We start from the raw sequence: 72,089 nt of genomic DNA, 5'->3' as shown, positions 1-72,089 counted from the left end.
GTGGTCTTCTTATCTTAACACCGACATCTACACTGGTGCAATTTTTATCTACTGGCTCTAATAGGACTCCAGGCCTTGATCTGCCTTCCTCAGGCTCTCAGTGGATAAAATAATATACAAACAAGAATATCTGTTCTCCCTTAGTGGGGAGGGTGGGTATTTATTTTGAGAATGTAAATTAGCCTGTATGAGATATTACAATCTGACACAACCCAAAACCAATAGTATAAACAGGCTGAAAGGCAAGAAAGCAAGTTCTCTTCCAAGTATTTTTCTTGTTTACTCTCAGGTTGTTGATATATTTTGTAAACTGTAGAGATTAAAAAGATCTCTGGGGCTCCCAAGTGTGAAAGATCAGCACTACTGAAAGTAGCTGAGGGAGGGAATGTTCACAAAATACATCCTGTCATCATTAAATCATTTTGCTGAATACATAAAATTGCTAAACATAAATATTTTCATATAAATCAATGCGCGTATATATTCATGTTTCTACACAAATACATAGAACATATGCAGCAATTAAATTGATCCCTTTCAAGCTTCCCCCCAAAAATAATCAAAATGGAAAGTAATGATGAGAAAAAGCTAGCTAATAAACTGCATTACCTAGGATGTCACTGAGCAGTCACATCAGCTGCTTGGGTTTGTAAACAAGTGAATCCAACAGTTCAGAGCAGCATGAATCATCTCTTTTCATCTTAGTGGGGCATTAGCTTCGTTGCCAGTAATGAGCCTCTAATGCATTAACACTGAATTATTTCACTACTGATGAAAGTGTGTAAAAGGTGGGGGAAAAAAAAAAGAAACATTCATTATGTACTTGGAGCAATGCCTTGTTTTAGCACCACAGTGACTGAGGAATGACAGGGAAGATCCTGGCTCACGAGCTCCAGAAGAGAGGAGCTTTACTGATGCCAGCAATTTTGACTGATGCTGGTAGACCTGGTGGTGTTTTGGCTGCTCTTCCTAGGAGCATGGATTTTTGTTTCCTAAAATAAAAGTGGGGTTATAGGATTAGGCCTTCAGCATGGCAGGATAAAGCTTCCATCTATTAAAATTAAAGTATGATATTAATATATCCCCTTACAGGGCCCAAGACGAACAGGGAACAGTGCAGAGTATCCACAGATTTTCTTGCAGAATCCATTATATCCCCTCTCACAAAACCTACATAATGAAAATGGATTAAACTCCAAATATACCATAGAGCTTTTAGGCAATTATTGATTTTGCTATTCAAGTAGAAAGAGTAGTTCCCATGGCAACGAGCCCATCACTCTCTACCTATAGCATCGCTTGCTCTCATAACACAAGCTCGTTATTTAAAGAAATACATATATGTTCACACGGCTGCCCCTCAGAGACCAATTTCCTTTCATCTCACCCTGACATAAGTGAAAGACAAACAAAGTGCCTTGTGTCTGACTGCTTAAAAATACACCCAAAGGCTTTCCCCACCTCTCACGATGTCCACAGGAAAAGCAATGGTTGCATTGCAGAGGATGCCCACCTGCCTGCCCCAAGGTGGTGGCCACCACCATTGTGCTGGGGCTCATGCTGCCCTGAAGGACTTCCAGATGAATCATGCAAGGGAGCACCCCATTGTGCTGCTGGCTGGATCCCCAGTGAAACTCCATTCCTTTTGCATCAACATCAAGCAAGGGTGGACTGGCCTTCCAACTTTTCTTAATTGTACTGCACTAAACTTGGCATTGGTGGGAAGCAAATTCACCTTCAGCACTCACAGTATTTCTTCCTTAATGTTTAACACAAATTATGGAAAATAAACCTCTAACATAATAAGATGGATGGATGGATAGATGGATAATTAGATAGATAGATAGATAGATAGATAGATAGATAGATAGATAGATAGATAGGGATAGCACATCACTACAGAAGATCATGGCAATTCTAAGAAGGTAAAGTCAACTACTTTTAGCATTTTCAGTCCTTAAATAACACACTAGTAGGACAGGCTGGCTCCTTAGGAGGTGTAAATCAGCATGGCTTCCCATCAGTCAAGTTGCATGGACTGATCAGCAGGCTGTGTGTCTCAGAAGAGAACACTACTCAGAAAAAGAAGAAACAGCGGCTTGAATTGGGGCACACCACACCCCCTGTTGCAGGCTAGCCCCTGCCTCATGACAGGTCTTTATCTCCATGGAGGAGCCCTCCCCACACTGGGAGGGGAGGAAGGGAGTGCAACACACTCTGGTGAGCAGCATTGCTGGGCTGCAGCTCCATGCAGCCGCTGGAGAAAGCGTTTGGGCTCGGGCAAGAAATGTGAGAGGTGGCATGGGTGCTGGTTCTGCTCAGAAGTTAAAAGCAAAATCTAGCCCAAATGGAAGACTGTCCTTCTAGAAATTGTCCGCTGACAGGAAGAAACTGGGTCAGTGTGGCAGGACTGAGAACAGGTGTGACTGGGCTGCTAAGGCAGCATGCTCTGCTTCTGGCTACATCCAGTAGAAAAATGCATGTACAGACATAGAAACACAAGCTTGCAAGCAGGATCGTTCAGCTGAATTTGGGTCTCCTAGTAAAACTTCATGAGGCATAAACTACTCCCAAGCCCTTTACTCCTGTGGCTCCAGGTTCCCTAACTTCAGCCCGGTGCAGCCTAGCCAGGGCTGCCGGTGCCTGTGTGAGCTGGATGCAGGATCAATCATATTTCCAGGATGAAGTAGCCAAGGGATTTGCAAGCCAGATGCCTTGGTGACTTTGGAGGCTGGAGAGTGGTACACACAAGCCCAACCATCCATCTGTGCTATGGGCAGAGGGGAGGCAATGCAGGGGATGCCAGGACCCTGGGTGGAGGGACTTAGAACCAGGCATGGAGAAGGGAGGTGAAGATACATTTTGGCTTGGAAGAGGTAAAGGTGTAAAAGCTGGAAAAAAAACAGTGGCTAGGCTGCTGAAAAGAATAAATATTAAAAACAACAGCAGGAGGAAACAAATCAGTTGGAATATCTGGAAATGAAAAGGCATGAGGACATCAGACATTACAGCATGGAGCCTGGGGAGATGCAACAAAGACTGAGGAGACTTTAATGGATTTTAAAAAATAAAAAAAATAAAAAAAAAATAGAAGTCTCTGAGAGATGCTGGAGATGAGAAAGGGAGATGTGAAGAGCCTAATCCGGTTATGGGAGGCACCAGGAGGACAGCCGGACACGGAACTGCAGGGAAAGGAGATACGAGGCAAAGCTTGCAGGCAGGCAGAGGGAGGGAGCTATGTCAGGAGCCGACCACTTTGCTGGGTCCAAAGGGGTGTTTGGCCCAGAGTGGTGTAGCTTTAGAGAATGCAGCAGCCTGGAGCAAACCCAATCCAAGAGCTTGTCCAGAGGTTATTCTTCAGGTTAGAATCAGTTATTATTATTGTGGAAATGTGTTTTGTTCAGGAGATGTGCGGATGGCAAGCCTGTTTGGAGGTACAGAGAGATGAGGCAGAAAACAACATATACAGAAAAATGGGAAGAGAAACAAACAAAATCCTCACCCTACTTGCTTGACACGTGTATGCCAAGACATGACAGATCAGTTAAAAGCTGAAGGGTCAAGTTTTTAACAATTATCCTGTTTTCTGAGTACATCCAAAATGAAGCTAGATGGCCTCAATTAAGATTTTTCTTCAGCTCATGTATTGCTGCTCATTCTTGGCTTTCAGGCTGGAAAACCAATATTTTAGTATATCTTTCTACCTCTAAAATTTGCTTGGGTGCATCTGGTTTCTGAAAAATCAGCTTATTTTTGTTCTTGTATGGGGTTGTTCTTTACTGCTTTTAAAAAACAAGAAAAAATAAAATAAAATAAAATAAAATAAAATAAAATAAAATAAAATAAAATAAAATAAAATAAAATAAAATAAACCAAACCCTTGGCCTGCAAAAAAACTCTTTAGCTACAGGAGTTTTCCAACCTTTTTTCGTTCCTGGTAGTGCCCAGATCTGTAAGTTCCCACCCAATACAAGGCAACACCTATTTCACAGAGACAATTGGTACAAGAGCATTAGCAAGTATGAAGCAAACCAGAGGGTGACAGAGGGTAAGACTTGTATCACTCAGCCCACAAATTCACCAAACAAAGACAAAACTGTTTTGCCACTGTTAAATTGCATTTCAGCCATTTCATGTAACTGAACACATAGTCCTTCTAGGACATGCTAGAATCATTAAAAATAAGACAGGAAAGAAAGTCACTGATATCTTATATCACGCACTGTTTATCTAATATCGATGATTACTAGCAAAACTGTTTATTTGCCCCCAAGGCATAGAAACTTCTGATTCTTGCTATTTTGCTTCCTCTCCTCTTTCCAATTTTCCATTTATTTTCATGGTATTGAAGACTCTCTATCACATCTAAGGATCAGAATATGACAATAAACAGACATTAAAGAAGGAAGAGGAAATTATTTTCTAGCTCTTTCTTATAGCAAGGTGCTTTGATTGGAATAATCAATTTTTTTCAGTGTTCGTTTCTGGGTCTACATGGAACAGCTAATAATTAGGAATCTGAAAGAAATTCTCTGGGAATAGCTGTGAGCATCAAGATGCTCCACACGGAAAGTCTACCTCATTATCCCCATCACAGCACAGTTGTCTGTTGGCTACTGTCATGGAAACACAGCTGTGCAAGATAGATATCCATTTACGAGAGTGTTGTCATCAATTTGATGCAGCCAATATACGAATAACAGAAGCCTTCTCCCTGCAAATATGATTGCTGCACTGCTCATAGCAGAAAAACAGCTGTAGCATGAAGTTTTTTACTTCATTGCTGAGGAAGTCTGGGATGCAACACAAACTATGTCCTTGGCATCTCGTCTAGGGCCACGGTAAGCCTCTTCTTGATGTCCATTGCCTTATTCATGTCTTTATACTGCAGAAACAAGAAAGACTGGTTTATGTAAAAAATCCATGTTCGGTGATCACATCCATTAGCATAGAAAGGAGAGGGTTTGGGGAAGTAGATCTTCCTGCTATTTAATCTAAGGACAGAAGGTGGGAATGGATGGCTTTTTTCCTGTCCACATTTTATCATTCTATGATTTAGTCATGATGGTCCAATTATCTTTAAATATGTAAAGCACAGCCTTTTAAGCAGACTCATTTACAGGCTTGCTTCATGGCCCTCTGCATCAATTTACCACTTAGTCCTAGATTAAAGGACTGAGTTTGCATTGGTGAGGTGGCACTGAGGACATAACAGCACTGAGGTGTGAAAGCAGCATTTGTCTCTTTCCTCTAGCAAAAGCAGGGTGCTCCTTTCACATGTCACAGGGAAAGAAAATTTGACCACCTTTTCCATAATCTCAAAAAGAATACAATTATCTCCCATGTTAACCCAGAAATTAAGAAACGAGGGCAAGAGCGGATGTGAGGACAGCAGTGGGGTAAAATTATAAAGTTTTTATCTCTGCTAGAGCTGATCTGAGTTTAACCCACTTTTTAACAGCAGAATTTGGCCCAAAAAATAACTGTCCTATGGGGTCGTTTGGTCACTTAGCGGTACCCATATAAACCAAGTAATCATTAGCAAAACCAGGGAGATTATGTTAAAAAGCAAAGACAAGGTTACGTGCTCAGGGACTTGCAAGGATCGAGGAGCCACGCAGCCACACAGTATGCTTGTGCTGTACCTTGTCCAGGCTGTATCACTGCCTCAAAGGTACCCAGCTCAGGCTGCCAATGCCATGGTTAACCCTCCTGTTCCCCTGCACTGTGCTTTCTTTGGAGGAAAAAAGTCACACTCTTTTCCATCATGGAGCACCCACCTCAGAGGGCACAACAAAACTGCAAAGAAAGTGGGGAATAATGTGCTAATAAAGACAGCAAAGGCAGAAAATCTGACATATAGCTTTGAATGAGACAGTCCAATCTACATTGTGTATTCATATCTTTACCCAGACCTGATTAGGTAAGATCCTCTCTTAAAAAGAGAAACATCCATATGTCTACGAGTGAAACAAATCTATCATTTAAAGCTTTAATAGAAAATATGCAGTGACAACAAGATTAATGTAGCCAAATTCAGTCTAAAAGGAAGGATGACTTTTTTTTTTCAACCTTGATCATTGGAACAAGGTATCTCACAATGTATTGGATCTTAACTATGCAAAGTCCTTAGCTTTAGAGGAGAGAGATACTTGAGTTTAGTCAAAAAATTAAGCCATTAATTAGTAAGTAAAATGAAATTACATGACCTATGTAGCAGGGAAAATCAGATTCAAGGATCTTAATGAGTCAGTATCTAATGAATCCAGCATTTAACTGGACTGATCCCTGCCTCTCTGAGGTTCAGGATTAGGACCTCTGCCAGGAGATGTTCTTCAGGGGCAGGAGGTCCTCAGCCTCTGACTGCAGTGGGAAGCCCTCCGTGATGGGCTTCAATAGGATTTTTGCTCGTTCAGAACCTCTCTGATCATACATATTAATTTACAGCATCTCAACTGTGAAAACCTGTTGTCCCTTAATGATGTGGGAACTACATAGAATCAGGATTTCTGCCTTTCCCACAGAGGCTATTTCTAAAACATATCCTATACTACATTTATGCAGGCTTCTAAAACACAGCTTTTTTTCAGTGGTCCATAGATAAGTCTTCTTTCTGGAGTAACCAGACACCTGGGTATCAACTATTTAAAAGAGAAACAATGTGAAACTACAGCCAGGTGTCTGTACTTGGAAATGCCTCAAGAAATAAACTTCTAATGATTAATCAGAAAAAACCCACATCTTCTGATGCTTTATCTGAAAGCAGAAGTTAGATTACAAGAAGCAACACTCAAAATCCAAGACTGAATAGTTGTTTCTTATATGAACCACAAAAGGAAGAGGATGATGGGGATGGACATAACCCTCTGGGCTCCACAGTCCCTGCACTGTGTGCAGGAATATTTGAAATTGCATTTCATTCTTAAGAAAGAGATTGCCGTAAAGGTGCAACGATACAACCCAAGACAAATTAGCGGATGCTCCCTCTGCTTTTTACAAGTCTCCTGGGGCAGGCAACTTTGGATTTAACAGCTAAAAAAGCAGTTAAACTTAATCTGATGCCAGATGTTTAAGAATTGAGTGGAATTCTAAGGAAAGGGTTCACACGGAGGAGAATCAGCACACAGCTTCGGGGGTGATGTACCGGAGTCAGCAGGGTAACAGCCTCCTCCTAGGACACAGAAATTGAAAGCGGTGGGGCAGAAAGCTGGAGGCTTCTGCTAACTGCAGGCAAAAATGCTGACTTAAAAAAGGGAAAACCCACAAAAAACAATAGTCACAAAACACTACAGGTAAAAGCACTATTTCCTTCAGGATATAAAACACGGGGAGGCAGCACAGAGTGCTGGTAAGAGGGACAAAAACAATCCTGTGTAACTGGAAATTGGGAGACCAGCCAAAAATGTGGTTTGTGCTTGCCGAATTTGTTTAAATCCATGAGTCTTCTCATAATTTAAATCCACGGGGATTTTTCCTCCTCTGGAAGCTAATTAAACTACACAGCATGTTTTTTTAGCTAACAAGAAGCCTATATCCCTTATGGGCCTATGAAAAACCCCGTGACAGCTAGGCCATCACAAGCAAGCTCTGTATACACAATGCTGCTGTGGCCAGTACATACTGTGTGTAATATCAAACACACCAGTGCATCTCAGATGTGTTCCTAAGGCTTTCATAGCCTTTTTTTTTTTTTCAATTTTCAGTTTCCATCCATTCCCACGTGATGTGGACATTTATCTTCCACTCATTTATTTTCCTCCGATTGCAGGAACAGCTGACACACACGAACACTGCTGTTCTGTAGGTATTTATGCAATAATCAAAAGAAGAATTCTGGATCTCATTTTCTTGAATACAGGCACAGCTAGAGGAGGTGGGTCTGTAGCCACCTGAATTTGGGAGGAAAAGAAATGCAGAGAGAATGACTTTCACGCCACTCCCTTCCCTCTGGGAAGACCCCACAGTCCAGTGCTGGTAGTGTCACGAGCAGAACCCATTGAGGTGGGTGAGCTCCCCACACTCTTAGACATCAGGAGCTAATATTTAATTCACTCTATCATTTTCTTTGATGATTTTGTCCCCATGCACAATCAACACGTGTTTCAAAAACTGCACGGCTTGCTTTTGCTGTGCGTGACCTCAGACATTTAATCACAAGCAGTCCATAGCTTAGCCCTGAGCTCAGCATCGAGACAAAGGACAGGGTACAGATATCGCTCGTGGGAAATTCATGTATTGCAGAAGAGCAGCCTTCAATCTTCCCCTCATGCCCCTGCAGATACAAGGCAGATCCTGCCCTAGTGCAATTCAGTCTCAGTCACTGGTAGTGATGAGATATGCCTTTTTGTCCAGGCTTCACAGACCAGTTTAGGTCAGACTATACTGTCTGTACGGCTGGGATACGAAGGATGAGGTGAGATTTCAGAGATATCTATTCTTTCAAGATGTACTGATGGGCTGAGATGCACAGTACAGGAAAACAGCATGGTGGCTGAAAGAAGTCTTGGTTTGAGTGAGTTTTGTTTTTCAGGAAATCTAGCCTCTCATTTTGACCAGTTTCTCTAGCTTAGATTAGCAAGCCTGACCATTAACCACGATGCCAATTTTCATATGCTTGGCTACTGTGAGATTGCCACCTCCCCTGCAGGTCTCAAACCATCTCCTCTCCCTGTGCATCAAGTATAACAGCCCCATCCTGTCTTTTGTGTCAAAAAAGACTGCCCAGACTTACTCCATCCTCTGTCAGCAGCCCTCCCTAGTACAGTGGCAGCAGCTCCCAGGCAAAACCTGGAAAACCCTGAGTGGGTTTTTCAAGCAATCAAGACACACTAGAAGAAAACTTGACTGTCTTTGGGGCAGAGGCTTTTTTGGTCTGCTCTAGCACAGCACACTTCCAATCAGCTTAGTTTCTCAGTATTGTAACGATAGAAAAATGCTATTACAAAACGTAAAAAGTCTATGCACTAAGATCCATACCTCACCATGCCATTCTTGCCTTTCTTTTCTTTAAAGCACCATGTACAGACACGAGCATGGTTATAAATGTACAATATCATAGAATCACCAGGTTGGAAAAGACCTCTTATATCACCGAGTCCAACTATTCCTATCTGCCACTAAACTATGTCCCTGAGCACCTCGTGTACCCATCTTTTAAATACCTCCAGGGATGGGGACCCAACCACCTCCCTGGGCAGCCTCTGCAAGTGCCCCATGACTCTTTCTGTGAAAAATTTTTTCCTGATATCCTGTGTGAACCTCCCCTGGCTCAGCTTGAGGCCATTCCCTCTTGTCCTGCCCCCTGTCACTTGGGAGAAAAGGCCAGCACCCTCCTCTTGTGAAAAAAACACCAGATAGAGAATAATTTGGGCATCTTTTTACCAAATAAATTGTCTTCAAATGTTTGGGGGGGGGGAGAAAAAAAACAAACAGATTTTTATTTCCAATAATTCTCTTTTTCTTTCTCTCACCCTAAGTTCCACGTGGAAAGTTCTCCTGAGAAAGAGACAGAATCTAAAATCAGAGGTTCAGTTTTTCTCTACTGTGCATAAGGAAATGACTCCCAGGGCACACTAGACAGCATGTATTTTGTAATACAGTATACTGTAATTATTTCTATTCCATTTTAAGACTATAACATCAACAATCGAGCAGCAAATACTCCCTCCATGGTGAACTGTAGAAAGAGCCAGAAAGCTTGTTTAAAATTCAGCGTGTCAGCAGAAAAAAAATGCATCCAGAAAGAAAAGGCTGTGCATTTCTGCTAACCATCTCAAAGGACGACAGAAGGCAGACACAGACCACATCAGAGTTGACAGCAATGACCTGGAGCGAACCCTGCCCAGCCAGCTGGCAGAAACCCACGTTCTCACTGTCAGGGCCAAGACCCCACAATCAACAAGCCTGCATCTCACCCTGTACCCAAGCACTGTTAAGACAGCAAACTTGTCTTCAGCTTTTCTTCCTTCTGTGTAGTAAAGTGACTTCTCTAGTTTGTATGGTGCTGGGAAGTGAATTTTTTTTATATTTGTAGGTGTTCAAGTATTGCAGTGGTGTTACAGTGCCTAGAGAGAGGACTAATACCTTCAGCTTTCCAGATCTCGTATGAAACTGATTCTTTTTGTGATATCCCCATATTTAACTTCAGGTTGGAAAACTTGACCATAAATTTCCCTAATATTAATGAAAGGGCCTGGCTAGACCATGGACTCAAATATATTTGAGTGATTTATTAATGATACCTCTTGAAAACCCTGAAGTTACTCTGCACTCAAATTAGCATTAACTCCAACCCAGCTCTGGCCAGCATTTCTGAAGTACAGTTGTCAGGGGAAATAGGCAATTAGCAAAGTGAGGCAGCACAGGTATCTGTGGATACAGTTACAAGCATGTTTCTAATACTAAATATGAATGATAATTATCTTTTTCTGCTGTTCAGTCCAGCAAACTCACTTATACTCTTTGAACTCTGGGGTATCATTCAGGTCCTCAGACATGAAGCGCAACATTATTTTCCCATGCATGACATGTAGGTATACACACACACACATACATACATTCTTCAGTCTTACATACATTAAAACTTTGTCTTGTGTTAGTTGGCACAAATATAAATGCATGCCAGTTAATTTTTTATTAAATGTGATTGATTACACTTTTTGAAAGTCAGATGTCCAGTCTCCTCAAGGCAATCTCCTTATCATCCTACACTGTATCTTTCACAAAGTTGACATTTAGAAATTTATTCTTTTCAAAATATCCTTATACAGACCTTCCATGAGAGTTTTCTGATATTACACAGGATCTTATTCATCCTTTCGAGTTCTGCTGCTGGTTTTTACTCTTTCAGTTTCTGTTCATGAAATCGTTCTGCTAAATTCTGCTAAAGCCACACATGAACAAGAGTATCAAAAATAAGGATTTTTTTAACACTGTTTGAAAGAGATTGCTCGTGTTCCTCAAAACGGCAAGAAGTAGCAATAAAAATTGATCTAGCTGAGTCAGGCTAGTAAGAAACTCAAGGGAGTGAAGAAGCCTGAAATCCATCCCGGCAGCTGCTAGTGGTGATAAACCGAATGTTGAAGTCTGCTGTATAAAAAAGAGGGTGGACTTTACCTGTACGGACATGGGAGGTTCCCTCTCACAGGCAGAGAGAAAGGCTATTAAAAGCTGTCCAAGCAACTTTGGAGGGGCCTGAAGTTCTGAACATAAGCATTCTCCTTTTAGCTGGTAAGTATTACAGTTTATCTTCCATCTATCTTTACTGAAATCTTACTCTCTTGTTAATGATATCCTGATTTTCCTTTAAAAGTGTCTTGGCTGATTGATTTTTGTAGGTCACAAATCTACTTTTGTAGTCATTCTCTTTCCTCAGCATTTATAACCTTGCATCAATTAGCTCTGCATATACAGACATTCAAATAGGCACTTCAACATCTGCATTTCTTGACAAAGCAATCTAATTTTTATAATTTGTATATTTTTACAGTAATAACTTTTCATCCCCAGTAAATTACCAATTTGTTGTTATCAGTCAGTGCAGTAATACATCTCAACACGATTCACTGAGAAGCAACAAGAATCCTCCATTTATTTGACAATGTAATAAAACCCATTTGATGTCAAGAAGTCGTATAAAATTTCTTGAGACAGGTCTCATTTGCAGCAGCTACGAGAGGCAAAGGCAAAAGTGAAACCCCACGAGAAGGGTGCAATGCCATCGGTGTCAAATATTAAAGGCTTTGTGGTATCACCACCATACTTGTAGCTTCTCTAGCATATACAGGATGGAAAAAATGCCATCAACACCCTGGCTGACCAATCAGCATGAGCATGAGTGCTGTGTGAAAAGAGAGGAGCTGTATAGGAGTGCTGGATCTCAACAGCCCCTGAGTTGAGAGATGAGAGATATGCAGCTGCTTCCTAATCTCCTCTCTTTAGGACCTCGGCCACATTCCAGGAAAGGGGCAATGAGCAGCTGAGACCAGAGATCCCGCATTTTTAGAATTATGTAAGTTGTTTATTCAATGATATAAAAGCTGGATCCTTTTGCCAAGATCTTTGGAGACTCCACCTACAAGTGGATGCACTGCCTAGGACCCCGCAGGGACAGACTCTCCAAATCTTGGCTGCAAAAGGGCTCCTGCAGCAACTGCAGATCTGGATGATGATAATAGGACAATTGGTGATGTATCTTCCTTAATTACTTAATTACTATCCCCGTTCTCTTGTAGTAATCATTAGACATATTGCCTTTAAAGCCGTTATTGTTAACTTGTTTTTAATCACTACTAATAATTTGTTATCTTTCTTCTTGTAATAAGTTAAGTAAAACTTGATTTCACAGAGTATTCGAGAGTTTGGGCTTTTATGCTGATTGCACTTTGTGCTTAACACCTTGTTGTAAAACAGATGGGTGATGGGAATGTCACCTGTGATCTCCGTGGAGCACAGAGGAGTTCCAGAAGGAACTAGACATCTATGCACAGTCAGGAAGTTATGACATCATAGGAATAACTGAAATATTGTGGGATGGGAGGATCTCAAAGGATGGCTAAAGGCTGTCGTAAAGACAGGCAGAGAAAAATGCATTCTCTTTTCTGTTAAGGAGAATCTTGAGTGTAGAGAAGTATGGCAATTACGAAACCCCTGTTTAATGCCCCTGGATCAAAAACAGAGGGGGATCTTACAGTAGGCATCCGCTACCAAGGTGACAATGACAACAAAGCAATATTTAGGTCACCTAAGCAAGCTTCAAGTCAACAGAATCTGTTTCTTATGAGTGACTTCAACTACCCATACATTTGTTGGAAGAACAGTACAGCAGCTCACATGTCAACCATCAAGTCCTTGGAATGCGCAAAGAATTGTTTCCTCATACAAATATTAGATGTGCCAACCAGGGAAAAACCCTCTCCAAGGTTTTGGCTGCTGTCTGAGGCTGTAGGGTGTCCACTGAGGCTGTAGGGTGTCCACTGAGACTGTAGGGGAACAAGGGCTTGCAGAGTCCCTAGGAAGGCACCATGCCAGGTACATCTTCAGGGGTCTCCTTTCAGGAGTCAGTCTTAGTCAAGAAGACAGTAGTTTGCCCTCATAGATCACTGAGCTGCAGTGATCCTCAGATACCTCTGTGCTCAAAGACAACAAGGGATGCACCAGCTATTACTCATCTCCCCCTGCATTCTTTCCATCCAGGATACAGCCAAGAGCTACAATATATCGAGGCACTTGCATTTTTAGGTCTCCCTACCAAACTATCTACTTTTGTTCAGCACTGTTGGCACTGAAGATGCTGGCCCCAAACAGGCATTGAGAGCAGAATTAGGAACAGACAGTGCCAATCCTGGCATTGGCGGGAGATACTGCTTCCATTTACTTTTCCAGATCCTTCTCTGGTAATGGTCAGAAACTGCTAATATTGTTATTTCCAAAATAAGTTTTTTCTCTACCCACTTTTCTTTCTCATCCTGGACTATTCAGCAGTGAAATATCTTAGTAACAGAGTTACGAATTTCTGGATTAAAAGACTGCAATTTAATAAAAACAAGAATTTGGTCCTGCTTAGAAATCTCTAGCTGGAGGAACACATCCTCATCCAGTCCATGGCATCAGAAGGAATAAAAAATGTGACTGGTGAAATGCCATGTGAAGGCAATGTGTTGCTGATAGTCTTAAGCGTGAGTGCAAATATTTACGGAAAAACAGGCTCATGAAACCAAAAGTGGGAGGTAAAAACTGCAAAAAAACCCCAAAACATGAGTATAGCACAAATCTAGGAATGAGAAGACCAAAGTTGAAGGGCTCCATTGACCTTCTTGAGCTCATGTTTTAACACACCTCAGACTCCGTTTCCCTGCAGCAAAACAAGAACAAAGCTAGGTTTCTCCTGGGGCACACTTTGCTTATATTTCCATATAGAAATACTAAATAGGTGAGCTGCAGTATTCTGGTAGCTTAAAATACCACACACTGGAAACCATTTTAGCATAACTTAACAAGATAAAAGCTTGAGTCTTAGGCAAACCCCAGAGGGATACTGAGTTTGTCAGGTCAAAAAGAAGGCCTTTCAAATCCTTTTCATATGCATAAAGGCATGAGGTTCAGAGAAGGCTCTTTAAAATTCCATAAATTGAAAGAAAACAAACAGTCTGGTGCTTAGGGGAGAAAGGGCTAGGGTTCAAGCAGGGAACAGCAGGTGCAATCAACATTCTCTCTGACACATACAAATAAAACTAACATACTTTTTGCAAAGAAAAGGAGGAATTCAGAAGTCCAGCCCAAACTAGAGGCTAGGAACATACAGTCTAGATTAAACAAACAGCCCCTCCTTCATGCCCTACAGCACAGTTCCCACAATGGAGTGACGCTTTTCCGTAGTCGTAAGATTTTTGAGGTTGAAAGGACACTTCAGGTTGTCTCTAGTCCAACTCCCTGCTCAAAACAGGATCCAAGCTGAGTTCAGATGACGTTGCTTAGGACATTGTCCATTTGGTCTTAATAAATACAAACAGATTGCTCTTTATTTCTCTTCAATGGATAAAGCAAGTTAATATTGGTTTTGATGAGAGTCTTGCAGTCATAGCAAGCAACTACAAAGCAGAAGGCACGTTATTACGGCAAAACTATGACTGCACAGTGACACTATGAATGCACCCTTGCTAACAAATTGTCCCAGGAACAGCCTAATGCATTTAGAGGAAAAAGCAACAACAAAACCTAAAATCCATTCAGCACTCCACATAGAAGGATAATATTTTAATTAACAGTAATTTATCTTCCTTATCTTCTTTCTATTGTTTGTGTTTCGACCTGCATGGCAATATATTTGACCTGATCTTAAACTCACTGAACAGTGATTTAACAAATAAGGTTCCTGTAATAAAAGCCTCTAATCAAAGAAGCAGCCGAAGAACTTGGCCATGCCAAGCTTACTGAGGGAAGGGGGAACGCGTTCAGCAATAACACTGATATTAGTCTGCCCATGAACCTTGCAACGTTTCTTAGGTATTTTCCAGAAACAGAAGTTTTACCACCCTAACCCCAGCCTGCCTTGGCTGCTCGAAGATCATTATTTGTCCCAGATAGTAACGCAGCCTAAGATGATTGTAAAGGTTGCTTGGACACACCAGCATTCGCATGTTATTATAAAGTTTCACCAAATAAAATCTAGGATCATTGCAATACTGAAAACCTCATCCATACCAGCTCAATTTTATTTTTCACACTGGATTTACTCAACTCAAAAAGTGAATCCTCCAGAAGATGAAGTCAGCATAAATATTTGCAAGGATGAAAGAATATGAATGTGCTGCTGTCCTGGTCATATGGTAGAAGAGGCGTGCAAATATGTTTTACATTATACACTTAATACTGGACATAAAGTTTCAGAGCACCCAGCCCTACCAGAACTTACTGAATCTGCAATGCTCTGAGCAAAAGTAGATATGTATACATATGTGTATACATATATAGGTGTATATATGTACACACACAAATTAATAATACTAACAAATGACCCTCTTCTTTCATATCTGAACAAATGGAGCTTTCTCACGACTCATCTAAAGAGAATGAATGCACCAGATGATACTCAATGACTTTAAATAAAGCCCACATAAAAGCCATATTTTTTCATAAGTCAATCATATCTGCAACATCCTGGACTGGTAAAGGATAGGACTTTATCTATCATTACATTTTTCTCAGTATTTAATTATACACAGTCAGTTTTAATCATAAGCATGGAAATAACTGACACTTCAAAAGCATATTACTTGGTGGAGAATTTCTTCCTTTGATACTTATTAGGTTATTATTTTGTTCATCAGATAAAAAGGCAAAAGTTTCCACTGAACTTGGAGAAGGTTTTGTTATGAATGACAATCTAACAAGATTTTCTCAAGACATGCTGGCCTGTTTCCTTGATATTTGAAAATAAAGTGCATTGGTAGCACATTTAAGGAAAGAAACACCATGAAAACAAATTAAAGTAGTTTAGATACAGCTCAGAAGTTTTTCCTCAGACTAACAAGGACTCCAGATACCTCTAAAGCAGATCTTTCCAGCATTGGCAGAATTACACCAGAAATCAACAGGGTATCATTTTGTGCCTTGGGTGCCATAAAAGACCCAGACTGACCAAGTTGCTGGAATTGTGCCAAACACAAAGTGTTTACACGGCACGGTTGAAGTCAGAAGTGAGTTGAATTACTTAGCTCCTTGAAGATAACTTGCACAACTTTAGCTCCATATCTAAATACTTTTCTATTGTTATGTGGAATTATTGACCTCAGATTGCAGCCTCAGCTCTTCTGCACAGACTGCTTGACTTGCAGAGCTCAACTGCGATGAATGCTTCATCATTTCACCTTGTGGGGACACAATGAGTTTATTTCCTTCCAGCCCCTCTCCCAGTAGTTTGGGGTCTTTCCTAAAGATGTTCATGATAAGCGATTGTAAAATTCCTCAGGCTAAAACTCCTAAGAGATTTTTCCAATCTGTTTTTGTAACCAAGCAGGAATTCCAACCCCACCTTTATTCTGCTAAATACAGGGGACACTAATTAAAAAGAGAAAAAAGAAAGAAAACATACCCTTCGATAGCAAGATGTTTGGTAACAGTCCTTAAAAAAAAAGAGGCAGAATGTAGAAAGTCTTCTATTAAAGACTTTCACAACATGAAACTAATATTACAAAGGGCCAGGCATGCCAGTATGCACGTAATTTAGGAATCACAGAATCACTAGGTTGGAAAAGACCTTTGAGATCATCAAGTCCAACAGTACCTGTCCACTACTAAGTCACGTCCCCAAGCTCCTCATCTACCTGCCTTTTGAACACCTCCAGTGATGGTGATTCAACCATCTCCCTGGGCAGCCTCTGCCAGTGACTGAGAACCCTTTTGGTGAAGAAATTTTTCCTAATCTCCAATCTAAACTTCCTCTGATGCAGCTTGAGGCCATGAAGATGATGAATGCTTAAGCCCACAAAACCCTCTCTTCTTTCCTTCACTTTGATTCTGCTTTTTGAGGCTGTAGCTCCAAATCTACTTAAAAGAGCAGAAAATAAAGATTTCCGGTTTTAATACACACCATATTTTCTCTTGATTTAACACAACAGAAAGGGGGCGAGCCAGACTCCACTGTAGTCCCTCTGGGGCATGTCACCAGCTTGCTGGACCCTATCTGAAAGGGTGGAAAAGAAGAAATGGGAAAGAGAGCAGCAACCAGAGAGGAGAGAAAACAGGAAACAAAAGTTCCTTGTGGACTTACTTTGCTGTGCACCCTAAGAAAATTATCCTTGAGTACTGCACCCATTCCAGCACTGGTTATTTCTGCTGGTGCCAGCCCCAGAGGAGGCCTGATGAAGCTGAGGTGCTGGCTACAGCTGCAGCTGGCACGCTACCTCTGGTGGCCATTTAGATGAGGCTGAAGTGTGAAATCTTTTGGCTACTATTGATTAGCATGCTAAGAAATGTTTAGTATCCATCTCCCCTGGGCATCTATCTCCTATCCATCAATCAACATCTTATCCCCTCCATCCAAGAGGGGCAGAGGAGGGGAGTGCTGTGGAGCCAAGGAGCTTCACTGTGTCATTTTCTAGAGGCTGAAAACCTTATAGGTTTGAACCAGAGGTGATGACCGGAATCATAAATCTGCTCTGATTAGTCCTCTCCCATGACACTTTTAGAAAACTTTTCCATCACCAACCTCAACCAAAATTTTTCCCAAAAGCACTCCCATATCCTACAGAAAGTCACCCAGCTTGAAGAGAAGCTACTGACACAGGTGTCCCCACTGCAGAGTGCCGTGCCGCATCTGAGAAGTGAAGCCTTGAAAAGGTTCAAGCAACAGGCAAAAGCATACTTGGTTCTTGTAAAAGAAACTAGTGGCTGACCCAGGTTGCTAAGCAGAGGAGGTCATCAGCCAACGCAAGGGACATGCCCTCCCTTCATCTTCACTTCTGCTACTTTGGCCTTTTGCTTCCCAACAGGACATTATGTTAATTGAATGATATTTCATATAAGGAAAACAAAACAAAAGAAAACAGAAGAAAACAAAAGAAAACAAAACAGAACTTTGGTTTGGAGTTTTGATGTTCTGCGTGGGGTTTTTTAAATGTTTTAATAAGAAAATCCTGAGGGTTAAAATTCCTGTTACGTTTAACCTAAGTGTCCTTTTTCCATTGATTTTTTTCAGTTTGGCAGGAAATTTAAAGAGCCGGTTAACACTCAGCTCTGGTTATAGCATGGGTTCCACAAGAGCTGTGGGGCCCAGAAGTGAGCACAGTGAGCATATTCTCTTAACAATACGCATACGGCATCACTGGAGTTACTGGGGTGTGAAATGCAGTGGTTCTTTATAAACACAGAGACTGCTCTCTAGAAACACCCATAGGGGTTATGGCAAGCATAAAAAGGACTTGTTAAATGGAATATTTTAATTCAGTACTCTGTCTGGTCTGCCACACTGGATTTCTTTCTGAATCAGATGCTAATGAAACCTCTGCTGAGTTAATAATGAGAAAGAAAGAAGACACATTGTGATGAAAAAAAAAAAAATACCAGTTCGACTTAGTGCTTGTCTCCATTTTTCTATTGAGTGTGCAGTCTCTGCCAGATGAGATGGTAAATCTGCTGAAATGGAGCAATTTGCTGTGCAAAGTGGCTGCCACAAGAGGGAGGTCCCATTGCACCGCAGCTGGGGTCCCTCACCTCAGCTGCACTGAGCATCACAAACACTTTCCACACCCCTGCCATGAAAGCCTGGTAGCCATCAGCTTCTCTTCCCCTCCTGTCTTTCAAGCTTATCTTGGACATGAAGGATGCTACCCCGGTAAAGCTGTCTCCCTTCCCGTACCACCTCACCACATCTCTCCCCTGCCTGTGAAGGTGCCCCCAGCCAAGGACTAAAAGATATTCTGATTGTATGTCACTCCTGACCTGGGCCAGATCTCAGCTAGCAAGGCGTACACTAGGAGCACGTAACAGGCAAGCAATGCCACCTTCTTACGAGCAGAAAAGAGGTACAACTCTTGTCAGTAGTATCTCCTCATTACTCAGGGAGTAACTGCAACTGAAGCACAGGGGGAAGCAGGTTGCTGTGGCACAACTTATATTTGTTGAAGAATCCCCTAAGATGCCTAATCATTAAATTTCTCCTCCCAAGATAAATTGTCTCTGTTCTGTCTTAGCTCATTCTCATGCCATGTGAGTTTTGTGCACTAACATGATGCTGGTTTTATGCTGCATTTAATTCTTTTTAAAAGCTTACTTAGAAAGGCTAAGAAAAGAATGCAAAACATTTCATTAATATGGCTGTACATTTCTAGCAATGCAGAGGAGCATGTTTTGGGTTTTTTTTTCCAGTAGAAATCTACTGTGTAGGTCCTTAATATAATTTTAAACAGAGATCCTCGTTCTGACTTCCTGTCACCCTCTCACCTCTTGTCTTCTGACACAGTAAGGGATCTTCTGACACTTCAGGTGCCTTATAAAGAGGTTCCTCAAAGACCTGTGACCACTGAGCCTGTGATCTAGCAGAAGTTTTAGGGCTATCTGGCAACCCCCCACGGCTAGCATAACGTGTCAGAGCCTTGTGGAAGTCACTAAAGCTTTAGCAGCTTGCAGCAGTGGAGGGTCTTACTTCTACAGATGCATGCAGAATTCCTTTGGGAGCTTTGTGCATTTTAGGAAGAGGTTAAAAGCATGCAAGATTCCTGCCATGATTGGATTGTCAGGCATCTCTCCATTTGTATTTGAAAAATATCGTCTTTTTCAGGCAAAGAGATTCCAGACAAAAGTGAAAGAAATATTTCCTACAGAAATCCTCCCATCTCAAAAGAAGAGGAAATCCCATAGGAACATTCCCCCCTCTGGGTCAGGAGGGGCTGGACGTGAGAATGCAAAAAGGGTTCAACTGCAGTGAAGGGCTTTCTTCTCCTATTCGTCTTATACCGTGCCCTTCATTGCTGGCTTTTTGGGCACCTCCTACAAAGTAGAGGGGACTATGCTGAAATTTCTCCTCTAGACTAGGGACAAGAAGATGTGTAAGGTAGGAATGGAGCCCTCTGAAAATGTTCCTCCCCAAGAAAATGTTCTTCTACTCCAGAACTTGTGCAGAAAAGCTTCCCTCCTCTTAGGTTTCCATATACTTTCTCCCCTAGTTTCTCTTCTTGTCCTTGGAAGCCTCACAGCCATCTATTTTGAACTTCATTAATTCTTCAGACAGGGAGTGATGGTTCGAAACAAAATGCTGTGTAGTGCCTATTCCCCACAGTGTGGGAAATGAGAGGAGGTTTCTGTCTCTGGTTAGAAATCAGAAAGATCTCCCCGACACCATTTAGTTTTCACACAGTGTTAGGACCATAGAGCCATGGTGCCCAACACTTTTTGGATGAACAAGAGCCTCCTGCCCTCAAAATCTGTCAAGGCCAGGGATAATATAGGAGCAACATACACCACCTGAGCAGCACCACCACTAAACACCTATGTGCTGTGTTTGGAGACTACTGACAAGGCTCGTAAAGATCCAGAAGAGTTCTAAGCAGGAGCTAAGCCTGAGGTGCAGAGTCAGTGAAAATGGCAGTGACCTGGGAGACATGGGCATGTTTTGCCCTCGGCTGGGGTCTTAATAACAGCAGCATTTCCCATAAGGCTGCTGCTAAACGGACTCTCTATTCTGACATAGTTGGGCAATATAAGCAGCATAAACAATAGTAATTTATTACCATCTTCTACACGATAAGAAGTCATGGAAGGTTAACGGATTCTATCCTATGATCAATCTGACATTCACAGATACCTCTCCAAACTGGCATAGTTCCAGGACCTGCTAGTGCACATCCTCCCCCTGTTTTGGTGTAATTCTTCCTGACAGGCCACCTGAATTAGCAGCCCTCTGGCAGTAATTGTTCCTCAGTGAAAACACAGACTAACAGCCTGCGCTCCTTCCTGGGAAACTCCCAGCTGTGCCTTGAGGCATGAGGTGGGAGAAAGCCAAAAAGCGAACTCTAGGAAATAACAACAAGAAAGAAATGAAAAAATGTGATGGCTCTGCCTCAGTGGATCTTGTGCTCCCCACCTTGGGTTGGGACTTCTCAGATAAAGGCTTTTTCCATGGGTAAAGTACAAGCTGGCAAGGCACTGTGTTGAGCATCCCAAATACCATAAGATTACCGGAATTTCATTGTCCTTACAAGTAACTAACGCCCACACCGCATAAACAGCGTATAACATGTGTTTGGCACCTTCTTATTGCCTCCAGCCATAGTCCAGACACACCGTTCGCTGTAGAAGCCAGAGAATTATTTTTAGAGACTGCAAAAACCTGAGAAATTTCTTTGCCAGATTATGTTAAATTCATCAGACTGACTAACCACGTGTTTGCAGCGAACACTGCTGATGAGTTCTTACTTTCTGAGCATTTCCGTGCTACTCTGTCAGAGGTCACTCAGAAAAACTACAGAGAAAGACTGCAGCATCGCAAAGATAACATGAGTACAAGGATGACCTCTGCATACATATATGCTCAGATTGACATGTAGCTCATGCTGGATTTCAAATGGCTTAGTCGGAATTTCTTTTTCCAAAGTAAAGCTCAGATTTTGGTCAAGAGCCATGTTGGATCATAGCTGAACTGGATCCAGATTTATGAGGAATGCCTGAGAGACCCTGGAAAACACAATTATGTTTTACAAAAAAAAAATCAGTTTTTTTTAGCTGTCACTCCAACAGAACTGAGTCAGCACTGGGAAGTAACTTTTAAATGTCTGTCTTTGCAAAATCATTAGAGTTGGCTCGAGCAGTATGCGCTAAGTTTTAGGCTCTCATCAAAATATTCACACATAGGTCAGGTATTATTGTTATTACTGAAAAACCTTCTCAAGTAAAGATTACTTATAGATGAGATGAATATTGAATAAATGTAATCCATGGATTAATTAGCTAAAGCCCTATGTTAATCAGAAAGCAAGAAAGGGAGAAACACTAGCTCATTAAACATTTAGAAGCATGTTGTGTGTGCTTCCAGGATTCAGTTACCCTCTCTCCATAACACAACTGTTTTTTATTTAACACTTGGAGGTGTGTGAGAAGTCTAATGTCCTCCTCTGTTAAAACTCAAAATTGGCTGATTATATAGCATTAGTCACCAATGTGAGGAGAAACAAACTAAATGGTATAGGACAAAAAAAAGCGCTACAACTCCACCAATTGGTCCTGCTCTGCATACAAAGCCTGACATTTACATAAGTAATAGCTGGATTTGTGGTTGTGTATTGCTTATTCACCTTGTGTGGAATAACTTGAAGGTAAAAAGCTAATTCATTAATTCCCCCAATACATAATCCTAAGAAATCATAAACCTTGCAAGACACTTCATCCTCTTAAGAAAATCAGCCTCAAAATCTGAGGATGGCAGTATTTCCCAGTTGCATGGCTGTGCAAGCTCAGGTCAGCCCTACCCAGAGCTATTTAGGGATCTGTCATCTGTTTGATGCAGGCATAGGAAATCCTTGTGTGCACCCTTGCTCACAGCATACAGGATTGGAACGAGACGATCTTTAAGGTCCCTTCCAACCCTAAGTATTCTATGATTCTATGTCTTTTTGCTTTCCCTGGCCTGCCATCCTTGGAAGTTGTTGCAACATTTTTGTATATGTTTCGTTTCATGAAGTACCTTCTACCTTCAGAGAAAGATGACTATCAAAAGAATGCAAAATTAAGTACTTCCTTTTTCTTCAAATTCAGCATTGTAAAGGATATCCCACCTTAAGATTTTTCCCATTAATTATTCAACTTTTCACATAAACATATGCATACATACATATATATGGGGAAAATTACAAACCTCTATGCACTTAACCAAAACTTACACCAGGAAAGACAGCCTGGCAAGTCTGTGCTTTGACTTACGCATTTTACACTTTTTCTTGGTCTCGCCTTGCATGACACCACTTCCTTGCACTGAGACGCCCTCCCAGATGCTTGCCAGGCTCAGCTGCCCAGCCCATCTTCTGCATCACACCCTCTTGTCCTGCCTGGTCCACCTCAAAAGGACTGACAGTGGATCTGCCCCTCCCCCATCAAAGACACGTGCCATGAGGGACAAAGATCCCAAGGTTTCTCATTATCTTTGTGTGTCTGCACATCAACTGCAGGTGGACCCTTGAGGAAGACAACATCAGCTGTGGTGGGTTATTTTGTTTATAGTGATCTTAAGGAAAAGGGAGAAGCAGATCATACGCAAAGAGGTCTGTGGTACTATAAGCTCAGTCTCAAAGGTAGCACAGGGATTTCTCTTTAAGAGTAAGCACTTGAGCAACCATTTAAATAACCCTTTTCATGAGGAAACAATAGCTAGCCATTATGCATCTCCCTCCTCTGCCTCTGGCACCAAGTCCAAGGAAGCTGGAAGTATGAAAGGTAATGATCCCTACCTATGCAAGGGTAAAATACTGCCACCCAGCCTGTAAGAGGGCAGTTTTGTCTTACCACATTTGATAGTGTAAGATGCAGGGGCGAGGGAAACTACATTCATACAGAGCTTACCGCAAACACCTTCAGCCATCAAACAGGCGTACGGATCAGTTGCCTCACAAGCATTGTAGAGTACAGCTACCACTGAGCTCTCTCCCGCATGCTCGGACCTGTCAGCCAGCACCCCATCCTGTGATGCAGGGTGATCTCACACTCCAACCCAAGCAGCAAGGCATGCCATGTGGGAACCACAGATTTCCTCTACATTTGTTGTGCCCTGGTCCCTTGTGATTGCATGAACAACCTTGCCATCACCTCTGTGAATTGGAGTGCACATTATAAAATGAAAGAACAGGCATTTCGGCTCAGAGCAGGAAGCAGAGGTATTACCTGGCCACACATTTTTGGTGTGTTGGCACCTCATGAGCTGCCATTCTGGGAGACAAGAATACTTCTTAGGAAGGCAGTATGCAGGTTTTGAAGATGCAGCAAACTAGAGCAAAACGAATCTGCAGTCCCCACCACTTTCCAAAATCTTGTGCACAGTACCCACGGGTATGCCAAGTGGTACAAGCAGGTCTGGAGCCTACAGCTGTCACAGCTGCAGTGTAGATGGGGGTGAATTGCTGAGCATGTGGCCAGAGAGAAACAAAGATCCTCAATTCACTCCTTCCTAAAGTGTCTCTGGCAATGAGATGCTCACATGAGCATAACCCTGAGCATACAAACAGCTTCTGAGTAGATCTTGGTGGAGAAGAAGGGTGTCCTGAAGCATAAGTAGTGACAGCACCAAGCACAGCACTGCAGAGGTGTGATGGGCATCCACGTCCCTTTTACCACCCAATTCTTCAGAAACCTGGCTTTCATGTAACTAGGCAAATGAAGTCCCTAGATCATCTGTTTGGGAAAGAGATGCTTAGGGCTGAGGTTTGAGGCAACTAAAGTAGTCTGCAGAAAATCTGGTCCAGTAGCCTCAAGCAACTGTGAATTGCTCGGTTTTGCCCGGAGCACTGTTGAAGCAATAGCCTAGCAATCACATTCAAACCAACTTTTAAAGGTAACACATCAACATATAGGGCTATAGGTGAAACTTGTTTACTGGGAAGACCTTCAAAACTGCTATCGCTGTGTTCAGCCCTAGTCAGACCCACTGGTGTGGGGAAGACACAGTAGAAATGCCCTGTGTAATGAACTTGTAGGGTTAGAGCTGTTAATGATGTATGGGCTTATGCCATACATAATGTATTTAGCTGAGGGAAACTGAGCTAAAGTCAAAGGCAGATCAAACAATCCATGGGATTGGATTTAAAATACTTGAAAGGTGCCTTTGGACCAAAACTCAGTGAGCAAAAAGAACCAGAGAGCCTCCCGTCCAGGCTGGTGCCTCCTTGGGTGCTGCCCCCAGCCCAGAGCAGGAGTTATCTCCTGGTTATGCCCACCAGCAAGAGTTGCTGGTGAGGGCAGCCTCAAGTTGATCTCCACCACATTCCTCACTTAAGGGTGCAAATTAACACCTCAATGCCAATACTTAGGAAAAAAAATCTTTGTGTACTGTCACCACACCAGGTCCCCTAAGAGACACCCGCATAAGCTGGGGGTCCACAGCAGACTTCATGGACAGCATGAGGATAAGCTTTCCTCTTGGGAAAATGTTCCTGCACAATCTGCGCACTTGCAGGAGAAACACTGCACTGGGGGTGCACCCGTTCCCTGAGAAAGCTACAGCTGGCGCGGATGCTGCAGGTTTTACGCTGGAGATTGCTCATACAAACCTATACTTGGCCCATTGAAAGACTGCAAGCTGCAGCATGCAATACAATACTTTGCGGTACTAAAGGAAGGACCTTCTGAATGAGGGTCTCGCATTAATTAATTAAGCCTCAGTGCAACTAGAAGGAAAATCTATCCTATTTTACCAGCAAGTGCAATGAGTATGCAAAGGTCGCACAGAATAGAGCAGCGAAGGAAAGAGAGATCTTGGTGTTCTGACTCCTGACTCCTTGCTGCATCTATTAGCTGATGAGTCACCTACAAAGGACACACAGAGAGGACAAAAGGTGACCCACAGCCACGCCCCAAGGAGCATTGCAATGAGAGGTTTAATAAGGAGCAGGAAAATGACTAACAGAGTTACACAGATTGACACAGGTCAGTAAAGAATATGGCATTAAGAAAATTGATCCTTTCAAAGCCTCCAGCCACATGCTTATGTCAGAACCAGACGTGACTTGTGTCTGTGCTTCATACGATACCACCAAGTATCCACCAAAGGGCTTTCCTTCATGTTTAAATAATGAAATGCAATGTAATGCCAACAGGTGCTTTTTTCACAGAGAGAAGGGAGAAGAAGGAAAAGTGTTTGGGTGGGCTGAGGCACAGACCAGGTCTTCCTGGCCTCTCCCACCCCTCCCTGCCTGCATGGCTTGCAAGCAGGAGGTCACCAGCAGCTGGATTCACCCATCTGTCTGCAATGTAAAGGAGACAAGCATATGGGCACTGGAAGAGAGAGTAACCCATATTTGATTTGGGCATACGTGCGCAGCATAGCAACTACAGCGTCTGTGCAAAAGACAGCAGGCTGTCATGGGGAAGAAAAAGAAATGTGCTTTACAGGTCATCATGGAAGATGGTTTGTATCACTATGAGATCATTTCAGTTTGGATGCTGCCAAATACTTGACAGAATACCCCAGGACTTTCTAAACATACCATTTTGTCTCTCTCAAAGGCTGTGCAATTTCTGTTTGCTCATGCAGGAAACTCTTTAAGTTTGCCAAACTAAAGTAAATATTAAGAGCACCAGTGTAGGAAAATAATATAATGTATAATCAATAAGGGACATTCTGCCAAGTTCAGCTGGCACTTAAGGACAAACTGTGTAAAGTATTATGTAAAGTATTGTGTATGTAAATCCCAGCAACAAATACAATTACTCTTTGTTCTTTGTCTTGCAGCTGGAATAGAGATTGATGGACAAGTCGAAAGTGACACAGAGAGTGAAGGTAATGTAGAGATTTAAAAATGCGGTCTTGTTTGAAATACAAGAAGTGATTTCTTTTTCTTTTCCTCTCTGGCTTGTGACTTGCTCTGTGACAGGAATCGTTTCATGTGCTACTTGTAAGCAAGCAGAATTTTCCCTTGACGTTAGACTAATAATAGTAATAGTTTTACAGGACAACATTCTTAAGCAGTCTGTCCCCTTTCATCCATGCTCCTAGAGTAGAAGGCTGTCGGAGCCCATATCCCTTCGTAATCAGCCCTAGTAAACCACACATCGCAGTAAAGCACAACCCTATGCAGGGCTGGGACTGCTTTGCACTACACCGAGGTCCTGCTTGCCCTCCCTGAAAAGCTTCATTAGACCATAGCACACTGGTATCTTGCTTAATCATGGCCACATGAAGATAAAATGAAAATGGATTGAAAGTAGACTGTCAGCTCTTAGGAAAATCATTAAGAGAGAACAGTAGGATTAAAAACAACTTTAACTCTGCATGTATAGTTAATAAATAGAAATAGCTAAGAGGTGGGATTATAACACTAAATAAAGAGAGAGAGATAAAAGATAAGATCATAACAGCACTGGATACGTGATACGTAGACACTACTGCAAAACTGGTTCACAACCATCTCTATACAATCCATAAAATCAGAGAAAGCAATTAACAAATTACTAGGATTTATTTTTTCAATCATATCCACCTTTCCCATATAGGCAAAGAAGGAAATAAGATAAAAGTAACAAATGTATGCTCCGCATTTCACCTAATATTTGATACATTGCAAATGAAAGCTAGGATAGCTGGCTGCACAAAATTACCATAGTATTAAGGAGGATGAGTGGTCCTTTGACCTAGGTCACTAACTGAATTCAGCGTCTTCTCAGTCCCAGTGACAACCACCGCCTGCTAGTTTTTTTGCCACTTACAAATTATTTGCTTATTATCAATTTTTAGCTTTTCAAAAAAACCAAAAATGCAAATACTCAAATTCTTTTTGCTTCTACTTTCCTCACCTTTTAGGTTGCTCATTTTTCTCTTTGGATTTCATTCCAGCACAATTTCCTTCTTCCATAACAATTTCTCCAGCCCTACAAAAAAAAAAAAATAATGCCAAAACTACAAATTATTTGTTGTTTGTTTGTTTGGTTTTTTGAACGTTTTATTTTCATCACCCAGAACTTTTGGAAAAAGAGGAGCCAAAAAACTCTGGGAAAATTACTATTGAATTTCTTTAATGGTTATGCTGGTAGAAGGCATGGAAGGTCTTACAGAGTTTTGAATGTTTTTTTTTCCCCTTTGCATAATATTCTGCAATGAAATCCCTCTCCATTTCAATCCTTCAAATTGGAAAGACTTCTGACTTCTGGACAAACAATTTTTTTAGCTTGCAATGCCTATAAGAATGAAAAGTGCACCAGAGACTGGGTTTTTTTCTTCTTCTCTGGATATAGATCTTCCTATAGAAAAGAAAACTCAGAGAAACAAGACCTGATGCTGCCTAAGCTGTACCTTTTCTATATATAAATAGAAGACACCCATCCCCAGCCTTGAAAAGTAAACATTTTTCAAGGACATTGCACCAAGAAGCACACTACATAACGTATAACCAACTGCAATTTCTGTTTCCATTGCTCTGTTGTGCTTACAGGTCAGAAAGGTATTTGTACTCTCTGATGAACAGGCTTTTGCATTTGTAACTATTTTCCAGTTTTCTTATAGTCATGTATCTGTCACTGTGCCAAAATTAGCCATACTAACTTAAATGGGAATTGCATAACCAGAGTTGGACGCGGCTCTTGGACGGGGTATAACGCAAAACCCACCAAGGTTAACAGGCATCTGTTCATTTACCTTTCTAAGGTTTGCATCAGGCATCCTTGCTGCCTGTGCTTTTCTGTTGAATCTTTATTTTGACAGTACGGAAAGCTAAGTGTTTCCCAAAGTACTTCTTTTTTATCACTTGCAGAAGATGAAGTAAAGGACAAGGCACCTAAGAAACAGCCCCTCAGGGAAACTGGCAGAGCAAGCAGACTTGAAAAGGAAAAGCAAGAGAAAGACAAAGAAGAAGATAAGAGCAAAGAGGAAGACAGTTGTAGCCAACAAAACAGAACTTCTAGGAGAAAAAACTGCCAAAATAAAAACGGTGATGGAAAAAAGGCAGGAGAGGAAGGAAGCCGGCAGAGAGGCAAAAAGGCTCCTACAAAAGATCAAAGGGAGTCAGAAAACAAAGAAAGGAAAACAAACAAGAAGGAAAAAGAGGGGGAGAACAAACAGAAGAAAGACAGGAAAAACAGGTAATTAAATGATCCCCGATATGATACCTAGTATCAGAGTGCCAGCAGTATTGACATGGGGCCAGAACTGCAAAACCTATAGATTGCAGATAAGTTACTGGTCTCCCAGAAGAGATACAACTGTGGAAACCAGTAATGTAAAATGTCGTCAAATTGTTTCCAAGGTCTTCTGTTGTTATTGTTTCTCAGACACCATCAGATCCATGCATGTAGTGAAGTCCTAGCACCTACATCTAGGGATAGAGAAGCACTCATAAACAAGACAGTTTGAGCAGCTCAGACCTGGGCACATTTTTTGGTTGGTCTAAAGAAACATTCAGGTTAAAATGGATCTCTCATATTTTCAAGTTTCTACATCTTCCAAATCTTGCTTGTCCCAACTCTCTGCTTCTCCCAAAACCTTTATTTTCTATTTTCTTCTGAAGGTGTAAAAAAATATTTCTCCAGAGCCAGCTGTACCCCTAGGCAATGCTTCTGTACCTGAAACATGGTCCAAAGCACAATGTTGGACGAGTTATGGTGGGGCATAATCACCTCTTCGTTATCCTGGCTGGAAGCAGCCTTGCCTTGAACATGAAGGGGCTGAGTTGGCATTGCACCAAGCCAGCGGACAGTGAGGCACTGTGTCCACATCAGAGTGGTATCCCAGGGATCAATGACACCATGCCTACTCCAAACAAGATCTTCCCCCTAACCCCTGTGAGCTTTTCTATTTTGTGCCCTTTATTTGGTGTCTCTCCCAGTACTTCTTCTGCTTCTTCTGACTCATCTGGTGAAGAGTCACTGTCAGAGGAGGAGCTTGCAATGCTGATGGAGCAGGTGGAACAAAAGAAAAAACTGATTTCCACCATGAGGAGCAAGCCCTGGAGGATGGTGAAGAAGCTCTCTGTGCTCAGGTACCTGTCACACCAGGAACAACACCCTCAGGGTCTTTGCTGACTGTCTAATAGACTTTACCTTTCCTAGAAACTGCATGTTTGCTGCTGCTAACCTTAACATCCCAATCTCTGAAAAAGTGATGGGAAGAACCTGGCCAGCCTGTCTGGGTTTAAATGATCGGAGTTAAAATGTGGAATTTGATTTTCAGCCTCTGTAACCAAAGAACAGACAAGGTGCAAATCTGTTCAACTGATACCCGCAGACAGGTCATTCTACCCTTGTATTTAAAACCAAATGACTCGCTACAGTCAGGCTACTTGTTAAAGCAAACTCTGTGCCCTGGTTTGCTTATTCATGGCCATTGTCAAGCAGAAATCAGAGCGGCAATGTGCCACGTACTCTCTGAGATGCTGATGCTTGGAAAAAGTACTGTATTATTTGCAAAGATTTATGGAGCAAAGATAATATTGCCCCCCAGCCTGCGCTGAAGTGGAAACAACTTGGGCAGCTGCAGAGACCCTTTATTACAGGGCAATGGGGAGGCTGTGGGGCAGGGCTGACCAGGGAAATCAAAAACCACAGGTCAACAGGGAACAGCTCATAACAAACCATTCCCAGGTAGAAGCAATGATTCTAATTCCAGGTCTACTAGTTAAAAAACTCTGAAATCACTTTCTACAAGGAGACCTTTCAAAACAGCATTGCAAGGCATGTGCAGCCCCATGAGGAGAGGTGTTGCCCCACCTCTGTGTTTGCCGAGAGGTGGCTGAGAGTGGCAGTGACCAAGCTGTGAAAGCCGACAATCACCACGTGCTTCTCTCCTTTACACTCTGAAGGCCAAGACCTGCTCCTTTTTCCATTAAAATCAGGAACCTTAAACGCTGCCAATTATTTCTAAGAAACTGGGTAAAGATCTATGCGAGGAAACTGTATTAAAGCATCTTTTTGCTCTCACAGGGATGCTACAAGCCTAAGCTCATTACAAATAAAGTCTTATGACCCTCAAAGTTGTGCAAGAAAAGAAAGAAAAAAAAAGCCAAGCAGTATTATTTCTGACATATTTTCTCTTTGGTGTAGGAAAATGGCTAAAATTCTGCTTAAGATCACATCTGATCTTGTTTCTCCATCTTTCCATCTTATCCTTGAACCATGGCAATCATTACCACCCACTAATGAACTCAAACAAAATTGTTGTACTGCTTGTGCAGGGGTCTTCAGAAAGGCTCTCACAGTGCGGTGCATTAGTTAGTTATTTTGTCTATGTAAACTCAACCCTGAGACAAGAAAATATTAACCCTGTTGCAAAGAGGAGGAACGTCAAACACAAGGAGAGCAAAACAATACATTCGAGACTTAGCAATCTCACTTGAGGTTTACAAATAAAGTCACAGATAATTTTCCCAAGGTTATGCACTGAACTGGCAAACTATTTCTACCAAGTAGAACCCCATCTTCACCACAGGCTTAAGATTGCAAAGGAACTCCTGACTCCTTAAATTTCTTCTCATGCTGTATCAGCAACATCAATACACAACATAATCTTATTCACAAACTCAGCATACTCTAACAACATCTACCTAGGTTCTTTTCTCTATAAACCTATTTTAAAACTAATTTCAGTTCTGCAGCTTGATTTTATTCCTGACCAGTATACATTCAGTACTCTGGCACTGAGATTATCTTTGTCAAGTCAATTGTACATTGATATTCATCCAGTGAGCTGTTCATGGAGAGAAACTTTGCACCCTCTTGGAGCTTGTTTCACCAGGAAATGTCATTTTCATCTTGACCAGTGCACAAGGAGAGAGAAGTTATAGTGGGCATGCCGGGATGGGAGAGCTCTGGAGGGAAAGGAAAAGGCAGGCTTTTCATTTACAACCAGGGAAATACAAGGAGAAAGAGTTAGAGCACATCTACATCGTATGAGCATAAGTGCTTTGCGGAACCCTTAATGAGCCCTAAGTGAGTGTGCAAGCTCTGCATGGTACCCCACCAGCAGATAGGAGCTGGCACCCCAAGCACAGCACAGGACAGGGAGGGCACAAATTTCTGCATTCACACTGCTTTCCCACCAGTGCAGGGGGAGGTGAAAAGTTTAAGACCCCTTTGCTGTTTTAATAACACACTTGTTTCTTTTCTAATTAGGGAGGCACAAGCTTTTGTAGAGAAGTTTGAAGGAGCTCTGGGAAAAGGGAAGGGTAAAAAGTTGTATGCGTATAAGATGATAATGGCAAAGGTAAGTGCTGCGAAGATGTCAGGGAAAATCCTGGGTACCCAGTTATGCATTCAGCACATTTTCAGTAGACTTTATGAACCCATATTTGGCAAAAGAGACACCAAGAAATCAGATTAAAACTTCTTTGCCATATTAAAAAAAAAAATAACTAGCCAGCTTCAAATCTCTGACAATTACAGTAAGAAAAGGGGGAATTTTGCCCAACCTGAATTTCATAGCAACATTCTCAGAAGCAAGGGAGGGTTTGCAGGAGCAAGAATAAACATGGCTTTCTGGTTGCAGTCTCCAAAACCTTGAACTGTGGGACAAAGCACCCTAGAGAGGAGAGAGGCCATGCCAGACTCATGCACTGTCCCACAGACTCCCATAAAATTTCATCTTCCCTGTTAATGAGAAAACAAGGATGACTGTGTTGTAAAATTGAAGTCGGTAACCAAGTTGAATGTTGTCATGGAGATTACATAGAGAAATGAAAAACAGAGCCAGGCCTGATATGATGAAATCAATAGGAGTTTAGCCGCTAGTCTGACAGGGAAGGATTCAAGCTCAGTGTTATATCAAATTAAATTTTGTTTTAAATAAAGTTAGGTCTTTCAGTCTACAGCTAGGTCTGAATTTTCCACTCTTATGTAATATGGTAAACTCATAGGAAAACTGCAGATTTCCAAAAGCCTGGGAAGATTAAAATTCAGATAATTAATGGGAACATGTGGGGGTGAAGGTCTTTTTGATTGAAAGTAGTTTCTGAAATAGTCCAAAAGATCAGACCCAAACTAGAGCTTTTGCTTTGGAATTTACACCCATGCTTAGCAGTGCTAGCAAACCCTGACATGAAAAAGCATTACAGCCTCCCTCGTCAATCCTCTCTGCTCACAGCAATGTTGTCTTTTTTTCAGAAATGGGTGAAATTCAAGAGAGACTTTGACAATTTCAAAACCCAGTGCATACCCTGGGAGATGAAGATAAAAGAAGTGGAGAGTAAGTGGAAGTTGCTGTGCAGTGGCAGTGAGACATTTTGCAAGACAGCTTTGCCCTCATCCAAACAATGCTCCAGCTCCCTGGTCCCCAATCTCTGCTCACCTCAGGTGCTGGTGCCAATGCAGTAACACGCACCTCGGAAGCTCTGGCCTTTGCCTTCTCCATCAGCAGTGGGAGCTGTTGGGAGGGTCTTAGGAAAGATGCTGGGGAGACCTGAGGTAAGGGGATCTAGGTCTTGCTGAGAATAATTTAACTCTCCTAAACTCCTAATCATTAAGTGTCTTCTGCTTCAAGGTCACTTTGGCTCCTCAGTTGCTTCCTACTTCATATTTCTGAGGTGGATGTACGGAGTAAATCTTGTCCTTTTTGGGTTAATATTTGGACTGGTTATAATTCCAGAGGTAAGTGTTTAAGTCTCCTTTCAGTAATATTTTGCCGTTTGCTTAACGTGACCATGAGATTGACAGCACAAAAGTGTCTTATAACAGGCAGTGCTTTGGAAAAATGAAGTGTATGAGGATGATTATTTACAAAGAACAACTTATAAGGCACAGGACTAAAGGTCAGATTGAAATGAGGAGATCTAAAATGCTATCAAAGATTCTACCCATCCAGCAGCTAAAACAGGAGCTCAAAAACCTAACTTGAGGCTAATCTTACATTTTTACTAAAGTGAATAATACTATCTAGTAATCCTCTAAGATGCAACTTCAGGTCTGTAATAGACATAAGAAACAGACTGTGCACAGAAATTGATTAAAAAAAAAAGCTCTGTGATGGTATGGAACTTGCACAAACATTTCCTTCACCTCTCTGCATTGCAAAAAATCACAATTCAGATTAAGAAGCAGGACTGGTTATTCCTACGTCTTTACCAAGGACCAGGGACACCAGCTGCAATGCAGTCCTCACTGGGTGTGTTGACTCCAGTTTTGACAGACATACCGTTGCATGAGCTTTCACAGCCACAAAGATAAAGTAGGGGTGGAAAACCCAGGGTGGTGCCAGTGCCAGGACCCCTCCATAGGCTGAGGAACCCCTTTCGTGCCCTCTGAGGGACACAGCCACAGCAGAGCCCCACAGAAGCAGCCATGGAAGGAAGAAACAATTTCCCGAGCAGTTTGCCAAATAACATTTGTTTGGGAAATAAGCCTTTTCTGTATTTCTAGTTCAGATGATTCACAAAGAAAAGTTTTATTTTTAGTTTTTCTATTTCTCGCTGTTCATGCTGAAGGCAAAGGATCTCATAGTCAAATTTATATGATCGTTTATTCAAGATTTTTTTAATGTAGCTATTAGAGCTCTGGCTAAATTACTCAGTGCAGTCTATAAAGGCTGTGCAATCTGCAGACAGCGGCATCTGTTCTGTTCAATGCAGATTTTTATGGAACAAAAATGCAGCATAGAGTCTCTCCTGAGGACTGTGCCTTTGTTCCCCTTAATGTGGTTGTTCACACTATGGAAAGTAAAAGCTCTGTTTCCTTCCAGGATGAGGAGACATAACCATTAGCACTGAACAATACAAATGTATTTTGTTAGGAACTTTGCATATGGTAGACTAAACAGCTTTGTCTGTAAAGTATGCATACTGTTACTCATTGCCTACTGAGCTGTTACGATATGGAGAGTAGCTGGGCAATAAACATTTAATCATAAATGATTTTGAAAGTAATTAGATAGTTCTAAAAAATAAATGATAGATGATATGCTAGGGTCTTTCTAGGCTATGAATGCTAACAAGCTATTTTAGTATGGGCATCAGTTGGAGTCTGCTTGTAGATATATTATTAACTCTTCATAGCCCTTGACATTCTCTGTCTGGACTGCAATAGCTACTGGACTTACTGCAAGACCTGCTTTGTGTCATCATCTTGCCATCAAGAAAGTCTATGCAGTGAAAAGTGTTCTTTGCATCATATTTTCATACTCTTTTTTTCCCCCAAACATAACTGCCCTTCACCTTACCTTGGGAACATTTTTCAATCCAAGACTGTGTAATTCAGAATACACTGCAAGCTCAACCCAGTGCTCCTGACTTCTCTCAAAGGAGGAGTCCTGCATAAACAGATAAAGCTAATCCTTTTATTGCATCAGACCCATGAAGTTCAAGCAAAGAACTTCTTGCTGAACTAAGGACATTTAAACTGGAGCCACTCATTGAGGGACACCGTTCCTTGGCAAAAGAGTTCGTGTGTAATGGAAGTTCCTAGGGAAAGGGAGCTCCTCTGGTCATTTGGGTGAAATAGATCCTAAATGATCTAAAGTACTGCTCTGGTATTAAGAAATAAAATATATATTAAAATCAGCCAAAAGGGAGACCAACCAAAAGCAAACCAAAAGGCAAAAACACTCCTAAAAACTATACAATGTGTTATATCGTATATGCATCACGGTTGTTAATGTTCACCAGGTCCTGATGGGAATGCCATATGGAAGCATGCCAAGGAAAACTGTACCCCGGGCTGAACAAGCAACAGCTATGGATTTTTCAGTTCTTTGGGATTTTGAGGTAAGTACAGGAGCACTAATCATAAGAGATCAGTTGAATATCTCCTACAAGTCTTTCAAAATTATTAGCACTACAGGAATCAATTTGTTCCAAGATAAACCAGCAATGCACCTATTTCTTCCAGAAGATGAAGACACCTGCTGCCACAAAATCTTTGAGTTTTCTGGCAAAACCAGCATGTACATCTGCAGGCACCTTCACGTGGATTTGAACTACTTCCATATACAAACCTGCTGGCTGGCGTATGTCACATGTGTGTGTATACACACATAGACGTATATTTCTCAGTGTTGCAGGAACAAAGCAGGTGCAGTTTTATTCCTAAGGGGACGTATCACCTCCCAAGACAGGTGGCTAACACCACCTAAAACGGGTCTGTCTCAGGTCAATGAGGTGCAACAGAACAAAGTAAAATCCATTAAGGCAATAGAGTTACACAGTTCCACACTGAAGGAAGTCAAAGCAGATTTAGAGACCCCACATCCTTCTCTCTACACAGTATTTTTGTTCATGAAATACAAGAAGCCAAAGTCAGGTATTTGTGTGAGCGTTATTTGAAGTAGGTGATTACGCAAACTGCCCAGTGATGAGTTTGGTGCAACTCACACCATGTTGACAGAGTTGCCTCATGAACTCAGGCAAAAAAAAAAAAAAGATCTTTTTCAAAGGGAAAAACACCCAGTAAATACATTTCTGCTGTATTCTAAATCTACATAGAACAATCTATAGAAATCTATATCATCATCTCACAGTCACAGAATTTTATTCTGAACAAAAATACAAAAAATTTGTATGCACAACAGCCATTTTACTTTCACCTAGAAAGGCAGCCAGCACGCGTATGAAACGTGAGAGCTACTCCAAACCAGGTAGCCAGAAGATGAGTTCAAGCTGCAGACCCCTTTAGCAGGCAGGGAGAAACTTGTCATACCACTGAATTTCCTCATAGCCTTGGGAAGAGGATCCCTGCCCATGTCCCTTCATCCCTATCACTCTGGAATATTTATATACTCCTGAAGCTGGAACCATAGCTTAGGACTTGCACCGAAAGGGAAAGCCTCGGTTTCCAGCTGCCCACAAGCACTTGGCTGTACTCTTGATGCAGATCGTCCCAGTTAACTCTTTGTCTTTGAAGATGTAGGTGAAAGGGATTACGTGTTTTTAGGGAACAGCCCAAAATACAAAAAAAGACATGTGCATGAAGGGAGAAGATTCTGTTGTGGCCCATACACGAGGGATTCAACTTTCAAAGCTGCTACTTCTGGAAATATCTTTAAAATGCTTGTTGGTGCTGGCCCACATATTATAAGCATGGGACCCAGTCCTTCTGTAATAAACCACATCACAATTTTCTTAGCTAAAGAAAAAACCCAACAAGTACTTTAATATAAGCCAGATTATTTAAATTAATTCATTAATAAGGCATGGCCAGACCTTTGTTGACATCCATTTTCTGCTGAGAATCCTTTTAGTTCTTGCTTTCTCAGCACTTTCACCCACTTGCCAGAATCCAAAATTCAGAGGTGAATTAGCAACATTTTGAATAGCATTGGACTGTAAAAATACAAGAACAACCATTTAAAACAAACCAACCCCCACAAACCCTCAATCCAAACTAAAAAAAAAAAAAAAACCAACCAAAAAAACCCACCAACCTGCAGAGGTGTTGCTGAACTTTTGTCTAGAAGATCATAAATTATACATATACCAGCAAGGAAATTTGCTCTTGGGTGAGTCTGTACCATCACATGAAAGGCTGGCTACCACGAGCTGCCAGTCTCCTCCCTGTGCCTTGACACATACACATCTATATTCCTCTGATATCACCGAGGGCCTGATCCCCTGAACCTCTCTGCCACACAGGTCCCCATCCTGTACTCACTGGCTTGCTGCCTGACACCAGGGAGCAATCATGCAAATTTGAGAAATAATCTCTAGCTATGAGGCAACGATGTATGCCTGCACTCTCTGGAACCAGAATATGTCAAATTAAACCCTTCACAGAGGCTTTTGAAATGAATGGATGCTTATTCCAGTCTGCTCCACAGGACACGTGCAATAGGGAAACATATTTCAGAGCAGGCATAAAAAGGAGTCAATACTGTGATCCTGAAAATTACATTTCAAGAGAGGGGAGCCAGGGAAATGTATGCTTTGGCAGCAAGGAGATCACATCATGGATTTCTAGAGGAGCAGAAAGGAATAAATCTCACTTGGACATCAGACACTATGCCTCACAGATGAAGAACATACTGGATCATGTGAGCAAAGAAACTCATTTTTCAGTCTCCATCATTTCATGAATCAAAAAGACGAAGGTTTGGAAACACAACCTCAGAACAGAAGTTCACTAATAAGTTCCATGAACATCTACTTTATATTTTATGAGTCTTTTTTCGTTACACCTCTTCAGCACATTTTACATAACATATTACAAGCCCCAAGCAACAGTGCTGTGGTGTGCCAACCGTGGGTTTGCTGCATTTCACCAAGCAGCTCAACAGCGCTGGTAGAAATACATGCAAAGTCATCCTGTACCTGTGGGACTGCACTTTGGGGAGGGCAAACACACAACTAATGTGGCACTGAGGGATATCAAAGTTTTATATTAGGTTAGGAACGATAAAACTAGCACTTTGGGGAAGCCTACTCTAATTGATTATATGGAAGTGGTCAAACACTGGAAGAGAAGCTCAGAAAGGTTGTGGGATTTCCAACTTTGGACATTTTCAAAACTCAATTGGACATGGCGCTGAAACACAGCGCTTAATTTTGGAATTGGCTCTGCTTTTAGCAAGGGGCTTGACTAGATGACCTCCAGAGGTCCCTTCCCAAGTAAATTATTCCACATCTTTAAACAAAATGCATTACACAGCTCTGATATGAGCTTCAATGTATGTCTCAATTTTGGTCCTTCCAAAGGCTTGATCAGAGGGGAGCTTGCTCTACTATCACAGCCAGACTGATTAACTATACTTAACTTACAAGCCAAAAGACAACAGGCGAAAAATAGAGAAGTACAATATGCAACGATACACATCAGCTTGGATGAGATTTGACAGAAAAACAGGGAGAGATTCTTAATGCAGATTAGGACATCTGCACACTTGTTGAATGCCCAACTGTTTGTACAGCAAAAAATATATCTACTTTAAACAACATAGTTGATACTGTGTCTAAGCTTTGATTTCCACAGGGTAGTAATGCTTCGATTTTAGTCTTCAGTTATACTGGCTCTGCAGGTGGTAGCCAGTAAAAGGAACTAAATCTGCAGCATACTGAGCATCAGCAGCCTTCTAGCTGAAAGGAAAAGTTTCATATCAGGTTGGAAAAACCGTTTGCTATAGTATTTCTGTAAGATCTGAGTGTTTGATACAGACTTAGAGAAGCAGGTGGGCTACAGCCACAAAGAGCAATAAGGAGATTTTTCTGAGAGCGATGAAACAGTGGTGGATAAAAATTACATTTTAGTTTTGAGCCAGCATCCTCTGACATGCTCTCCCTCTTCTTCCCTCTCTTAGCAAGATAAGCTCTTAGGAGGATGGCTCTTGAAGGTGACAGGGCAGCAAACAGCCAAGAATGAGACACTAAGAATTTTTCCAAGTTGATCTTCCCTATTTTCTATCTTCAGTTTTCACCATAAACCTCTTCCCTGAAGAATTAAAGCTGCACAGCTTACACTAAGGCTTGCTTTTGCCTCTTCTCCAGGGCTACATCAAATACTCAGCACTCTTTTATGGCTACTACAACAACCAACGGACAATTGGCTGGTTAAAATATAGACTACCGATGGCATATTTCATGGTTGGGATCAGCGTATTCGGCTACAGCCTGATGGTTGTTATAAGATCGTAAGTATGGCTGGCATCACCCTCTCTGCAAAATACACCTAGATGTGTTTGGTAGATGGTTTTCCCTCCATGGGCATGGCTAATTGCTAGGTCTACCCTTGGCCAGACAGCTGAGGAAGCATAGGATGAAGAGGGCTGTGTGCCTGCTGTGTAGGTCCACTTGGCCTCAGCATCCACCACAGCAAGCTCTGGTGTGCTGAGTGGACCTGGGCAGTCCCACGCCTCAGCCATGTGCTTACATGCATTATTTTGAAGTCTCTCGCCTCCTTTTCCAGCCTTCTTTTCTTTCCCCTTCCTTGCTTTAACCCTTCCTCCAACAGTACTACTCAGCCATCAAATAGGCGGATGCTGTACATGGAGGATTTGACTTACAGTAAATTTCAGAGGCTCTTTTTTTCATCCTTTCTTTGCAAAAAAAAATAATTCCTGAAAGCCAATGTGAGTCAAACAGATGGTGCAAGTGGTACGGAAAAGAGTCAAACGTTACCAGACTGCTTTTGATGCATCTCCAAACCAATCAGTGGAGTTTCAAAGTGGGGCACCAATCTCTGTGCCCCTTGTGCACTGTCCCCAGGCACCAGTGAGGTCCCCGCAGCAGCTGAAGCACCTCTTGCTGCTGAAACAGTCTCTGCAAAGCCAAAAATAAAACCCTCTGTCTCTCTCTAGAGGCCACACCATGCAAAGGTTATCCGTCCTTTGCAAGAAATAATAAGCACACGGATTTGTATCACTGTCAAAATGTACCCTATTGCTGTGCAGCAGAAAGAGCCTCTTGAGCCTTTGACTGGAGTGGAACACGGGGATTTGCTGTACATTTACCATGAAATTGCAGCATCTGTTGTCTCGACTTCCTTAAGGGACTAGTGCTAGGAACTCTAGTGGGAATTACAGAAGGATTTCAGGAATCGAATAATAGAGAAGGAGCAGCAGAAGCCATATCTGCTCTTATGCTGATTAACAAGAATAATCCTTTTTTTCCTCCCTGTATAGTTTGCTGTGAGCTCTTTGGCTCCAGCATTGTGCAGTTACTGAAATCTCACTAAAACTTGGTGTTGCAAGTGGGTGTATTGGACAGCACTAACGATTTTTGACTAAATTTAACTAACCAAAGGTAGCTATAAACATATACTGTTTATATCTAGGACTCGGAAGCACTGTAAATAGGCTTTCTTCGTGCACAGCTGGTCGAAGCAATCCTTAACCTGCTTTAATCACACATATTAGGGTTTTTTTCTACATTACTGCTTTTAGTACAAGACTTGCATAGCCCTGAAGACCACGTTTGACAATTCAGTCCTTCTTAAGCCTTAGGTCCCATGGCACATGATAGAGAGTTGCACCCAAACCCCAAGAAGATTCACCACACTACTTCCTTACCCACCATCAATTCTAGACCACTGGCACTGCTTTGCAAAGTTGAAGGACATGTGGTGGCTCTGTGAAACATTCCCTGACCTTGCTGTTGCACGTGTCCTTGCGCAGGATGGCACGCAATGCCAACCAAAGTACAGCAGATGGGGACGATGACAACTTCATTTTCAGCTGGAAAATGTTCACCAGCTGGGACTACCTCATTGGCAACCCAGAGACAGCAGACAACAAATTTGCATCCATCACCACCAGCTTCAAGGTAATCCTGGCTGACATTTCTCTGCCCGTTTCTGGGGATGCTCCCATATCCCATAGCAGAGATATAAGTGGAAATCTGGGTACCTGTACAGCATCCCTCCATACAAACAGCATATGACACTGAATCGCAGCAGCTCTGCCTTCAGCACCACAGGTCACCCCAAGAACATTTTTAGGATTTGAAAAAAAACTATTTATTTCTAGAGTGCAGCTTCTCCACCACATTCACCTGGGACATGGCAGGCTGTTTCGCACTTCACGTCTTTCAGTCAAACAGGGATGCCTGTATAAAACTTTCTTTGAGCTTTGTACGAACTACCAAATTCAAAATAGCCAGAGTACCACGGGATTGTGTTTTATAGGGTAGAAAACCATCCAATGTTGCCTTAGGCTCAGTGCTGCAAAATCAACTTTGCAATTCTGTGAGCGTCCCTGTTTTTTCAGGAGTCTATTGTGGATGAACAAGAAAGTAACAAGGACGAGAACATCCACCTGAGGAGGTTCCTGCGGGTTTTGGCCAACGTCCTCATTATATGCTGCTTGTGTGGAAGCGGCTACCTCATTTATTTTGTGGTAAAACGCTCCCAGACGTTTTCCAAAATGCAAAACGTTGGGTGGTATGAAAGAAATGAGGTAAGGAAACTTTGCTTCCAGTTTTCTGCTCTGATAATTTGCCTCGGACATCAGCATAATCATTGCCACAGCTTGAGGACAGCACCCAAGGCAGGAATTCCCTACCAGGTTCCAGAAGTCCCCTTCAGTACCTAAGTACCTGTGTTAGCCAGGAAGTCACTAAGTTTCTAGGACAAATTAAGAGCTCCTACAAAGAAGAGTAAATACCCTTAGAACAAATTGTAGTAAAAGTTTATGGGCATTCAGCACTTAAGTCACTAACCATTTTTTAAAGGATCTATCTCAAGTAGAACATTAATCCTTACAAATTCTGTTGTACTAGAAAGCTCGCTGGGTGTCAGAAATGTCCATGATTAGACAAAGTTAAACTCAGATCTTTAAAATCCACCTTGAATAATGGGAATAAGATTTTACAACCTGCAGAAAACTTTCAGTTGTCAAAACTTTTCTGTGTCTGATTGTGGAATGAGAAGTTCAAATTCTGAAGCTCTTCACAGAAAAAAAAATTAAAATGTTTCAAGCTATGGAAAGACTTAATTTCAATGTACACTATGTTATCATGTATTTATGTATGAAAGCCAAATTAAATTCCAAGTCATACATTTTCATAATTCCCTCAGAAAACATTAACAAGACAGCACATTCTCAAAAAGTGCTTTGATTTACTTCAGTGAACTTTTCCCAAAGAAAAATTGCTATTAAAAAAAATGAAAGTTTAATGCCTGAGACTTTCCTGGTGATAATTCGAGATTTAAGAATATACATTTCTGGGTAGTGTCCCCTCTCATAGAAAGAAAAGCACCAAAAAGAAGTGAGTCAGAACCCACCAGCAGTCGTACAGACAGAGTCCTCCACAAGCCAACAGGCACTGCATAGCTGTAAAATAAGATAGAACCTACAAGTCATGCCTAAGCTGACACTGACTTGCCAGTGACCTCACTGACCACAGTACAACTTAGTGTCTCACGCCATATAGGGGAATAAAAGTACCACGAGAACATATTTTCTTGAGCTGCAAAACTGCGTCCTCAATATAGTTCCATTCAAATCTGTAATTTCTTATTGCAAAAGCAAAGGTGCTGAATGTGGAAAACAAACATTTGCATCAACTAATTATCTTTATGCACGCAAGCCAAGTCTTGCGCTTCCTCTAAAACTAAAATAAGAACCTCAGAGCTGATGCAAGCAGTACTACAAGGGAGACTTGAGGAACCTAAATATTCATGAGTCTGGGCTGACAAGGAACAAATTCTTCAGAGCTCATCCCTTTGAGATAACAGCAAAAGTGCTCCTGCAAGAGCAAGCTGTGCAACCCAGCCCTGAAGTCTGATGCTGTGTTACCTGCACGCTAAGCAAAGTCAGAAGCTGAGCTTGCTTTGGCTTCCCAAGCCCTTTATAAATCTGCCAGAAAGCTCCAACCACTTGCAGGCAGCCCCCGCCCTACTCTAAGTAATACAGTCACTGTTGTTGCTATTAGCAGTAATCTTGTTTTCCTTATGTGGCAGGTTGAAATTGTGATGTCCTTGCTAGGCATGTTTTGCCCTCCGCTATTTGAAACCATTGCTGCACTAGAAAATTACCATCCCCGCATTGGGCTGAAATGGCAGCTGGGGCGGATCTTCGCGCTCTTCCTTGGGAACCTCTACACATTTTTGTTGGCCTTGATGGATGATGTAAATGAAAAAGTAAGAGATAGGACAAAAAGCCATTTTTGCTAGCATTGTCCAGAGTTGAGGGCGAGCACAGCCCGTCCCCAGAGATGGCAGGAACCATCATCCTCTCTGTCCGATTCTCTCCATCACCAGCTGCGGTGCTCCAGGGAGACTCACTGCCCAGAGGGTTTTCCAGTGAGTCTCCAGCTTCTCTTCACAGGCCTGTAAAGAGAGTGCTTATTGTCTCCTATGTTCATGGCATATTAGGATAATTTGGCATTTTCTCCATCTGACACCATTTGCAATTTCTATTATGCAGATCTAGAGGGCATAATTTATAGCCCTTTTTCCATGCCCTCCCCTCTTCAACATTATCCTGGTAGTGTGTTGCAGGCAGATAACCACAGAAAGGGATAAATGTCTAACTGATGTGCAGGAAAAATGAGTCTGGTTTAAGCTGAGAAAAGTCAGAGGAATCAGGGCAGAGCAAACTGCCCTGAAAAACAATGAAGAATGTGAGGAACGAGGACTGAGCGGAGGCTCCCTCTGCATGCACTGATCTTGCAGGAGGTCTGGCTCTTCCACATGCAGTGACCAAACTGCTAGCTCCCTGAGACTCACAGTGTGCCAAGCTGCTTTCAGTCTGAAGGGGCTGCTGCTCCTTTGCTCCTGGCAAAAGGGGAGAGAGTTTCCATGCTGTTTCCATTTCCAGTGCAAGCACTCCAACTCTCTTGTAAGCAAAGGCTTACATGCTGGATGGTAACTGGCAGGGAGGAGGGAGAAACCATCACCTTTGTCCCTCCAAACACATCCTCTGGGACCACCATTTCCTGGTCTTTTTGGCTGGAAGGTTTCTTTGTTACAGCTGGCTGAAGAGGACGCCGTGAAGAACATCACACACTGGATGCTGCTTGGCCACCACAACTCATCTGCAGGGAACAGCAGCACTGCCACCCCACCTCCCCTTGATCCGGCAGATGTGCCCAGGGGACCATGCTGGGAGACAACTGTTGGCATTGTAAGAAATTCACCATGTAGCAAGTCTCTGGGCTGGTTTGGGGTGGATTTTTTTGTTGTTGATGATGATGTTTTTGGCATTTCCAGGATTTAAATTTTCTTCACAAATAGCATTTCCTTTTCCAACTCTTGCATAGAAGATCAAGGCAGTATAAATCCTTGGCCACAGTACTCAAGCTTTGGTGGTGAAATCCCCAGCTGGACACACCCAGGGCACATACAAATCTTAGGTAGCCCACAGCCATGCCTGCATCATGTTTTGGTTCAGATCATGACTGCGCCTTTGAAGGAATCTGTCTTCCCCGCTATTGCTGTACTTGAGTTCACATTGTAGGGAGGCTTCAGAGCACATTGGTAAAACCCAACCAGAGGACATATCCCAAAAACTAACACTTAGTGACACCATGGGATGAGGGCAGAAATCAGGCACAAATAACCTCCCTGAAGTGCATGCAAGGTAGACTCCAAGTCCTCAGAATTTCACCCCACAAACCCACCCTGCAATCTTTCCACTTTGGGCAACTGTCTTCATCCAGCAAGAAGTTCTGCAGCCTGACTATGCATGACTTAAAAAGTAACAGCAATCATTTATTGTCTGATATAGAGACAGTCAGAGTTTAATCAAGCTAGAAGGCAATGCATTCCTGTGTACTCACTGGCCACACCATTTTCAGTCAAATGACAAAATACCAGCCACTCTCAATCCTTGGACGGGGCTGATCCTCAGTGCAACTCAGCTGTCATTCTCCAAATCCTTGGGTTTTACCCCCTCAGATTTTAAAATCTTTTCTTACCAGTGTTTTTCCATATGAATCCTTGTGACACCAGCTATCTGCATCTTACAAGTCTTATTTCTGCCTGCAATTTTACCCTTCTTGCCTTGTGCATGTCGCCTCTCTGCACTTCCTCACGAGTCTTGCTTACAACTGAGTAATTTCTTCATGGTTCCCAAGCACAAAGGCAAAGCTTAAGCACTGTCAAGTGTTTTAAAACAAGCAGGGAGTTTGCTCACAGTTTGCCTTTCTGAAGGTTACTGTCACATAAAGACAAATGGCTTAATAAAAAATACAGTCCCCAATGCACTACTGAAATTATAGGCACTAAATATTTCTTCCTTGTTTTAAATTACAGGAGTTCGTAAGGCTCACTGTGTCCGATATCCTGGTGACCTACATAACCATCCTGGTAGGAGATTTCATCCGAGCTTGCTTCGTCAGATTTGTGAATTACTGTTGGTGCTGGGACCTAGAGGCTGGATTTGTAAGTCCATCTCTTATAGCTGAGAACGCAGGGGTAACTTAGAGTCATTTGATCAAATGCTACAAACAGATCGTTTTTTAATTATTCCAGTGACCCTCTAGTCTTTCCTCTTAACTTAATAGGTGCAGGTAGGTTCTGCATTACTTCTCTGGATTAGCGAGTTTCATCCCAGAAAGAAACCTTCAAAAAATGCCATTCTCTGTCCCACCTCAGGACTTTAAACTATGGAGTTGCAAAAAAATTAATCTCATCTTCATTCCATTACTACAACACCAAACCTTTGGGCTCTTCTATACCTCTTCTGAAAGCCCCAAACCATTTTGTTTGTTGCCTGTGATGCAGGCAGTAGCATGCTTTAGTCTTAGCACCATCTTCTGATTGATGTTGGAAGCTGATATTATTTCTGCTGCAAGGGAGCAAGGAGCTTTTCCTTCTTCTCTCCCATACACATAACACAACAGCACTGAACTCTTCAGTATTCATAAAGGCTACATTACCAAAGCAGCCAGTAGTGGAGCTGCACAATACAGAGCAAAATAATGACCGAAAAAAAGCCTATTTTTTCAACTAAGAAGAGAAAAAACAGATGGATTCAAACAGAGGTGGAAATACTGGCAAAAACACAATTACATCACTGCACCAGTTGCATAGCTGTCATACTGGGAGGGTTTCCAGGAGGGGGTCTGGAATAGTGCAGAGATGGGCTTCACAGGTATCTACAGGGGCCCGGTCTAGCGAGGGCAGTCAGAGTCCAGCAGGTGTTTTGCTGCTTGTGGAGCATCTTACATTGCTTCTGGGGCAGGCAGAGGATGTTTCCTAGGATGGCCAGGGGAATTCTGGGCTTGGAGGAATCCCCTGGCATCCCAGCAGCACACAATTGCTCTCATGGAACACAGTCATGTTGAAGTTTGTGCTTTTCCCCTCCTGGCGATGTCCTCCCCTCACTTTTTTGGCCTTTGATTTTTTTTCTTTAGATGTGTTGCTCAAAACAGCCCTTAGAAATACCACATGGAGATTTTTGTCATTCTTAAGATCTTCTTTGTACAAATGGAAAAGGAAGTCTGGAAGTCTCTTCTGTCCCGCAGGCACTCCTTGATGTACTGAAAAAAAAAAAATTCCTGGACATCCATCTTCCACCTTTCAGTGAAATTTAAAAGAGTTGCTTTAGGGCTTATTCTGCACTTCCCTCTCTCCTTTCCCATGGTATTCAGCATCAGCTCAGGCAGGCTGTGAGGTGATTTTGCACCAAGAAACAAACCCTATTCAGAATCTGTCAGGGGACAACTAGACTAACATGACCCAGTAGATAAGTTTTTGCAGATGAGCAGTCCAACCCAGCCCTCAAGGATTTCAGGAGGAGCAAAGCAAGTCCCTTATTTATTAGGACTGTTATTTGTTAATACTGCTTTTTATTAATGTGAAGTTGCAGCCCTTAATATGGAGCAGCACTAGAGGGTTTTGACTCTGCAGTCTAACAAAGGCAAAACTCTCCTTTCATGCCAAGCCGCTCTCATGGTAGTAACAGAAAGAAGAAACCACCATGGGCTTCCCTTCTCTTTTTCTCATACTTCTTTTCAAGATTCATATATTCAATGTATTACTCCACTGGTGCTCAAGTAGGGGTCAGGGATATTTTCCCCTGGCCCAGGAATGAAAAAGGAGTGAGAGGATGTTTGGTAGCAGTTGTCTAATCCTACCTAGCCATGTATACAGCTACAACTGTATACATTTTTTAATACATACAGTGAATAAGTCTCTTGTTTAATCCAGTCTTCTCACAAGGAAGTACTCAAGGCAGAGGACAGCAAAGACTAGAAGTTGTCTTTGTTTTCATGGGAAAAAGAAGGCAATATTAACCTCTAGCTAAAGATTTGATGTAGACATGAACTAGAATCAAAAGAACAAAGAAAACAATGTTTGTACCCATCCCTTCCTAAAGCTGCGAGCAGTCAGCAAAGTAAGATTTTGGCTAGGTTTATTTTGAGTTTTCATCATAAAAGACAAAGATCTTAAACTTCACATTCATGAACTGCCAACAGTATTAACTATACACAAATTAGGTGGGGAAAAAAACACTGCACAGGAAAATTCAAAATTAGAAGGTCATCACCCATCATTTCTTAGAACAGTGTTTTCTGCATTGGAGTAAAAAAAAATTACTTTTTTTTAAGAAAACATAAAAGAAAAACTTTAAAAATAGTTCAAACGGCCAGAAGTCATCTGAGTTTTGTGTGCACAAAGGAGATATATATGTGGAGGAAACAGCAGGTTCATCCTAGGCAAATCTATCAGAATGGTCATTTATAAAATAAGAAGTATTGTCAATAGATTAGAGCAGCTTGTTCTGGACTTCCCACTGTTAGCACTTGCATCAGACAGGTTGATCCATATAAAGCATCATTTTAACTGCTGCCTGCTAAAAAGCAAAATGCCACCAGATGCCCATCAGGTCATATATTCCCACATATTTCTTCCCCTTTGCCCCCTGCTTCTGTTCTTCAGCAGTCCACAGCTGCAAAACTGAGGACACAGAGATATCTGATGTAACATTTGCCTTCCAGATCATCATTACCACTATTTAAGCATTCAATATTTTACCACAGTATAACACTAAGTCCATAGCAAGATGCATCAGCCAGAGTATAAGACCTTACCCCGTGCCATGGCTACTTTGCTCACAGCTGGCTTTATATTAGCTGGGAAAAAGATATAAATACAGAGCAACTCTAAGCACCTCCCTATAGCTTTCTAATTTTAAGCAAACCCAGAGAAAAGCAGCAGCCTACAGCAAAGTAGCTCCAATTTTTCTTTCCCCACACTGCTGCTGATCATTCAAACAGTACTCACACAGCAAGATCCCTTCCAGAAATCCCTTCATACCAGTTTTAGATAAGCATCCTTGCAGCCAGCAGCAAACAGTAATGGGTACCTCTAGCAAAGGTACAAACTTTTTTTCTTTCTCCATGCAGCCATCCTATGCAGAGTTTGACATTAGTGGCAACGTTCTGGGTTTGGTCTTCAACCAAGGAATGATTTGGTAAGACACTACCTTATTTTCTTGCTGTTGTTGCATTATTTAGAAAGCCTGCCAGTGGAGTTAAAAATCTTCCAAGACAACTCGTATAAACTTTGGGGTTTGTTTGTCTGACTGTTTGGCTACTATGCTTGAATATAAAAGTGGAAATTTTAGAAAGCCAGTTTACTTACCCCAGAGGAGCAGAAGTGGTCCAACTGCAGCAGAGAACAGTCTTGCAAATCCTGCCCCACTCTCACTTGGGTAAAATGTATGAAGATGAAGGAAACCAGAAAGGGTCTTGGGGGCACCACAGGCTTGCATATCAACTCAAGGGTGGGCACGGGGTCAGCTGAGCAGGTCAGGCAGGAGAGACGTGTCCCAAAACTGTCCCAAGAGAGGGCAAACAAAGAGCTGTTCTGGTCTGCTGTGCCAGCACGAGCAACAATATGCAACAGCACAAAGCAACTCCTCTGGAAGCAAGGCTTCTTTTATCACGGATTAATGATTTCTGCCCCTTCTTCCCCACTACAAAATCTTTGCAGACTCAGAGATGTCTCTCCCTGCTGGATAACACTCTCTTGGGATTTTCCAAGCTATCCCAAATTTTATCACAAAATGAAAATCCTATTTTTATCACAAAATGAAAAAGTTTCTTTAAAAGCACCAGGAGATCTGAGACCTTGCTGGTCCTCAATGTGTCATTTACCATACCCTAATGTGGATGGAGGTGGCTTCTCCAGGAGCACAGGGATGGTAGCACAAGCTAGCGCAGTCAGAATTTATTTGTGGGCGGACTTGCCACAACACGACCATTTTGTTTCCTTCTACTGAAAATAAAACCACTTGCAGTCTGTCAAAAAATAGCACCTGTACTTCTCCTTTCCTTTTCAGGATGGGATCCTTTTACGCACCAGGCCTCGTGGGTATAAATGTGCTGCGCTTATTAACCTCCATGTATTTTCAGTGCTGGGCTGTCATGAGCAGCAACGTCCCTCATGAACGAGTCTTCAAAGCCTCCAAGTCTAATAATTTTTACATGGGACTTTTGCTGTTGATCCTGTTCCTCAGCCTCCTGCCTGTGGCTTACACCATCATGTCCCTGCCTCCCTCCTTTGACTGTGGACCATTCAGGTAACAGCAAGTTTACAGTTGGACTTGATGATCTTAAAAGATCTTTTCCAACCTAAATAATTCTGAGATTCTGGGAAGAGTTGTGAGGGGTGGGGGGTAAATACTTTTTTTTTTTTTTTTTAGTTAGGACAGAATCAGCACTGCACAGAGCATTCAGTGGACCAAATTAACATGCCAATAAAGTATAATTTGATTGAGCAACACTATTTCCTGGGACTGCTGAGTCTGACTCAGCAAGCAGCCAGCTTGGAACAAATTGTTCTGTAGAGGTACTGTTTTAGGTTATACACTTCATAATGGAAAATGACAATAGAAAGCTAAAAGACTCAAGGGAGAAGGCAAAAGACAAAAATTCCCTCAGTTCTACAACAAGGACACATGTCAATGAGCAATGTCAGAAAATCTGACAAGAAACTTGTTGCACACATGCTATTATATGGAGATGACTAATCTGCAACGTGAAAGAGCTATTTTAACACCCAATCATCTCTTCAGAAGCCACTCAGCCTGATTCAGACCCTTGGCACACCCTCTCAATTCAACTGAAAGCTCAGCTTTCCTGGTCTTAAGTCAGATGATGAAGTTGGGATACTGTGTAGCCAAGTTTGTCTTTATTGACTCTCATCATCAGGACAAAGTCCAACACATTCCTGAGCAGAATCCCACAAGAGCCCAGGAGGAAATAAGTCTAAAGGCATAGAATGGCACACATTGGGTTGAATTCACAGGCCCAGAGATGCTGGGGAGAGAAGAAGGTCAATTATGTAATCCAGCCTTTTACAGCTTGTTCTCCTTTCATATAGAATACTCTCATCTGCTTTACCAACCCAGTTTGAAATGACTCTTTTCACTGAGTTTCCTACTAAGCCATAATCACAGCTTGCTATTTTTGTCATTACTCAGCAGCTCTTCAAGTTGGCTGATTATTTCAGAAAGCTGGAATTTGCATATGGAAAGTCATCTCTACCATGAAAAGGCCATTTTTAACAAGATACTGATCAAAAACGTATGGTTACTGCAATCTCCAAGGGGTTATACATTTCAAGGGGTTAAAGAGTCAGAACTCATAAAGGAGCCACATGTAAAAATAAATGTATTAACTCCAGCAGCAACTTGGCCTAGCAAAGATTACTCCTATAATCAACGGAGGCAGGGGAGAATGGATGGACCAATGGATAATATAAAATTAAAGCATCTCAAAATACTTGTTAGCCAACAGCAAACTGATGCTTATTGAAAGAGAAGAAACATACTATTTAGCATTGTTAGATTAGGAGCTATTTTGGCCCTCCAGGAAATACCTGTGCACTTTAACTGGCTGTTTCTCTTTCCAGTGGAAAGAAAAGGATGTATGATGTCATTCAAGAGACTATTGAGCTCGATTTCCCTGCTTTTGTTGCCAAGATCTTCAGCTATGTGGCAAATCCTGGACTCATCATACCTGCAATTCTGCTCATGGTGTAAGTTTTCCTTGCGTTATCACATGCTGGGACAGGGATAGGAGGTTGAAAAACATGTTGGGATGTTAGTGAGGTCTAAATACAAGCTTCTGCTGAGACAACAGCCCAGAGCAGAGCAGACACATACTCCCTACCTGCCTCATCTTTGCCCAGACCTATTCCACAAAAAGTTTAATTTCCCAAACAAATTAAACACAATTTTGCAGATGAAACACATTGCTGACAGAGGCCTCATTGATATCAAAGCTGTCACGGCTTCTAAGTGAAACATTTTCAGTAGCCAGCATGAAATAAATGGACAGTCTTAGCCTGGTGCCTTTTGGAGAAAAAATTTCTGTCACAGCTGGTGGTATTTACAGCACTGCCAAGCCAGAACATTCAAAAATTACATATTCCAAAAATATGAAGAGATGTGGGGTTTGCTTGGGTTGTTGGGGAGGATTTTTTGATTCATTTCAGTTGGAGTTTTTGTTTGTTTCTTTCTTTTCCCAAATAACATATCTAGAATTTGTTTCAGTGCTTTCTGATCGTTTCAGCTTTGAAACCATGCTTAACCCCTAGCATCTTCCACAACACTAGGACCAGAGCAGTTCTCTTTTTTTCTTTTTTCAAAAAGATACTTTTGGCATTGTTCTCAATGTTTCCATAGCTATCAAAGTGAGTGGGAGAGATATGGCCAAGTTTTACAGGCAGCTCTGAACTCTCCAGGCTAAACAGTGGGACACAGGGAGAGGGTTAGGAACCATATTAAATAAGCTTGCCTGCTTAGATGCTTCCTTGGACATCCACATTCACTGAAGATGCCCCTCTGGGCTGATTCAGTACAGCTGCTCTTGGGCAGTGTGATCCTTCATTCTGCATATGTTACACTGAAGATAATGCCGTGAAATTAAACCAAATATGAGTTCCCATGTTACAAAGTTTCTTAGAGAAACAGCCCATGAAAAATTCCAATTAAATAGAAAATGACCTGTCACCCCTCTGCCTGCCTCAAACTACTCACTCGTTTTAACCTAAATAAAGATTATCAGATACTGCAACTGTTATTAGCTCTATTCCTGCATGCTTCACAGTAGCACTAACAGATGCTACCACAAATACGAGATGAAAATTGCTGAACTAATCCACCTCAAATGGAAGACCTTGCCAGAAGGGCGGCAGGTCAGTTTTCTGAGGCTTTGACGTATCCTCCCACCCCCCAAAAAACGTGGTGGGAGAGCAGCAGATATTTGAAAATCATGTTTTTATTCAGTGACAGTCTTCTGCCCTTTCCTCCACTGAAAGCGGGAAGACAGAACTACACAAATCCAGTTCACGTGCTGAAGGGGCATGTTTTATCACCCCTTCCCAGTCTGAGATATCCCCACACCACAGTCCTCCCAATGGTCTATCTATCCTCAAAGCACTAGCTCTGCCCCAGTGTTCTCTGCAAAGTGAGAGATATCCTATATCCACATTACCTAAAACATCCTTGTTTTCCACCCAGATATACTGCCTGTGCAGACTTCGATAGTGTTAGATATTTGTGATTTCCAGTCATACCGAGATAGTCATAGTCCTAAAAAAAAAAAAAAGTGGTTTCCTCCATGCTACCTGGACAGGTCAGACCTACAGCTCTTTGGCAGTAGTTCTCCAATGCCCAGAGAGCATCAGGAGTCTCACAGAAGCGCTGCTCACTATGTGTAGGGAAACTTTTCTGGGAATAATCCCAGACAAAGTTACAGCTACCCTACAAGGATGCTTCCTAAAAGGATGGGTCCTTTTCTCATGTCAGAAGCTTTACAATTAAGGGACTCAAATTTAGCGCACCATCTTTGTACGCCTACAAAAATGACCTAAATATACACGGAAACAGAATGTAGATAGCTACAAATCACACACAAGTCCTCAGTTTCCTGCCTTCTCCCTGAAAGTCTTCAGCTTCTGCTGTTACTTCTGCAATGATGCTGACAGGTAAACAGAGTCAAGCTGGAGCTAGTCTTTACGCTAATTTCCATCCAGCTTTCCAAGAGATTAAAATCAGCGAAATGCAACTGCTGCAGCTTCATTTGGTCATGACGAGCAGACAGCTGGCAGCTCTCAAGGCAGCAGGCAAAGCAACCTGCAGTGCAGCCTAAATAACAAATGGCCTCTACAAAGAGCAATAGGTGGAATGTAAATGGACAGTGTTGGTTTTGATATGAGGCACTCAAAAAGTGGTTTTTCTCCTTATATGGACTGAATTAAGCCATTTTCTCAAGCTACAACAATCCCCTCTCCTTTTCCAGGTGCAATCCAAAATGCCTCTTCTATTTATTTCAGATCTTGGCTTCTGGTGCCAGACAATTATGGGGTTCAGCAGGTGACAGAAGTGCCAAACTTACTGTCATTTTTCTAGCTGCCTGAAGGCAAAGGAAAAAGGAAATGGAGTGAGAAGTGGAGATACTTTGTATGTAGGCTGTGACCTAAGCCCATCTGGGTCACAAGTAGGATTTCAAGCTGCAGCTTGCACAGCTTCTTGGAAGAAGCTAGAAACACCTTAGGTCATCAAGAGGAAGGAGGGAAAGATTCAAAACTACTGTGCAGGCTAGAGAAGGAGAGTGACCCACACTCATTCCCCAGCTCTTCAGGAGCAGAAAAACAGAGAATAGAGGTGCCAGGGCCATGTAGCATCCATAATAAGCAGCCTAAGCACAAGGGTGCATCCCCAGGCTCATTTTAGAGGCAGGTAGATCTGACGAACTCCATTAGAAGTGAATAAACTCAATTTGCTAATTCTTATTTGAGTTCCCAGCAAAGTTTACAGCTTCTCATGCTGCTGCTCACAATCAGACCAGGACATGGCTTTGCTCCATCTTTTCTAGGAAGCAGTAGATTTGGACTGCAAAAAAGGGCATTTCCCCAAATCCCCTTTCTGTGGCACTGCCTCCTTCTCCTCTCTCTCACAAGACCCTTAAGGGCAGCTCAGCCTTGGACAAACTCAACTTCCCTTGAACAATAAACCAGCAATAAAACAAGGATCGGAAACTCAGGCTTAGCCTGCAGACAGAGTGGGATCCATACCTCACAGCATTTGAGTGAGGAAGCTGGTGAACTCACATGCTTCCCGTTAAACGCAGGAGCCAGCAGGGAACGAAGCTGTGGTGGTTGAAGACAATGCTGGCTGGTGATACAGAGAGTAAGAAAGGACCAAAAAAAGAAGTGGGAATGGATTTGCTCAGTTACTCAATGAACTTGAGAAGGCATCTCAGAAGCAAAGTATGTGTCATTCCAGATGGCTTTGAAAAGGCAGACACAATTATCATTATGAAAACAGGGGTGCTCCAGGCACTTATGCCCTGGCTGATCACAACAAAACCGGCAGAGAAGCACCAAAGCCCTGGATTCCAGAGAAGTTTATTCCCTAGGCAATGAGTTTGACAATGTAGAAGAAATAAAACTATTGCATTCTTAGAGAAGATTGAAAATAACAATTTTCAAACTCACTGAGTTTTGGATTAGTGCTAGGCAAAAGGAAGCAAAAGTGTTTCCTCCAGACAGACGCTCGCAAAAAGCCTCAGGAAAGGCCATCCAAGAGTACCTTGTCCTGATATGGTTTGAGGATGCTGGATGCTGAACCTGGGCTGGAGCCAAACAAGCACATTATGAACTGTCAGGAAACTATTTTTTTTTTAAGTCTACCTCTTTTTCTGTTCCTTCGTTTGGGTTTTTTCATTGTACCTTTTACAGGAGAATTTTCTACTTTACTTTAAAACCCAAAAATTTATAGTGATGAAATGAAGGGCTGGTGCTTTTCCTAGGAATGGCTCAGAGTTACCAAGCAGGTAATGTTTATCATTTAGAATAATAAAAGCAGTCTGCAAAGGCAAGAGACATTTTGGACAAACAAAATATTACTGGCTGGCGAGTAGCAGCAGTGGCGAGACAGCCCCAGATGCTTGGGCACATTTTAAAACACATGCTTCCCCATGCGCCAAAGGCTGGCTGCCAGCATGCCCTCTCCTATCTCCTTTCATTTCCCTCCAGTTTGGCTCATTTTTTGTCCCTGGCTTTAGCATACTCTTTTTGCAGAAAAGGGGATGGGGAAAAAAGCCAATGGCTCTGCTTCAACCTGACTCCTGCTCACCCTCGGTTCCTGTCTCTGATCGCTCCTGACAGGCCCTTGTTGAGCTGCAGGAGGCAGGTGGTCCCGGCCAAGGGAAAAGGCAGTCTGTGCCTTGAGGACTGTTGCCTGCCACTATTTTGTTTCCTAGGTTTTTCTGAGTTCTCTGTATGACCTGGTCTCTGTCTTGGCTTTCCTTTGAGCCATAGCAGAAAGCTGTGCATTTTATCAGCTGAGTTGGTTTTCACCCAGGCAATGAGTTGAATGGTCTCACCATCAAGGAAAGACTCAAGGGCCAAGATAGTGCAAAGGAAACAGAGGGAGCCCATGGCCAGACAAGTGAGAGGTAGGAGGGCATGCTGGTCATTTTTCTTCTGCTTGAGCAGAAGTGAGCTACTGGACTGGCTCAGTCCATCTTGCCTGACCATGCCATAAGGCAGCTTGAATTTTCCCTAAACCTTGAGCCTCTAAAGGCAGTTTGGAGACAGCTGATGGAGAAATCGAGGTATTAGAAGGTAGGCAAAAATTAAATATTCCCTCCCTGTGAAACTTACTTTCTTCCCTGATACTACCACTAAAGCAACACATTTGTTTTTGTAGCCTCGCCATCTACTACCTAAATGCTGTGTCTGAAGCATACCAGCGAGCCAATGCAGAGCTCAAGAAGAAAATGCAAATGGTAAGTATTGATATGAAAAGCCATCTTTGAAATACCATGCACTTCAAATTTGATGTTCATCATATGCTTTTAAATTGCTCTTCACTTCTGAACAGAGTAGTGGCACAAGGAAAATATGCATTTTATGCTTTTTCAGTCCTCTCTGATGGCATTTGATGGCTAACTGCAAAGGATGGTCACATTCCATAATAGGTTAATATTTGAAACATCAAAATTATAGTATGCTTTCCCATAAACTGTGCCGTCCACCTACAAAAATAAGTTACTTCAAGGTTCAGGTAGTGTTTTGGAGCCCGAGATTTCCCAAGAACAGTGATAAGCCTATCAAAACCACAGTCAGATTTTGTACAAGCTGAAGAGCAAAAAGGCATAAATAACAACATGGCAATAACATTTTTTACCAGTAATTCCCAAAGCACTCTACAAACAGGGCTCTGTCTGTCTTTGCCACGCAGAGGGGAAAAGCAAGATACAGGCAGATGCAATGACTCAAATTAACAGAGTAGGATTTGGACCTCATGATACCCAGAATGGGGAGAGGTTGCAACATGCAGAGGACCATAACACAGGGACCTCTGAACTGATATGAATTAGGTCTGGCAGCAGAATACCTGCAAACGAGCAGCTCTACTCAGATGTCTCAATGAGGAAAAGCAAAGGTGTCCTGCTATCAGGGCCCCTGCTGGTCTGGCAGCACCAACTTCCCCCAGTGCTTTCCTGATGAGTCTCTAACCCTGTGCTGTTTTGTACTACATAGATGCGTCCAAAGTATCGAGCTATGCATCAGGAGAGGGTATGATGCCATCAAAGGATTGGTATAAGCCATTTTATTGGTTCAGGGCATGATTCAAGCCAAAGAAGCAGTGCCACATCAAGAAACGCATTGCTTAAAACAGATATCGATGCAACATTAAAAGTGAGGATGTAAGCACTGAGACTTAGGTAATAGGTGTCAGGGAGGAAACTTCTCCAAAAACACCTTATAGGTAGAAAAAGGGTCCACTAAGACTGACTTCTGTTCAGCATGATTGTCCTGTGCAGAAATTGTTCCTGGGTATTTACTTCCTCCTACCATCTAAAATGAAATCTTTTGAAGATCTAAATGTATGCAAATGAAACCAAAGACAGACAGACAGTCACACTGCCGTGCCTTCCTCCTCTTCCTCTGGCATTTATTACTGAAATCCTCCCTCCCAAGATGTCCACTTTTTAACAAACTAAAACCCCAATGAGGGCAGATTGGCAGTCGCAGAAATAGACAGACAACCTGGTAGACCTAAGCCATGTTATGAGCAAATGCACGAGCAGAGCCATTGCTTCCCAGGCTCTCAATCCTGCCCAAGATGTACTTTCTTTCCCTTAAATCCTTCATCACTGGAACAACATTCAGAACCTTAAACCTGGCAAAGACATTACAGTCATACCAACAAGCACTTCACCAGGCCAACCATGAAACTAGGCCACCAGTTCATGGATTACACCTGCAGTCTCAAACTAAACCAAATGTTTTTTTCCATTGATGCAGCAACGTGAAGAGGAGAAAAACAAGAGAAACAAAGCAGCCACCCCCAACCCCATGTTGCAAGATCTGGAGGATATACTTACACCAAATACAAAAAGTGAAAGTCAGCCCAAACAAGCAGAAGGTAAACACTAAACAACCTCCTCCCAACCCTCCTGAAAAGGCTCCTTTTGATGCAAAACAATGACTGGGAAAGATTGAGAAGCTCAAGCAATACATATCTGCAAGGGATCAGATTAGTATAACTAGCACAGGTTTTGTCTGCTTAGAGACGACCACCTGTCAACGGACACCCAGGAAGGGCGAGATTTTAGGCTGGGTTATGTCTCACACAGGCTTATCACAGTGTGGGAAATTTAATCCCAACTTATGAATCACATCCCATATATTAACCACACCGGTCATTAAACTGGCAATTTATTAAGGGAACACAAACTCTAGTGTTGTTTCAGGGCTGATGAGTTGCATCAGACACAGACTTTTCTCCAAATTTAGGTTTTCATTGGAAAATTCATTATGAATGAGACAGAAACCTTTTGTAGGACTGCATTGTTCTTAGGGCAAATAAACACATGCTGTAAGCTCTGCTGAAGAGGGTCATGCCTGGGCAGAAAGATGCAGGAGAAGGCATCTGAATCAGGGCATTCTCAAGCAAGGAAGATCCTCCAGGCTTGGTCAAAGAGAATCATTTCCTGACCACCAGAGCCTCCTGCTCACATTTGTGAAAAAACGGTGCACTACATGGAAGTTTTTTATTTTATCTAGATGTAGATGAGAAAAGCAAACTTAGTGCCACCATAACCCTCTTGGACTTAGATGGGCTGTTTCTTGGAGAGGCCAAGACAAGCTAGAAAGCTCAGAGCAACCTGACACAAATTGTCCCCAATGCAGACCCAGGCACTCATTTATTATAAATGGAATTAGTGCTGGCAGAATTGTGTATACACTGAAAATAAAAAGTAAAATCGGTAATTACCCATGACCACCACACAGCTAGATGTGTGCCAGCATGGCTGGTAGGACTATCATGTCTCAGAAACGCACCAGTAAGAACCTAGGAGGAGGACTAGGACAGCAGAGACTCATAGTGGCTTTTGGCCAGGGGCTAACAGTCTTACTTACGGTTTCTTCACTCAGATGTGCGAACACAAATCCCCAGACATTTTGGTAATTGCATGTGGAAGAAAGACAGTGTATGCTCTTGAGAAAATAACATTCATAATCTTTGCTCTAGATAAGAAAACAGAATCTCCTACTAGAATCAGCCCTGCCGGGAAACAAGGCAACACCACAGCCCTGGACAGAAGCCCCGTGACTGGTGGCAGAGGAGCAGCATACACCCTGCCACCACACGTATTCACGACACAGCCACCACCAATGGGTGTCTGGGCACCCTACCCTGGCCAGCCCAGGCCTAGAGGACACCCACTGGGACCATTCCCTGGAAGGGGAAGAGGGAGGCCACGCTATTCACATGCTGCTCGATAAGCTCAGAAATGTTTCTCATTTGATATTAAAATAGAGGTGCTGCATGAACTGTCAGAGGAAATGATCACCGTATGTTGGTCATCCACTCGTGATGAAGTGTATCTGTTCAACACTGACTATCTAAATCAGTTTTGTTTAGAAGCTTAGTAGTACTTTGGAGTTGTCACCCCCAATGTCTGAGCTGATTATGATCACAAAGGAAACAGGAGGCAGTTCAGATGAAAATCAGCCAGCGCTGTTTAACTACTACATACAGGACACGGCCCTGCGGCCACCAGCTGCAGCACAGTGAGCTTGCTCTGTCGTGTGAATGCCTGTCAGTCTCTTCAAAGGCTTCTTCAATTAATAAAAGTATTGTGTGTTTACCTGTTGCTCTAACAAAGGAGTAATTTTTACTGTCTCTCTACCCAATGAATTAAGAATTCTTTAAAAAAATAACAAAAAAAAAAAAGCGTTCCTGTTCATCTGCATGGCAGCTGGAACTAGGAGTAGAGGACACCTACTAGACCAGCACAGAAGGCTTTGTCAGCTGCATTTCATCCTTCATGATAGCCTTCATCTGATCTATCTCCTACAAACTATCATCTTTTTTTGTTTCAACCCCACTGTGCATCTCACCACCACTTTCCCTGGGTTTCTCACTGTGCTCCTGTTTCCATGGTTTGTTAACAGTAGCTTGCAGCATTAGTTCAATGCCAAGATACAACTCCTGATTTAGTGGCATCTCCTAGCACAACTGAAAGACTAAAAGTGTTTTGGCCTAGTTTCTGATTATAAAAAGTTAGGAATTTCTGATGCAATTTAAGGTTTGTATCTGCAAGATCTACAGGACTTCCCAGAACTCCATGGCAGGATTTCTCTGGGTTGACCTTTTACACCTACAATTTCTTCCTGTCGTTGACTCAAACACATCTTGGTTCACGTGGTGGTGTTCTTCATTAAAATTCCTACACAAAATAGACTGATGTTCTCCAGTAAAAACAAATCTATAAATACATCTAGCAACAATTCCACCACAGCTGGGTTACTTGGAATTAAAAGGTTCTCACCTTGAATTATTCCACTAAATGTCACAAATATTGTCATACAATATGTTCAGTAAGGGAAACTCAGTAACTTATTTCTCCTCTACAGCCTGACAGAGCACTGAGCATTTGATCTTCAGTCTGGGAATATCCACCTTCGAGGAGCTGGGCAAAGGAATCCAGTTAGGTCAGATATGAGGCAGACTGGGGAAAGGATTCAGTTTTTCAGGTCTAAACCAACAAAAGTATTTAGCCATGCAATTCCTCAAAGGAGTCCTCATAGGAATTAAGATCTTAAATATTGTGCTGTGCTTATTTGTAGATAGAGACCTAGATCATTTTTTGATGTCTGTGTTTCGTAAAAGAGATCAGAGCCCCAGAGAAGTATTTCCAGGAGACACAGACGAGAGTCAAATAAAAGCAGGATTCAGGATTTCTTCAAAAGTTAAATCGTTGCATTGTGCATTCAAATACAGAAAAGTTAATGGGTTGTTTGTAGAAACAGCTGTCCATTGTGTGCAGGGGACATCCTTCTCTGCAGGGGTCTGTAAAAAAATATTGGTCAGAAAGTGCCAGGGGAAGTGCTGCCAGCCTGCAAATCCAGAAGGATGTTGTAGAAGTAACACAGTACCCTGATTTCAGCTCAAGCAGTCTGCCCTGCAGACTCCAGTATCTTAGGAAATGGTTCTACAAAGAGGAATAGGATTTCCCTCCTTTTAGCTTCTCGTTCTCGCATTAAAACACAATTTGGTGAGAGGAGATGTAGCATTAGATCTCACTCACCTCTGCTAGAAAACAGAAAGGGGCTGGAAATGTGCATGTGCCTACACATATGTACATGTGTAAGAAAAGTGGAGAATATTTACTTGCACGAGGAATATAAGAGAATATAAGAAACATCATAAAGAAGCCATAGAGAACTCCAGACAGGTTTTGAACACATTAGCACCCATTAGTTAATTAATCTTTCAGGGTTTGCTCATCTCTAGTTATAATACATTAGATCCACCCACTGATCAATGTCTTTTGCAAGCTCTGAGGTTTCAGGATATGAAAGCGATGGTATCAGCTAGAAAATTATTTCTGCAGACCAGTGGCAACGCTCTTCCTCTACCCAGTTTCCTCTGTTAGAGCACAATTGTGACAGGCTTAAAAATGTCAACTCTTGGTCTTCATATTGACTGAAATTATTATTTTGCTCTCTGAGTTTTGAGCCTATTTACCAATTACTGACATGCAACTGGAGGTTAAACTTCACAAACTCCCAGGTGCATTCAGTAGTGTTTGGTTTCATCCCCATTTTTCTATTGTTAAGAACTGCAATAAGTACTCGTCTAAGAACTGAGAATTGATTTTTCCCCCCCCCCCCCCACCTCCTTCCCTGACATTTCTTGGAAGATTATATGCATCCCAAGCTTCCCCAGGGACTCAGGCAAACTTCAAGGGGAAGGGAAAAAAAGAAGAAAGCTCAGTGGTTTATACTGCGAGTAACATATCACATAACACATACTTTGCATTCATATATAAGTAGAAAAGCCCTCTGCATTGCAAATTTTTCACATCATCTACTGTCAGTAGCTCAAATGCTGCATCCAAAAGCAGCACTTTTGGTAAAAATCGAAGGAAATAGCTAAACTTAATTCTTTTATTATTCTTCTCACCAAAGGCTTGTTTATAAACAGGCAGCTCTCCTGGGTATCAGTTTTTAGTTTCTATGGCCAGACAGAGCACAGAAATACTGAGCATCTGCTCGGTATTACTGATGAACAGGAATCTCAGTAAAAGAAAAATAAAATTAAAAAGGGCAATTTTTTAAAACACATGGTTTAACATGAGCTGTGAAAAGGGTGCCAGCATACCTACTTCTATAAGGGTCAAAAGTGCCATTTAGCAACCTCTTTCCTACTGTGCTCAGCCGTAGTATGAGACAAACTGCTTTCTGTATAAATGAGCAGAAAAATAACAGACACCACTAAATAGGCTGGCTCATAAAATCAGAAAAGTGGTCCAAATAGCTCACGCACACGCAAAAAATACAGTGATTTTTGTATTCAGTACTGTAATTCTGGTGTCTTGGCTTTCCCAAAGCATAAAAATCAGCTTTTCACTCCAGAAGGAGAATAAGTTCCTTCCAAAATAGAACTTCAAAACATTTGAACTTGTATTTTTAGTTTGCTTATATGAAGCTTTCTGAGGAGAGAAACATTGCACAGCACTGCTAGTGGCAGAGGAAGAAGGCTTTCCTCATACCAGCTAATGAGCCACTGTTTTGGGGAAGGATATTTGGTTTCTTTCAAGGTACTAAGGAGACGTGTCCTCTGCACATCTAAGCTAAAGAAAACACTCAACTTCAGAAAGGCTCCTCACACTGCAGTAACCACTGCAGGAACAGGAGCCATGGGATGCAGCAACGCAGGGACCTGCCGAGATCTACCGTAGGAAAACTTCACTGACAAATCTAGGTAAGGAAGACAACTGGCAGCCATTCCTCATGCCCAGAGAAACTTCCCATTGATTGAGACCAGTATTTTTGCAGCTTATCCCCATACCACAAAGCATACTGCTTGGCACACACAGCCAGGCAGAGGCTCTATCAGAGCCAAGAGCACCACAGTGATTTCCACGTTGGCGAAGATGCACTAAGACTCAGCCTAGTCAGGCCCCTGACTTGATCCAAGCAGGCCATGGATGCAGCAGGTCGTCCACCTTTCTGCACCCCCACTATGCTCAAACTCCTCTCTGTGCCCATACATCAGGTGCTTTTGCTACCACCAAAGCACATCACACAAGGACCATTGCAGCTTGACTCTACGGCACCTCTAAATTGTGTCTCTTCAAAGCAGCAGAGTCCTGACAAAAAAAAAAATACGAAGTGCTCATTGAGAGTCTTTAAAGAGTGATCCCCCCATTTTGATTCATGCTGCATGCAACATTATCAGCTTTCCAGCTTGACAGCTACAGGGATTTTCTTCTCTCCATCATGCTTTTCTTGCTGCTTGCATAAGCCCTGAGGCAGCAGCTTGTCCTTTGGCAGGTGGCAGTCTGGTTTCATCTGCAGCCAAGACTTTATCGCGCAGAAACGCTCAGATGCAGGCTTTCCTCTGGGGAAAACGGCAACTCCGGAAACCAAGGATTTCTAGGTCCCAGCCCATTTCTCACACAACATAGTCAGCGTTGCTGAATGTGAATTCAGCATCGTGTTTTAAACGGACTATACCAACACAATGCTATGCTGTGGCAAGTTAATGCAGAGAGGCTTGGCTTTGCTGCAATCATTCATTTCCAACCACAGGATGCCATCCCTAGGTCCCCTTCAGTTCAGTCATCTAGTCACCAGTGGTGAACATCGTCTCCAAATCTTAAATTGTTATCACGTGGTGCTACCCAGGAATACCAGCATCCTCTAAGCCTTCGGCAAATGGGGGCCACTAAGCTCCCACATGCTGGAAAAACATCTGTGTACGTGTATCCATGCAGGCACCGAGATAAAGGTGAGCAGATTTTAAAATATTACAGGTTAATATTAATTTTCTGTACTATTCCTTCATTATTCTCACCAAAACTGAAAAGCACTGAGGTAACGGGATGCGTTTGCAGCTAGTGCTCTGAGCATCCTCCCATGGCAGCATACAGGTGGAGGGAGAAGATCACAGCCACTCAGGGACAGATGGACAAATGCCACTTTCCAGCAGACAAAAAACTTTGTGTGTACCAGCATCAAACCACCATGAAAAGGCCAGACATGAAAAAGCCACCCAAAAGCAGCAGAACAGCCAAGCAGAAGGACGACCACAGAGGGTCTTCCTCCCCATTCCAAGGAACAGATCCAGGCAGGAGAGTTCACAAAGCTGAGAAATCAGGTGGGTTTGGCCCCAGGCACAGCAAGCAGATGGATCAGAAATGCAGCAGCACTGCATGCCCCTCAGGGCCAGCACAGGGGTGTGCACTGCGCCCACCTCTGCCTGGTACAAACAATTAAGGTTTTTTGGCAAGGAAACAGCTAGAGGAACAGAGGTAGGAGAGGTTTTTCTAGTGGGAATTGAGCAATGCTTGCAGAAGCTGCCAATGCTATCTCTCTCCAGGAAATGTGAAAGGGAGAAAAAATAACCTCAGCTCAGTTGAAGATAAAATAAAAACAATCATAGAGGCATAGCACTGTTATCTGGACTGCTCAAGGACGAGCAAACCATCACAGTGATCAAGCATGCAGATAAAGTTAGTAGTAGGTGGAACATTATTAAGAGTAACCCCATTTTACTGGGGAACAGCAGCTGCAGAAACACCACAAGCAGTGGCGTCTTCCCCCATTCTCCATTCTCCCTCCCTCAAAGCAAAGCTCTTTAGGGGAGCCAAGGCTTCTTCTGCAAAAGGCTGCAGATCCAAACCTTCCTCTAATTAGGAAATATTTCACACATATGAGACAGAGTTTTGGGCTGGTTTGTTTTGGGGTTTTTTTTTTTTTTTTTTGCATAGCAGCAGCAGTAAATAATTCAGTGCCTAAGCAGACATTTAGGATCTTCAAAATAGGAAGGTTATTATCAGATTTATTTAAATCTGGTACCAAGAGGACTCAGGCACAGGTAGAGAGAAAGAAAAAAAATAAAGCCCATTCTGCCTCCATCACTCAAAGCACTTTGCTACAGCATCTTTGGCACAACGGCACCACTGCCTCAACATGAAGCAGAGCTTCCCTGCCATCACAGTAGCACTGCTGCAGCTTGCAGGTCCCCTAGCTCCATCCGTGGGGAAATGACCCCAAGGCCAGCGCTGCAGGGGTTTTGTAGAGAGCCCCAGCAAATCAATCTGCTTCTCTTCAGAAAGACCAGCACGTTCTGGAGAAGGCTGCAGAACTATTTTGAAACTGCATATACAAATATAACTAACGTCACTGGCAAGCTTTCCCTTACGAGCAGCTGCAGCTCAGCCTGGGAAACTCTCCACAGCTCCGGCTCAACTTTCCACATATTGGCCATTGTTCCCACACAGCATGGGGTTGTGCTACAGCAGCAGAGAATCAACAGCTGTTTTCCCCCTTTGAACTGCCCTGAGCATTGACCTGTGGACAAAGCCAGTCCCCTCAGACAGAAGGGGTGGTAATCTGCTGTAACCTGTCTACAATGAAAGACAAGTGTTAGACACAAGCTGTTTCAGCCTCTTACATCCCCCCTAGCGTCATTAACATGGAGGGTAAGCATATTCAAAGACATTTTGCTGGCTAATCTAGTTGTCCTGGCAGAGGACAAGTCACCACCAGTGTATGCAACACTACCATAGTGGCACAGAAGCCAAAGCCAAGTAGCGTATTTGAACAGGTTATCCACCAAACAGCCAAAACCATCACTTCATGGGGGATAAACCAAGCATACATTGCTCACAGCACTACTCCAACCCAAAGTGTTTAGGAGAAAAAAATTCTACCTGAAAATACAGGTGGGTTGCACGCAGATGGAATAGGGGCCTTGGAGTGGGATTCTGGCCCAAATAGCATGCAGAACTCTCATGTCTTCATTGCCACCCCAACAAAAAACACAGTAAGACCTCATAGACACAACGTGATCCTCCTCCTTCCACTCTGCCCCACAGCATCTCCTCCAGTGCAGTCTGCATGGGGAGAGGCAGCCCTGGCTTCCCCCCAGCCTCCTGCCAAATCAAGTGCCTCCCAGCCAAAAGTACATCCCAACACAGTGTGAATTCAACCCCTCTTAGTCACAGTTCATTTACTAATTGCATTTCAGATTGTTGCTCTCTCTGGGTGAAGGGAAGCCTGAAGCACTGGCAGCCATGAGCCACCAATGGTCAGCACAGTGCCCCTTCCCTGGCACACCCTGGACTTGTGTTCAGAGGGAAGAATAGGGAAAGCAAGACAGAGCCTCCGAAAGTAAGATCTGTTTAAAAGTATTTGTAAGGTTATTGCTCTTCCTGGCCATAGGTGAGAAGAGACCCTCAGGGTATTTTGGGGGACAGCTCTCTTCCCTGGTCAGCCAAGGCACCCGCCTGAAGCTCAGAGCCATTGCTTCTCAGGCTCTCAATCCTGCCCAAGATGTACTTTCTTTCCCTTAAATCCTTCATCACTGGAACAACATTCAGAACCTTAAACCTGGCAAAGACATTACAGTCATACCAACAAGCACTTCACCAGGCCAACCATGAAACTAGGCCACCAGTTCATGGATTACATCTGCAGTCTCAAACTAAACCAAATGTTTTTTTCATTGGTGCAGCAACGTGAAGAGGAGAAAAACAAGAGAAACAAAGCAGCCACCCCCAACCCCATGTTGCAAGATCTGGAGGATATACTTACACCAAATACAAAAAGTGAAAGTCAGCCCAAACAAGCAGAAGGTAAACACTAAACAACCTCCCCCCAACCCTCCTGAAAAGGTTCCTTTTGATGCAAAACAATGACTGGGAAAGATTGAAAACTCAAGCAATACACATCTGCAAGGGATCAGATTAGTATAACTAGCACAGATTTTGTCTGCTTAGAGAAGACCACCCATCAATAGACACCCAGGAAGGGCAACATTTTAGGCTGGATTATGTCTCACACAGGTTTATCACAGCATGGGAAATTTAATCCAAATTTACAAACCACATCCCATCTATTAACCATGCCAGCCATGAAACTGGCCTAAACAGGTTTACAAACACCAATACGGTGGGACAGCCCTCCTCACCCTGCAGTAACCACTTACCCCAAACTTATCCCAATAGCTTGGCACTTACCTGAACAGAGCAACCTCCATCTCTTGGATCACAGAGCCAGCACAGACCAACTTGCCACTCCAAAAGGACAGGTCCACAATGCATTCATCCCACCTGGGTACCACACAGTGTCAGTAACTTGCAGCATTGATAATTTGCAGCATTTTATATCACAAGTCTCAGATTTGACATTTTAATGAAATTCCTGCTTCTATATTCAAGACACAGTTCAAGAAATCCTAGTTCTCATTTTGTAACAAGACCACAAATACATAGCTTTCATGGAAGGAAAATAAATTTTAAAACAAGGTGAAGGAGCAGTGTAGAAGTCAACAAGGAATTCAAGCCATGTTTAGGCAAACAAAGCTAAGACTAAAAAAATCAATCTCAAAACTTTTCAAGTGGTTGAAGCCTCGAAATCAGAAAAACTCATTGCAAGACTTTTTGGCCCTCCTGAAGGAGCTGGTGGAGCACAACTAGCTGCTTGCAGTATTTAAACAAAGTGGATTTGCCTCACAGAGCCTCACAAAAAGCCAACAGCATGCTCACTCCTGTCCCACACCAGTCCTTTTGAGCAAATGGGAGGAGAAGCTCCAGCCTCCAGCACCTGGAGCTTGTAAAACCTTACACAGCTGGGAGCAGGCACGTGGCTTAATGGAGAAGAGATGCCATGGAGAGGGAAGCAGCGTGGCTTTGGGTTTTATCGTTCTTCTCAAAGTAGAGCCTCTTATAAGCATAATAATAAGTGAAGGGAAATGGTACACACTCTGATTCCCTTTCTACTTGTGCTACTTATTTTTCCCTGTTTAGGCAAAGCCGACAGGTGTGGTGAATTGTGTACCTGTGAGCTTTGGAAGTACTACAGAGAAGACAAGACACTCTAGAAATGCTGGAAACAATAAGCCAAGCAGGATGGATGAGCTAGAAAGTTTCCAAGGCATCTGCAACTAGAAGCATTGTGTTTCTCTGCACTGAAAGCCAGCAGCAGCTCACACTTGCTCTGTTAGGGAAATTTAAAAGCAAGATCAAGGTTTGCAGCTGAGCATGGAGACAGGAAGTTCACTGTTTAGATACCTACAGAAAAACAGTAGTGTTTGGGTGTTTTTACAAAAAGTATATTATGATCCCTGTGAGAGGGCATCATCCTGCTACAGGGAAACCAAAAAGCCAAGGTAAGAGACAGGGCAAGGGCCAGCTGGACCAGCTCTGCTCAAAAGTGCAAGAGACAAATGCTGGAGCTGAAGACACGTCTCTGCTAGTTCCCATAGCCAGGTGATTTGTAATGGTATTAAGTCTCTCCTACAGGACTGAATAGCAGCTGGGATATTTAGGAGGAGCAAGCGATCTCACAGCAGGGACTCACCTCGAAAGGCCCAGGTGTGCTTACAAAGCAGCTTTTGATCATCCTTCCCTCGCTCCCCAGCCAGGTCGCCTGCAGCAGCAGAAGCACAAACAAATCAGGAGTAACAGCCCCATCTACTGGGGTGTTGGAAATGATCCACGCTCTCGCATTTTCACAGAATCATAGAATCACTAGGTTGGATAAGACCTCTTGGATTATCGAGTCCAAACATTCCTACTGGCCACTAAACCACCTCCGTGAGGACCACATCTACCCATCTTTTAAATACCTCCAGGGATGGTGACTCAATCATCTCCCTGGGCAGCCTCTACCAGCCCTAGTGACCCCTTCCGATCCATCACCATCATCAACCTGAAACCTGCCAGGCAGGAGCAATGCTCAGGTGTTTGCCTGCTCCCAGAAAGGCACTTTTGTTAACATGCTTGCACCTGAGAGCGGCAAAAGGCTCGTATGTTTGTCCTGACCTAGTTCAGACCATCTTCTTCACTCTCAGCATCCCCTCAGCTCTCCAGAGTTGAGGTAGCAAACAGCTTCTGAGACCAGAACCAGCTTCTCGGGCAAAGCTAACGAATTCAGCACTACAAGTGATAATTAAGACATGTGAGCTTCACAGCAGCTTTCCAGGCTTTACAGCAGCACTGCAGGGTCTCCAGCCACGGCACAGGAATGAGCAGTGCTAGTGTACACGATAAATCGCAAAAGTTTATATGTGCGTTTGACACTTCCGTCCTTAGGGCAGACTAGCTCTGAATGTGCCACACTTCCTATGCTGAGCTCCTTGCTTTCCATAATCCTATATCAAAACCTAACTCGCATACTGGGTTAGGTAGGTGCACAGTCCCTTTGGATAAATGAAAGGTTAACTTTTCCAGCCCTCAGCATCCAATTCTGGCTCATACAGTGTGCCCCACTCCCTCTTCTTCCGAGCTGCCTGTTGTTAAAAACTCAAGGCCCCACAGTAAGGGTGGCAGGTACACGATGCTGGTGAAAGGTGGTCTCTGTTAGATCCACAGGGGTGCCACAGTACCCCTTGTTCTGCCCGGGAGTCACTGGCAATACTCTGTAGCCAAAATGAAGGGAGTAAGTTGCCTGACTCAACCCAACAAACCCATCTGAGTGTAGCACAATAGCATTTAGAAAGAGCAGAAAGATTTTGTACCAGAGCAAGTTCCTCTGGCCTTTGAAGTAGAGCTAGAAAGCCACCATTTCAGAGGACACATCTAACAGCTTTTAAAGGATTTATGTTATTTATGCCTGAGCAGTACTAGTAAAACTAGCAATTTTGTAGCCAGTGAGAAAAACACTGACAGACATTTAGGACTCTCTCACAGGAGAAAAGACACACTAGTTAAACTCAGGCTCTATGAACTTTATAAACTTAAGTTTTAAGCAGTAACCTAGAAAATGCATGTTTGTCCAACTACAGCAGTACTAAACAAAATCTTCATTATATAGTTTTATTTATCAGTGACTACTGAATGCATAGAGGAATAGGTATAAATAAAAATTACACACTTTCAAACTTGGACAGTAGAAAAATGGCAGTGAGTATTCTTAAAAATACAAGCATAAAACGAGCAAATAAAACCAGCTTCAGAAATCAGTGTCCCAGGAAGAAAGAAATTCAGAAAATCACAGTTGTGGATGAGATTGTACATAGCAAGACCATGCCTCTTCACAGGGCTGATAAACAAGGATGTTCCTCATTCCCATCGCTACACAGAGCTGTGACACATTGTTCTATCTGCTGTAGAGACTCAGTGCAGATAAAGTTTTCACAAACTCAGATTTTGAGCTTTTCACAGACTCCATGCTGCAAGGGCTGGGAGCTGGTAGAGCCAAGCATTGGCTAGAGGAAAGAAATTTCACTTGGAGTGCTGGTCAATGTCTCTTTTGAAGCTGCAGAACAGTAATTACAATGCAAATCTGAAATGCTGTTCTTCCTCTGCTAGGATGCCAAGTATTCAAGACAAGCAGGGTTCACGTGTCCTGAGAAGGTTCAGGATACACAGTTTTGGAGAGCGCTGAGTTTGAAAAAAAATGTGAATTTATCATGTGCTTCACTCCATGTAAAGTCTCTCTGTACCAGGATGCTATTACACTGAGAAAGAAAAACAAGTTGGCATTACAAGACCCATTCCAGCTGCATGCTGGCACTCCTGGGTGGGGAGGAATCCTCCCAAGAGGGGCAGTAAGGGGAGTTCATCAACCACACACACAACTCTACCCTTTACACTTACTTAGAAGCTGCACACTAATTTTAACGAACAGGCTTCCAGTGAGTACACCCTACTCCTAAAAGACAGCATCAATCATCTTCAACCATCTTCACCATTTCACAAAGCAAAGCAGCCCACAGATGGAAAGAGTGAAACCTTTTTGCAGCCCGGATTTAAGCAGAGATGAATCTCTTCAACTGTGCACAAAGCTCTTTGTTTCCTGTAAAAGAAAAGCCTTGATGCAATCCTACAACAATATTCTGATACTAAAAATATGTGATTATTTGGGCAAAGAAATGACTGGAGAGGAAAAGGAACATCTGGGAATGAGGGCACATAAATTTGAAAGGCAATTAGAAAGTTTGTATCTCATGCAGGAGATTCATGGATCATATAAGAGCATATCGGCAAAGGGAACTCTTTTAACAGCTCATTTCTCCAGAGGGGATCCTGTGATGTTCAGCAACATCAGCTCTCCTGTTGAGGCCAAATGTGGAAGAAAAAGGCTACCCTAATGCAAAAAGATTGTGCAGAAAGGGAACACTGACAGACCTGCAATGAAATATTTTCATTACACAGAGACCTTGGCCTAAGCCATCTTGGATCAATTTAAATCAGTCCAGAAGATGGTTACAAGTTGCCTGCTGTCCTTTTTCAACATCAACATCGTATTTGCCAGAAAAAAAATTGCAATAAAAAAGCCATTGTCTCTAGAAAACTCCTCGCTTTTTTTTCCTATTCTTCTGCACTGCTTCAATGGATCCTAGAATCATAAAATAGTTTGCGTTGGAAGGGACCTTAAAGATCATCTAGTTCCAAGCCCCCTGCCATGGACAGGGATGTGTCCCACATCATATTTGTCCCATGTCATAGAATCATAGACTATTAATTTGTAGTCATACACTGTTAATTTGTGTTGGTTTTTTTTTTTTTTAACACACGCACACACACACAGAGTTTGTATTTTATCTGTGAAAATAAATTGTTATAAATCACTTCAATTTTCTCTTTTTGGGAACCATGTATTTTCTACTTCTCTTTGCAGGACCACGTAAAGACCGATTTCTTCCCTGGCATTGCTTGTGGCTTAAACATTTTCTGAGTGCCCCTGCGGATTGGCTCACTGTCCTAGGCAGGTGCAGCAGCAGGCACTGGCCCCTCACACACACACCTGACTGCCTTGGAATCCCCAGACCTTCCCAAAAGAGGCTTCTGCACTTCCACCTTTCACAGTCAACTGGGGCACAGACTTGCCTTAGAAAGAGAACTTGCGAGAAAGCACGTGGTGCACACACCATCCCAATCAGACCAGCCTGGAAGAACTGCTGGACCACATGGCCCCTGCAAAGCTGCTGCCAGACGGACCACATGTTCCTGAGCAACTGCCATGGCCCATTGGAGTGGTGACCCTTATTTTCAAACCCAGGTTTGTAGGGAGGAAGAAAGTCATGAAGAACCAGGGCTCATTCACTGAAACTAGGATTGTCCTCAGCGATTTGTTAAATAACTTGAATCCAGAAAAGTTACCCAAATCTTTAAAAATCACATAACCTAGAACTGGAGCCAAGAACAGAAGAAAAGCCTCATGGGACCCATTCAACCACAGCACCTTCTGTTGGTGACATCACCGGCAGCACCGTTGACCATTGGGGCAGCCAGCACAGCACCACGTAAACAGCAAAGATGCCATCCTGCAGCTGCAAACGCCTGAAGGCCATGAAGCTGGGCCCGCCACTGAGTGAGGAAGAGCCAATGGAGATCGACTCCCCAATCAGTGGCGAAGAGCCAATGGAGGTCGACTCCCCAATCAGTGGCGAAGAGCCAATGGAGGTCGATGTGCCATCACTGCCAGCAAGCCCAGGTAGGTTGCCCACCACTCTGTGGCGAGGAGCCCCTGGATCCACCTGCAGAGAAGGAAAAGCCCATGCAGGTGGATCCAGTTCCTGTGGGCCTGATGGGGCATTGTATCACCATGCTCAGGGTTCC

At 42.6% G+C, this 72,089-nt stretch overlaps 1 protein-coding gene across 1 annotated transcript; it reads left to right on the top strand.

Annotated features, from left to right (window-relative positions):
- Positions 1 to 26,058: 26,058 nt before the first annotated feature.
- Positions 26,059 to 58,791, top strand: TMC2 (transmembrane channel like 2). The gene is made up of 20 exons (XM_054059797.1): positions 26,059 to 26,104; positions 26,429 to 26,476; positions 28,443 to 28,770; positions 29,514 to 29,666; positions 31,795 to 31,885; positions 32,782 to 32,863; positions 33,158 to 33,264; positions 35,274 to 35,372; positions 39,081 to 39,223; positions 40,706 to 40,853; positions 41,297 to 41,485; positions 42,991 to 43,170; positions 44,003 to 44,155; positions 45,286 to 45,414; positions 48,384 to 48,451; positions 49,322 to 49,561; positions 50,896 to 51,021; positions 55,703 to 55,781; positions 57,307 to 57,427; positions 58,538 to 58,791. Exons 1-20 carry the CDS (start codon positions 26,059 to 26,061, stop codon positions 58,789 to 58,791), a joined length of 2,784 nt encoding a protein of 927 aa, XP_053915772.1.
- The last annotated feature ends 13,298 nt before the right edge of the window (positions 58,792 to 72,089 follow it).

Source organism: Cuculus canorus, chromosome 2, assembly GCF_017976375.1.
Source record: "Cuculus canorus isolate bCucCan1 chromosome 2, bCucCan1.pri, whole genome shotgun sequence".
In the NCBI taxonomy this organism is placed as follows: Eukaryota; Metazoa; Chordata; class Aves; order Cuculiformes; family Cuculidae; genus Cuculus; species Cuculus canorus.
Note: the sequence above shows the minus strand (reverse complement) of the source record. Positions and strands in the feature narration are given on the sequence as shown.

Coding starts and splice junctions, on each gene's coding strand:
- TMC2 (XM_054059797.1), top strand. CDS start 26,059: ATGGGGAAGAAAAAGAAATGTGCTTTACAGGTCATCATGGAAGATG. Junction 28,771..29,513: donor AAGAAAGACAGGAAAAACAG/GTAATTAAATGA, acceptor TGTCTCTCCCAG/TACTTCTTCTGCTTCTTCTG. Junction 29,667..31,794: donor AAGAAGCTCTCTGTGCTCAG/GTACCTGTCACA, acceptor TTTTCTAATTAG/GGAGGCACAAGCTTTTGTAG.